The sequence below is a fragment of the Mizuhopecten yessoensis genome, unplaced genomic scaffold, assembly GCF_002113885.1.
Source record: "Mizuhopecten yessoensis strain PY_sf001 unplaced genomic scaffold, ASM211388v2 scaffold1079, whole genome shotgun sequence".
NCBI classification, from domain to species: Eukaryota; Metazoa; Mollusca; class Bivalvia; order Pectinida; family Pectinidae; genus Mizuhopecten; species Mizuhopecten yessoensis.
In genome coordinates, this window is record NW_018403867.1 from 67,080 (window position 1) to 139,168 (window position 72,089).

Here is a 72,089-nt window from a genome sequence, read left to right on the forward strand (position 1 = left end):
TCGTCAATGTAATTACACTCATGTTAGCAACGTTATTACACTTGTCAATGTATTTACTCTCATGTAAGAAACGTTATTACACTCGTTAATGTAATTATACCCATGTAAACAACGTTATTACACTCGTCAATGTAATTACACTCATGTAAGCAACGTTAGTACACTTGTCAATGTATTTACTCTCATGTAAGCAACGTTATTACACTCGTCAATGTAATTACTCATGTCAACAACGTTATTACACTCGTCTATGTAATTACTCATGTAAGCAACGTTATTACACTCGTCAATGTAATTATACCCATGTAAGCAACGTTATTACACTCATCAATGTAATTACTCATGTAAACAACGTTATTACACTTGTCAATGTAATTACTCATGTAAGCAACGTTATTACACTCGTCAAGGTAATCACACTCATGTAAGCAACGTTATTACACTCGTCAATTTAATTATACCCATGTAAGCAACGTTATTACACATTACACTTGTCAATGTAATTACTCATGTAAGCATCGTTATTACACTCGTCAAGGTAATTACACTCATGTAAGCAACGTTATTACACTTGTCAATGTAATTACTCATGTAAGCAACGTTATTACACTCGTCAATGTAATTACACCCATGTAAGCAACGTTATTACACTTGTCAATGTAATTTCACTCAACTTATCTAGGTATTTACACTCGTTTATATAATTACACTCATGTAAGCAATCTATTACCAACACTCAATTGTCAATGTAATTACATTAATTTAATCAATGTAATTACACTCGTCAAATGTCAAAATAATTACACTCGTCAGGTCAATATAATTACACTCGTCAGGTCAATTTAATTACACTCGTCAGGTCAATTTAATTACACTTTTTGATTGTCAATATAGTGATATTAATTAACAGACAATATATTTACACTGGTTAACACGCAATAACATTACTTCGGTCAACATTTAACATATTTACACTAACAAACACTAGGGCAATAGCCAATATATTTACAATCGTCAACAGACGTTATTATTATACACACATATGAGGTGTTTGTATATCATTTTTGTGGAATTTTAGAGTAGTTTCTGTGAGTGAAGTCAAAAATTTTTTTTTTTTTTTTCAAGTCCGAATTGACGTATGTTTGGAGGACGTGATTAATCCTACCTGTATTCTCACCTGAGCGTCGTAATTACTCTTAGCCATACCTGTCATCAAACTCAAATTTCCATGATCATTTATAATAGAATTATCATCAATGACTAAGAAATTCATATGCTTTTTTTGAGTGAAAACATTTTCCACTTCCCCGTTCATGCCAATGTTATGATTCATTAGGTGAGGAAATGTAACAAGAGGCATGCTGATATGACTGATACAAGGTATCGTAATTTGATCCAGAAAACCTACTTTATAATACAGAAATAACTATTCGATATTTGTTAACTTTTAATTACAGAGCTGTGATATTATTAGCAATGAGCTCACAAAAATAATCACAAATCATGTTATTTTTACCGAACTCATATATATATATTATATAGCATTGGCAGTAGAGAAACTCCTGTAATCATAACAAAATCCGTGTAATTGATTACATTCTCATATCGAGGGTACAAACATGTACTGGGCGGTAAGGTGGCGAATACAGTATTTCGGGAGCTTTGTTTGTAGTCGCCGTTACAATCAGCTATATAATGGAAGTCCATGAAATCACGTTTAACGTACACTATATTGTGATAAAGCAACGACAGTAAGAACTCGGCCAATCATGGCGTGGTTTCAAATTCAAATTATGAAGAAAATTCCCGAAAGACCCTGATTGTCTGATCCTAGTCTGATAGAACTGGTAACTATAATAACCACGACGTTGTTCCCACAAAAAATGTATGTTCAACCATTTTGTAAAATAATTTGTTTAAAAAGTATCTTAAACAGATAAAATCCATCCAGAAAAATGAAAATATTTTTTTCCTTATTATTTTGAACGATATTATGATAACGCACCTTGGAGTAATTGTGTTGCATACCATCATATAATTATGTTAAATAGGAGTTCAATCCTTAAGGATGTACTCTTCTGAGGTTTCAGTCACGTTCAAGTCTCGTTTTGATCTGGTGTAACGGGTTTTTGTAATATTTAACAAATTATGATAGGTTTAATTTGACACATCCGAAAAACATGTCAAAAAACTATATGTCTGTTGTGTGTAGAACATTTTTTACAAGAATTTGAAAAAAATGACCAATTTGGCGGCCATTTTGAAAAAGTGTATTTATGTGAATTTCTTGCGCTTCACAAAGGGCAAAGTTTCACCTTTTTTGACACTAGATTGATCACTTAAATTGTCATTGTGTCACCATTTTTAAATGTAGCAGGTTCAATTTTGCTGTACAACTTTATAATGTTCAATATGAATAAAATAATATGCAAAAAAGTGGAAACACTTTTGGTTTTTGATCCCGAAAAAGGTGAAAAATAACACAAATAATAATGGGACAAAAAAAGAAGCACACCGACACCCCATTTTTGTGGCTGTTTTAGAAAGAGAAACACATTTTCTTTTGATTCATTGAATACTAAAAAAGTTTAATACAGGAATTGTTTATATCAAGCGAAATGCAGTTTTACATTAAAATATAAGGGGTAGGGGAAACTAAAATCGCATTTCTGAGTAAAATGAATAAAATTAAGAAAATTTACTTCCATAATTTAAAAGAAAAATAATATTTTTTATCAATTCTACAAACATTCATACATATCTGATAACACACGTGGAAGAAATTGTAGGAATTTGTTCTGCAAATTGTTTAAACCCTAAAATTTACCTAAATTCACCTATTGTGTTAAATTGGTATCTTTGACCGATCAAAGCACAAAAACGAACACACGGACATATATTTTTTTTGCATTTTCTTCTATGCCATTATCTCCTTTTTCCAAAAATCAATATAAGAAAAAAAGTTTAATACAGGATTGTTTTGACTCCTCAGAGGTGTACATCCTTAATTGCGGCAGTTATATGTTGTCGTTGACCACCACGTTGGTCTTAATAATGTCACCATTTTATAATAACTGCATACATTTATAAAAGCGATTTTTTAAAAAACTTTTTGCATAATGGTTTTTTTTTTTATTTGAGTATAGGAGAACCATTTGATCTACATTAATTGTGCCCACACTGCAAGGGTATTACTTTATCTACCATGTTTTCCTTAGGTCTATAATATCATTAATATTAGCCATGATGTATGATAGCCGCCCTTGTTATGCACTTTTTGGTGTGGTTGGGTTGGAAATGACATCGTGAAAATCCCGAAGTTCGTTTTAAAAAGTACACCCGTAATCACAATTTTCCATCTCCACACCATGTATATCACGAGATTAAGGATTTAATTCATAAAGGTTCACGAGGTTTTACTCTTGTATGTTATCATTAATTGTAGACATTGGATGACAATGGATGTTTCTTGAAATTCATATTTGAAACAGATATATATGTAAAACGCCCCTGTTTGCTACCATTAAGTGTCGCCCACCTAAGTCATCAGGTCCTCCTCTGTTGTAGCGATACCTGGGAGGTATGTTTGTAAACACAGATAGGTGTTATTATGACGTATGAAACGTCATTGGAATTCTAATTCTGAAAAAGAAAAAAAATATACGTACACGTTACCGAATTTATTAATATCATTAATGCTAATTTAGAAAGTATTTATAACGTGACCTATTATAGACGGCGACAGATGTCTTCCTGTCAAAGAGTTAGATAGCGCGACAACGAACTTTATATCTAGTTTAATGGCCGGAAGTGACTCTAAAAATCAGAATTAACAAAATCGGTAATATTTTGGTTTATCGTGTCACCCAAATACTTTTCTTGTCAGGCAATTGCCCGTACACGTATAAAACAGACCTCTGTTTTGTCAGATAAATATTCGAACATGTACACATACTAAAATGGACCTGTTCGGTGATATTGAACTTAAAACCATTATAATGCATTGACTACCTTTCCAGTTTTGACCAAAATATTATTGTCTGTATCACAGGGTACGATATAGATCAGTAAATATCAAATCAGTATCAGTCTTGTTTCATCGATCGATTGATTGGTCAGTTTCTTTAAAATCTGGCTATGGGTCTATGTAGCCATTCTCCGAATAAATTACATTATTTCTGCGATAAGTTGAAATAAGTTGAGACCAGTACAATAAGGACCAGACCAAACCAGACCAAACCAGACCATTATATAGTATATAAAAGCGCATCACGGAATGAGTTTTTAAGCGTCTTTGATAAAATTACTCATTTCAATTATTAAATGCGTTTAAAGAACTTTAAATAATACCGAAATAATCCGTGTAAAACGTAATGATTTACCTTCAAATATGTATATATCTATTAACAATGTTCATTGGGCCACAGATATCAGAGGTAAATTGTAATAATAAGTGTTGTATTTGCATATAAAAATAATGTTACCATTTTTTAAAAGCATAATCATAATTAAGTGCTTCCGACAACAATTGCTGGAATCGATTGGTTTCTCTCCCGAAAATAGATATCGGACTTGGGTAAGGCTACTTGTACTACCATCAGAGGACATGCTGTCGGAGAAGGGAGACAACCGATCTAATACCTGTTCAACCGACCACACTGGTTAGATTAACCATTCTTACATTTTTCTGAAGATCAATAAACCCACAAGATTCGAAATAATAGCGCTAAATTAAATAACCTCTGAATTGCTAACATGATATAAATAGGTATTCACATGTAAGTATTATATTACATACAGACTGGACCATAAAGTATCTCTCTTAATCATGTAAGGTGCTTAAAATATGACGTTGCGAAGCCTGGTAAAGTTGAAATAATTTTGCAAAGACAAATGTTAATTTAACAGTGGCCGGATGGTAGGATCACCGGTGGCTGGAGTAACAAGGCCTGATAGTGGGAAACTGGATAAGTGGTGGATGGATTAAAGAGGATGGATAGTCGGGCAACCAGATTCGTAATGACTGGATAATGGGATAACCACATTAGTGATGACTGGATTAAGGAGGCCGGATAATGAGATAACCATATTAGTGACGGCTGAATTAACGAGGCTCCAATGGACTGAATGCAGGTACAAGTCGGTAGGATAATCCTATATATATATATATATACTAATTAACCATCAGTATCATAATCCCATTAATCAGTAAAATAGAGATGAACTAGACATACGAGTACTGAAACATGTTAATCTATTTAGATCAGGGTTATAATATTGTTAATATGACAATGTAATAAATATTAAAAAAGTTTTATTATAAAAAACAGGTACAATAAAAGGTACATTCTACACCTACTTTCTCTACCTCTTTACCCTTCTTGAATTGTTCCGTTGCGGATTTTTCACGACGAAACTGAACAGATTGATGTAATTATAGTAAATACATACAGAACAACAGATACCTTTTCCTATTTCACACCCTGTGTCAAGCGGAGACCCAACAGCAGCCAGGGGGTCAAATGTTCGAGGGCTGATACGGATTGAGGGTTGATACAGAGCGTGATGTTGGAAAAGTGTATGTTGTTCTGTTTATTGTATATGCTTCGAAACTACATGTATAACCTATCATATTCGGACCGAATATCAACATCAGGGACATACATATTAGTTTAAGTACATGTAGCTGTCTTTATTGTATTTCTATGTCGCACCAAGTTCCCACAAATAGTCGCTGTTCCAGGAGGGAGTGTCGCTAACCACACAACGTCCGCTGCTGCCGTATCCGGGTCTTGTAGAGCGACATCTCCGACAGAATTCCCGTCATCGTTGACATATTCCCGACTTCCATCGGACCGTGTCCAGCCCGGACAGCATGCGTTAACAAGCAAATTCCGCCGTTGATCATTCTCCAGGGTTTTAGAGAGAATGCTCGCCATTTCCACCAGGAGGATTTTGGCACATTGGCTGGGTGACTCCGGCCATCCGAACTTCTGGTAAGTGCCATACTTTACAGCCTTGAGATATTCATTTGCTAACACCTCAAGGTCATACAGACGCAAAGAGTCGACATTGAACCTAGATTTGGCGTCACCATTTAGCGCACTGTGGAGTCCAATGTAGCCATTGGTCATAATGACGACCCGAGCATGGGGTCTCAGGAGCGGCAAAAATAGCTTATTCACATTCAAAGTGCCAAAGAAATCAATTTCAAAACATAGCTGAGCTTTCCTGAAAATCGGCACCTTTTCTCCCTTATCGAACGACACTGCTGCGTTGTTTATCAGTATGTCGATACCACCATAGTGATCCTCAATGTATTTGCGCAGCATCCAGATGCTCTCCGACTGTGTTATGTCGAGTTCGTGAAAAACAGGATTTAGACCTTCCTTCTGTAATACCCGTAGTGCATCCTTGCCTTTTGGAGTCATTCGTGACGTCAATATGACGTCACCGTTAAATTTCTTGCAGAGATTCCGAACTACTGCCAGCCCGATACCCCGATTTGCACCGGTCACAACGGCAACTCGTCTGCTCATGTTTTTGACTGAAAAATACAACAATGTGAAACAATAATACCACCGAAACAACAATACACTACTATCACACACTACTACCACAAACCATCACACACCATCACACACTACTACCACACACTACTATCACACACCATCACACTCTACCACCATAAACTATTACCACGCACCATCACATATCATAATACACACAATCACACTCTACCATCACACACCATCAAACATTACTACCACACACCATCACACTCTACCACCACACACCACCACACATCATCACACTCTACCACCACACACTATTACCACACACCATCACATACTTCTACCACACACAACCACACATTTCTACCACACACCACCACACACTACTACCACACACCATCACACACTACTACAACACATCATCACACTCTACTACCACACACCATCAAACATTACTTCCACACACCATCACACTCTACCACCATACACTATTACCACACACCATCACACTCTATCACACACCACCAGACACCATCACACACCATCACACTCTACCACCATACACTATTACCACACACCATCACATACTTATACCACACACCACCACACACCATCACACTCAACCACCATACACTATTACCACACATCATCACACACCATCACACTCTATCACCATACACTACTACCACACACCATCACAATCTACCACCATACACATCACATACTTCTACCACACACTACCACACACCATCACACACTAATACAATACATCATCACACACTAATTCAACACACCATCACACACTTCTAACACACACCATCACACTCAACCACCACACACTACTACCACACACCATCACACACTACTACCACACACCATCACACTCTACCACCATGCACTATTATCACACACCAACACATAATTTTACAACACACCATCACACTCTACCACCACACACACCACCCACTTCTACCACACACCATCACACACTACCACCACACACTACTACCACAAACCATCACAAACCATTACCCACTACCACCACACACTACTACCACACACTACTACCACACACTACAACCACACACTAATACCACACACTACAACCACACACTACTATCACACACTTCTACCACACATTTCTACCACACACTACCACCACCACACACTACTATCACACACTAGTACCACAAACATCACAGACTACTACCACCACACACTACTGCCACACACTACTACCACACACTACTACCACACACCATCACAAACCATCACACACTACCACCACACACTACTACCACAAACCATCACAAACCATTACCCACTACCACCACACACTACTACCACACACTACAACCACACACTACTATCACACACTTCTACCACACATTTCTACCACACATTTCTACCACACACTACCACCACCACACACTACTATCATACACTAGTACCACAAACATCACAGACTACTACCACCACACACTACTGCCACACACTTCTACCACACACTACCACCACACACTACTACCACACACTTATACGACACACTACTACCACACACTCCTACCACACACTTCTACCACACACCATTACACACTCCCACCACACACTTCTACCACAAACCATCACAAACTACAACCACACACTTCTACCACAAATCATCACAAACTACCACCACACACTACTACCACCACACACTACTTCCACACACTACTACCACACACTTCTACCACACACTACTGCCACACACTACCACCACACACTACTACCACACACTTATACGACACACTACTACCACACACTTCTACCACACACTTCTACCACACACCATTACACACTACCACCACACACTTCTACCACAAACCATCACAAACTACCACCACACACTTCTACCACAAATCATCACAAACTACCACCACACACTACTACCACCACACACTACTTCCACACACTACTACCACACACTACAACCCCACACTACTACCACACACTACTATCACACACTTCTACCACCCATTTCCACCACACACTACTACCACCACCCATTTCTACCACACCCTACCACCACAAACTACTACCACACACTACTACCACACACCATTACACACTACCACCACAAACTTCTACCACAAACCATCACAACCTACCACCACACACTTCTACCACCCACTACTGCCACACCCTACCACCACACACTACTACCACACCCTACAACCACACACTACTATCACACCCTTCTACCACACATTTCTACCACTCACTACTACCACCACACATTTCTACACACTACTACCACACACTACTACCACACCCTTCTACCACACACTACTGCCACAAACTACCACCACACACTACTGCCACCCACTACTACCACACACTACAACCCCACACTACTACCACACACTACTACCACACCCTACAACCACACACTACTATCACACACATCTACCACACATTTCTACCACACACTACCACCACCACACACCACCGAAACAACAATACACTACTATCACACACTACTACCACACATTTCTACCACACATTTCTACCACACACTCCCACCACAAACTACTACCACCACACACTTCTTCCACACACTACTGCCACACACTACTACCACACACTACTATCACACACTTCTACCACACATTTCTACCACACACTACTACCACCACACATTTCTACCACACACTACCACCACAAACTACTACCACCACACACTTCTACCACACACTACTGCCACACACTACCACCACACACTACTACCACCACACACTACTTCCACCACACACTACCACCACACACTACTTCCACACACTACCACCACACACTACTACCACACATTTCTACCACACACTACTACCACACACTACTGCCACACATTACTACCACACACTACCACCACACACTACTACCACACACTACTACTACAAACCATCACAAACCACCACACACTACCACACCACAATTATACTACACACTACTACCACACACTACTACCACCACACACTTCTACCACACATTTTTACCACACACTGTCCCCACACACTACTACCACACACTACCACCACACACTACTACCACACACCATCACAAACCATCACACACTACCACCACACACTACTACCACACACTACTACCACACACTATTACCAAACACCATCATACTCTACCACCATTCACTATTACCACAAACCATCACACACTGTCCCCACACACTACTACCACACACTACCACCACACACTACTACCACACACCATCACAAACCATCACACACTACCACCACACACTACTACCACACACTACTGCCACACACTATTACCAAACACCATCATACTCTACCACCATTCACTATTACGACATACCATCACATACTTCTACCACACACCATCACACACTTCTACCACACACCATCACACACTACTACCACACACTACTACCACACGCCATCAGACTCTACCACCATACACTTTTACCACACACCATCACATACTTCTACCACACACCACCACACACTGCTACCACACACCATCACATACTTCTACCACACACTACTACAACACACCATTACACTCTACTACCACACACCATCACACTCTACCACCACACACCATCACTCTACTACCACACACCATCACACACCAAAAACCATACACCATCACACTCTATTACCACACACCATCACACTCTACCACCACACACTACTACCACACACCATCACACACTTCTACATCACACCATCACCACTACTACCACACAATATTACCACACACCATCAGACTCTACCACCATACACTTTTATCACACACCATCACATACTTCTACCACACACTACTACAACACACCATTACACTATACTACCACACACCAACACACTCTACCCCACACACCATCACTCTACTACCATACACCATCACACACCAAAACCACACACCATCACACTCTATCATCACACACCATCACACTCTACCACCACACACTACTACCACACACCATCACAAACTACTACCACACACTACCATCACACACTACCATCACCACACACCATTGCACACTACCACCACCACACACCATCACACACTACTACCACACACCATCACACACTACTACCACACACCATCATACACTACTACCACACACTACCACAACACACCATCACACACTACCACCACACGCCGTCACATACTACCACCACACTCTACTTCCACACACCATCACACACTACTACCACACACCATCACCACACACTACCACCACACGCCATCATACACTACCACCACCACCACCACCACCACCACCACACCACCACCACCACCACCACCACACACCATCAAACACTACTACCACACACCATCACACTCTACCACCACACACTGCCAGCACACACCATCACACTCTACCATCACACACATTACTACCATACACCATCACACACTACCACCACAAACGCCAACATACATCTCTTTCCCTAAAATGGAACCTGAATATCAATATGATTAATCGTACGACGGGGAATGTTTTCACGCTCGAAAAAAACGGAAAATTGACTTCTTGAAATTGGTAGCTGGTAACGCGGTAACGGTTTTGTTATAGTAAGTTGTCTCTGGTCGAGTGTTTCGAAAATGACGATTCCCCCCCCTCCCCCCCACCCCACCCTCCCCGATGGATGCTGTATATTTCTCAAATCTCAAGTCCTGTTTATGACTACAGAACGGGTACAAGAGAGAGCTATTTTTAAGGTTTTCCCTCTAATACTCTAACACATTTGTATCTCTTGAAATTATACATATTTTATCAAAAACCTTTTTTCACGATACTGGAAATATCGTTACCAAATAAAATGTAATGATTCCCCTGTCAGAATTCTTCTGTACGATTTTATTAGCGTAAACAAAATATCTGCTCCCCTCTTGCTCGAGTCACTGACTTGAACAGACATCATACATCTTCATTCTGTTGCCAGATCTTTCATGGTAGAATCAGTCCAATGTACCATTCTAATGGCCAATAACGTCACATCTAGGTTGTGGGCCAAACTTGTTAAGCTGCCTTGTCACCTCTAGGTTGAGGGCCAAACTTGTTAAGCTGCCTTGTCGTCGATCGTGTTAATTCCTCAAGCTGCTCCTCCTTGTACTTTTCTAGCTGTTGGGTCATTTACAGGTCACAAATTGTGAGTGCAGACTCAAAAGTTGTCTAACCGATGTTGTATACACTCTTGTTCGGGCCGAGGCCCCACGAAGGTTGCGTGTCACGAAACGCGATGCTCCAATCTGCCTTTTTGGTTACTACGACTCTAAGGCAGTGCCATACCATGGAGTACCCCTGACAGGACAGCTGCTAGAACCTGTTATGTGTCCTTCTAGTAAGACCTGTTCCTGAAGAAGGCCTTTTCCCAATTCAGGATGTTGTCAAGGATACCTTGATATCCGTGCTTGTGTAGTAGTCGTTTGTGAAGTACCTTGCTTTGGAAAAGTCAAGTAAAATCATGTTCTTCCGACTTCCCTCGACGTCCATAGTTATCTCGCACGATCTCCGGGAGATAGGTAGAAGGAAATCTATACTATTGGTCTTTGAGTAAAGAAAGCTTGTCGTAATGATCTATAATCTATGAACTACATCCTTCAGCAACTTGTCGGAGATGAAGATCAAGCAAACTGGGCAAATTGATGGTTTGATGTATGTCACCACCCTTAAATATCGGGATGGTCGAAGGTGATCGTCAGTCCTCTGGAGTGACACCTCTGTCAAACGAAGTCTGAGAAAGGGAAGGCAAGGTCGATGGTCCTATGAAATAGTCTAGCAATACTCTGTCCGACTGCTTTGTAGACTTTTTCAGGGTGAAGAGGATCTTCTTTGATCTTATAATATCTCTGGCATCAGTGGCTCGGCCCCTTGTCGGGTTAGGATGCCTAGCCTTCACTGGCGTACACAGTCTTGGTGTTCCTGTCTTTACCCTTACCGGTAGGAGCAGAATCTGTAGGACTTGTCTTCACAAGTAACCTTGTTCATGTAGGCATTTTGTTTTTCATTTCAGAATATTTATTGTTCAGATCTTAGATACAAAGGAATTGGGCAACAGGCAAAGCCTATCAGCGCCCTCTCCTTACAGTTATAAACAGTTTACACACATCATATTGAATTGCATATTATTATGAATATTTTGATAACTGTTGTACAAAAACTAGATGAAAAAAGATAAACAAGTAAGTGTAATCTAGTAAAAGCGTCTAGTATCTTTATTGAATCTCTGAACCATCTCCAAGATACTTATATTCATATTGATATCGAGTCTTCGACATCCATAAAGAAAAGTCTGAGTATTTAATGGAATAATGTCATTAAGAGCAGAAATGGAGTTCAAGATAATTTGCCTTTGATTAGTATATTGAGTACAATGGAAGGCATGGCGGGTTTTCCTTATTTCCGTTAGGTCTTTGATTTTAGTTCTTAAAAGAGATTGCAGTATTTTCCGTCCAAAGTTACGTTCTTTTGCGATTTTCTTGTCGGCTCTGTCCCATAGGTATTTTCCCTCCTCTAGAGTTTGATGGTGATGAAGGTCAGAGATAGTCTGGGAGACTGACGTCGTGATCTCTCCTATCTATCGGGACAGAGATGTAAATACAGTATTATATTTGGCCGTAAATGGTCAGGTTTATTTCTCAAAGGCTTTTAGAATCCTTTTATCGGTTAAACATATTCTCTCGATCCCTTGACGTATGCTTAAGAAAATTGAAATTTAACTGTTTTAATGGTTAATTGCATTGCGGCTTTCAATCCTTCAAATAATAGCCTGTATGATGCGTTTTAACCTTGAAAAATGTATCAGCGAATTTATTTCTAAACATCAAATGCATTGAAAATCGCGCTCTTCGCCCGTTCCAGTTATAAACTGTTGACTAGTTTGAGAAATCACAGCACCCATCGGTACAACTTGCGCTGTAGTATTGAGTAAAGTCAAGTGCACTGTAACATTCTTCAAATGTTCAGTCGTAAAATGTATACTATCATGTTGATACTTTCCATCCTTATGTAGTCACGTTCAGTCTCCCGCGCATGAATTTATGATTTCCCGCGCGAGAAAACAGTTTCCCCCGCGAGTGATAATTCGCTCGTTAAAATTTGCCAAAGGCTAATAAACACACACACGCCATACCACCGTTATAGATATTGCTCAATTATATCCATAGATCCATTTTCAAGTTCGATTTAAACTTCGGATCAATAGAAATAACCGTGGCAGAGCATGGCCGAGTTAATACCTGGATCGATATCTGTAGCACAGACACAATACACAGAGTACTAGTATTGGTTTACAGGGATCGGTAGTCGTCTCTTGTCTCGTCGTGTTTACTTTATAGCCTGGCCAGGTAGGCACGGGGTGGTAGTATACATGTAGTTACACATACAGGTAATACACAGGTAACATACAGGTATAGACAGTTTATGGTTCTTACCGTTATATTAAAACATGTTTCCATCCAGGTCCTTATTATTTACATGGTAAATTATTTTAATACAAAACTATATTGTTCACTATATCTTCATAACAGTTTGCCTGTAATGTACATGTGTTGTTGTTCCGTTAGTGACAGTCATAATTTGTTTGTAAACATTGGCTTTTAAAACAAGTAACATTCCGTACATCGATTGGAAACTTTAAGCAATACAGTATTAGGTTAAGTTGCAATACCTCTGACCTCAGACGGTGTGATTCTGTGACTTTACTCTACAGCAGCTATGATTAGGTGACTTACCTGCTTGACAGGTGTAAATGTTGTGTTCCCTGCTCTTATTGTGTACATCAAATACATGCAAGTGCTAGGGCGGTGTTCAAGTAAAAATGTACCCATTTATATCAACCCCGGGCAATTCAAACTGAAGTACATACCTGTTTTACCTGACGCCGGTCTTCCGTTACCTTTGAAGTCTCTTTATGTTCTCGAATCATGTCCTCTCGTATTTCAGCGGTATTTATCGTCAAAGGAGAAACAGAGACCAACTCCAGTAAAGGTGTTTCATATCGAGGCCAAAACTGGTTGATTTGACTTGCTTAAAGTTTTTGGGCAAGTGTTTATGTACAGACTTTTGATCACCACCATCAATAGGCTGTTGACTATTTCACGTTGTCTGGTCATATAATGCCACTATTTGTTCAAAGAATCATTGGCATTATAAAGGGGGTTGGCAGTTAATTGAGGGAAATGTATAAAGGAATTCACAAGAAAACGAGAAAATGGGACATTGAAATATGTTGGCGGTAAGCGAGGTAGCAATTGAAATGACGGGCATTATATCAAGGTTTAATAGGCGAGCTATGCTGTTCCCCAACAGCTCTTGTTCTAAGGGCAGTCCATAATGCAGATCTATTGAGAATGTAATTGTGCTTTTATGGGTGTATTTGTTCGTCTAGCTACTACAGATTATTGTTTACAGAACAAATTGTTAGCAAACATTACTACTGTTTATTGCAAGCTGTGTCAATAGTTATCGTTAACTGTCTAGCTGATTTACGTTTCTTCAGTATCGCCTCTGTAACCATTACCTACTCGTGTTGCATACTCGGGACATCAAAGATATACTTATATTAGGGCATATATATATATATATATATATATAGTGACAATAGTGTCTTTGGTCGTTTTTACATGCAAGCATTAAAATATTTTTTTGTGGTGATGACACTTTATCCAATACACCATTAATTGGGTCGTTGAAAAATGATTTTTTACAAAAATATTTCTCATTCTTGAGACGATCCAAATTATCCTGCAACCATGCTATTTTTTCTTCGTGAAATACCCGGCATTACTCGGACAGAACTCCAAACGAGTTTATCATAAAACTAGAATACAGTATAGGCTACTATGGAAATTTATTAATTTCTTACTTAAAGCAATTGTCGTGAAGTTGGGTTTAAATACAAGAGGCCCAATAGGCCTAAAACGCTCACCTGGTATTAATCTCACACTTGTACAATGTAATCTTAAAAGTTGACTAAAATACAGCTTCAGGCAGAATATCAGTGTTTGATTCGTGATAACCTATTAAAAGATTTAAACATATGACGCCTGTGACCTAGAATGTCCAACAAGGACATTAGGTTGAACAGAGTATATATCCTTCCAACCCAGCATGCCTCTGGCAAAAGTCATTACCCTGGACCACTTGGTTATACAGAACAAGTCATTTAAAGAGTTAAACGTGTATTGACCACTGTGACCTTGAATATGGGCGAAGGTCATTTATTTGAACAAACTTCGTATTCGTTCTTTCCAGCATGTTAATCGCCAAGTATCATCACCCTTGGCCTTTTGCTTATTGAGAAGTTGTTTAAAGGTTTTAAACATATTCGACCCCTGTGACCTTGAATATACGTCAAGGTCATTTATTTGAACAAACTTGGTAGCCCTTCATCCCAGCATGCTACTGGCCAAATATCATTATCCTAGGCATTTTGGTTATTCATAAGAAGTTGTTTACATATTTGACCCCAGTGACCTAGAATATGGGTGAAGATCATTCATTTGAACAAACATGGTAGGCCTTTATCACAGCATGCTACAGGCCAAATATCATCATCCTAGGTTTTTGGATTATTGAGAAGTTGTTTTAAGGTTTCAAACATATTTGACCCATGTGACCTTGAATATGTGTCAAGGTCATTCATTTGAACAAACTTGGTAGTTCTTCATTCAAGCATGTTACTGGCCAAATATCATGATCCTAGGCCTCTTGGTTATTCAGAAGTTGTTTAAAGGTTTTAAACATATTTGACTCCTGTGACCTTGAATATATGTAAAGGTCATTAATTTAACAAGCTTGGTATCCTTTCATCCTAGCGTGTTACTGGCCAAATATCATTATCCTAGGCCTCTTGGTTATTTAGAACAAGTTGTTTAAAGGTTCCAAACATATTTGAACCCTGTGACCTTAAGTATACGTGAACAAACTTGGCAGCCCTACTACTTGCCAAATATCATCACCCTGTGCATTTTGGTTATTCAGAAGTATTAGTTTAAAGTTGTTTACATATTTGACCCCTGTGACCTTGAATATGGGTGAAGGTCTTTTATTTGAACAAACTTGGTAGCCCTTCATCCCAGTTTGCTTCTGGCCAAACATCATCACCGAATACCTCTTGGTTATTAAGAAGAAGTTGTTTGAAGTAAAATATTGAAGACGATCGGATGACAGACACCGCACCGCAGCATAAGCTCACTTGGCCCTTCGCACCTGGTGAGCTAACCAGTATTAAAATGCACATTTGAACGCACGTAGAAGTATTGTAGTGCAAAGGTTTGGAAACTAGTTTAATTCATACTCATATACTGAAAAGAAGTCAGTCATGGAGCAATACATAAGTTTGATATTTTTCATTCAAATATGCAACCCACAAGTGAAATATAACTGTCATTCGTTTAGAAACCAATAATAGTGTTTATTATTTTTTCCTAAATACAGAGACAGGATTTCTGTGCAAGGAAAGTCTGTCTCCAACCAATAAAGCTTTAAGGCGTGGAAAGCTGCATTTTAAAGTCACAATAACCCATTTATCCCTAAAGTCACATGTACTTACCAAATCAAAGACGAGGCAAGTCCAGTTTAGATATGTAGGGGTGAATGAATTCAGACAAGAGATCCCAGAGGGATCTTGGCGCCCAGCATTCTTTGTCAGTTCGATCTTTTCTCTAATCTGTTTGATCGAGCCATGTTAGCAGTAAATTCACCTTGAGGAAACTTTTGATCTAAACTAATACTGCTGTGTATAAAAGATTACTTTCAAAGTGAGTTTGTCATTTCACATATTTACTAGTACAGTACTTAATGTGAAAGAAATAGAACTGATCGTTGCAATATGAAAAAGATGGCTGCCTGTCGGCCATTTTTTTAATCTGATCAGTTTCAAAAGTAAACATGCACAACGAGGGAAGAAGGGGATGCTACATATAATATTTGAGAAAGATTCCTCCAGTGCTTCCGAAGTAATATAGCGATAACAAACTTTTACTGTAAAAATCCAAAATGGCTGTCGGTCGGCTATTTTGTTTATCTAATCATTCTCAAAATTAATAATGCAAAACAACAGACCAGCGGGAACCTACGTGTTAAATTTGAGAAAGATCTCTTCATTACTTATTGAGAAATAACAAAAAAAAAAACATTCACTGTCAAAATCAAAGATGGCTGCCTGTCCGCCATTTTGTTTATCTTATCAGTCTCAAAAGTAAACCTGCACAGCAAAGGACCAAGGGGAACCTGCATATCAAACTTGAGAAAGATCCCTCCAGTACTTCTTGAGAAATGGCAATAACAAACCTTCACTGTCAAAATCCAAGATCGCTGCCCGTCCGCCATTTTGTTTATCTGAACATTCTCAAAATTAACCATGCACAACTACAGATCAAGGGGAGCCTACATAACAAATTTCAGAAAGATCCCTCAAGTACTCCCCCGAGAAATAGAGATAACAAACCTTTAATGTCACAATCCAGGACGGAGGCCTGTCTGCCATTTTGTTTATCTGATCAGTTTCAAAAGTAAACATGCACAACGAGGGAAGAAGGGGATACTACATATAAAATTTGAGAAAGATCTCTCCTGTACTTCCTGAGAAATAGCCATAACAAACCTTCACTGTCAAAATCCAAGATGGCAGACTGTCGACTGTTCTGTTTATGCACAACTTTAGGGACGAAGGGGAACCTACATGTAAAATTTGAGAAAGATCCCTCTGGCACTTCCTGTATCCCTCACCTGGATATTGAAGCAGTCATAGCAAAATGTTAAATAAGTATTATACTGTACTACAAATATTTCCAAATATTGGCTCTGTCTCTCAGCAACACCCTTACCTAATTTGGACCCATTTTCCTGTTCCCTTTGGGATATATAGGGGCTTGGTTTCTACAACATTGAATCATGTTGGGCCAAGGGCACTCTAAATCAAATTAGATTAAGATAAAGCTATAAGATAAAGTAGGTAAATGTCATTTTTTATTCGCAGACTTTGTTGGGCTCCATCTAAGGAAGCTACTTGTTAATATCACAACTTCATGCCTTTCACTTCTTCAAAAGCTGTTTGCAGTTTGTGACCTTGAAAGAAGGTTGAGGTAATTTTCAATAGCAAACTTTGTCAGTCTCCATCTGTGAGTTACCAACCAAATATTATAATGCTACATGTATGCCTTTAGATTATTCAGAAGCAATTTGAATTGTTTGACATATTTGATTCCTGTGACCATGATAGTAGGTCAAGGTCATTTTCATTCTCAAACTTTGTTGAGCTCCATACCAAGAAGCCACCAGCCAAATATTAAGATTCTATACCTTACAGTTCTTCAGAAGAAGTTGTTTTAAGTATTTGACACTTTTGACCCCTGTGACCTTGAGAGTAGGTAAAGATTATTTTCGTGCTTAAACTTTGTTGGGCTCTTACCAACGAAGCCATCACCCAAATACAATGTATCATCAGGCTAGGCCTGTCCATTATTCAGAAGTCGTTCAAATGAAAAGTTCACGGACGATGTCGGACAGACGCCACGCCATGGCACAAGCTCACTAGCCCTTCGGGAAGGTGAGCTAATAACTTACATTATGTAACACTAAAGTAGACAAAAACACACTGAAATATAACTTAACACACCTGTAGATAAAAACACATTTAATAAGTTCAACTAGGTGACGGATAGTGTCCCTGATCTTATCACGTGTCAACAACAAACATACTCTACACCTTGGAATTAGATTCTAAGTCCGTGTCTACACAAAACAGTTCATCATGTCCTTTAGCCACATGTGACCAAGCAGTGAGTGACTTGTCTTTAAGAAGAAATAATTCCTGTTAATTATCAAAATTATTAAGAAAATTATCAAGATTAGCATATCTAAATTTTGTTATCAAATTCATTTGAAAGGTCAACTTTTTAAGTAGTTACCCTAGCATGACAAGATATAGCAAGCTGTTAGAAACGATATTAAATTAGTAATAAGCCGGGTTGTTTCCAAATTAGAATCTATACGCATGCAAAGATATTTCTATATCATTCTTTTACTGAGATACGTTTGCTACTTTATGAGTATGGAGCACAAGAAACTTAGTTTGATGAATGATGAGTAGAATGGAGAACCTTGGCGGAGATATCTGGATAGTAGCTCAATGTAGCTTGGGACGATTAATGGCCAACAAGGAACCATAACCATATTAAGTAAAGGTATTTTGTAATAATTTGTTTAGACAAGTAATTATAACCTCGAGCTGTGTGGGTATATTACAACACGTGGTGGAATAGATTGTCCAATCCCACCATTAATTACACATTCATACCTTAACGATCCTTATAGTTGTAGTAATACAGAAAATATTGGAAGTACTAACCAGTAGTAACCTCTCTCATGTCAAAGGTGTTATTTATACAGGGTAGATAAATCCCCGGTACAGATCCCCTGTACTATAGTGTACATGTATATATACATGATAAGGATGGGGAGTAAGGTGTCGTGGATAAAGATAAACAGGTCTAACCTAGATCTTAAAATGTCAATATTTGTGTATAGTGCACACTTTTTAGGGGGAAATGATTATACCCAGAAAGGGGTGCACACTATACACAAGAACAATCCAGCTCTGGGTCACGACCTTTATCCTAAATTATTTGGGGATTCTCACATGTAGGGATTATTGTCCTCTGTACAGGAATTCACTTCACTGTGGCAAGATGTTGATCACAGATGTGAAGACACTCTCGTTACATATATGTATGATCTTTTTAATAATTTAAAAACTGCCCTATTCAACATCAAAAATAAATTACGTTTAAAAATTGTCACTTTGTAATAATATTCAATTCGACAAGATATTGAAAATTGATCAGAATATTTCAACTACAAAATGTCAATAAGCTGTACAAGATACATGTGTTCAGCTTAACAGAAAACAAGGCCGTTAAAACCGGTCGACATTATCATCGTGTATCAGTCAACAATAAATCTCACAGAAAATACATCATGCATAATCAATATATACAGATAGAAAACGAAATGCCGAACAATAAATGGTGACAGTTCTTGACGGGGATTCATAATTATTCAACATTAAGTCTATCAACAACAAAAACCCGCACCATAGACAATAGGTCTACATGATATGGCATACAGATTGAATTTCTTACTAAAATTTTCCTTATTCAAATATCACTTTCATATTTCTGTGCTTGAATACATGAGTTTAAAATTGTATTACAGATAATTACCGTAAAGGAAGAAAAGGAACTTTTACCCAACACCTAATCCCACACTGCTACACTTACTATTGAATCATAAACATTATAGTTAACAACTTCAGGGACAACTTGCATTGGTCTATGCCATGAACGATTCCAGATTACTTGAACAATTTTACTTTGACATCTGATATCCATTGAAGAACTACCAGATCATCAACACAGAATGTATTTCATATGCTATCGTTTAAAACAAATGTTTTTAAAAGATCTTTTACATATCAAGGTCCATATATATTGAATAGTTAACCATTATATGTATACAGAACTGCAAAAGTCTATTATCTTTTAAGAAATGTGCCAAACAGTATTTTATGGGATAAAAACATGTATGCTCATCATTCGTGTAATTTGTGTAATTTAGCACATTATTTATCTAACTGTTGTATAGTTAAAATGTAATACCTGGACTGACCATGCTGGTAGGGCTCGGGTCATCGTTCATTTACAGCTGTTTCTGTGATAACAGTGGATGTAGAATATCGTAACAATTTACCATTCATAGTACCATTTTATCATTGTTGTATATAATGTACATTTTTTAATATGCTTGACCATATGGGAGACGAGTCTTTCACTCAATATGTAATCAAGTTTAAATAAAGACTATCATTATTATTATTATTCTAACAGACCTTGTATATGTATACCTTTGTTCTAATCTTCCACATAGAAACATGTCACATACAAAGTCTTAAGTGATGGAAGGATCAACTCCCTAGGACTTTAACCTAATGATATACACATATACTGGCGTATAGGACTTTCATACCAGTTACAATATGTAAATATTATTCTCTAAAGATACTGGCTATAAACAGTAATGTATCCTAAATCATTTCATTTATACATATGTTAATGTACAGTGGAGGTTAATGGCAAGTGTACCAGCAGTAAATTAGGTTCTGTTTCTTCGCTTGTTTTATGTTCATTTATAATATTTACTATGTGATTATCTGTACCACACATTTGTGTTCGTTTAGTAAAAATATAACCATTATTTCAAATTTGCATGTATGTTAGCCACACATAACGAACAACCGATCCCCATCAAGAACCGTCACCTTTATACCCTACACAAAACATGCTGATAGATGACAAACTCTACATGAAAGACAATTGTACATGTTGTTCCAGATCACTAACCATGCGTGCTGCTGTTTAGAAGTCACTGTAGAGTCAATTAGCTTCGTAGTCACACAAATACATGATTGGAGAACATATTCACTTCGTAGTCACACAAATACATGATTGGAGAACATATTCACTTTGCAGTCACACAAATACATGATTGGAGAACATATTCACTTTGAAATCACACAAATACATGATTGGAGAACATATCATTAATCAAGATATATTCTTTATCAAATGTTAGAAATAACAAGTAGTTTTTAAAAATGTGTAAATAAATACAACGTAGTTTTTGCAGCCAAAATTTGTAATAGGGCACTAGCTCGGTACACAAGAATGCTTCGTTAAATTAATTAGACTGGAAACAATGTCTGTTACACTTGCATGATCAGTAGTGCTTCATCATATAAGCTGACTTTACACACAATCAAAATGCAATAATAATATATATATTAATCTCCTTTTCAATAAAAAAAAATCCATTTAAGGTTTTACATTTTCTTTGTGTTAAATATTTAACAATCATTATTACAATGGACCTGTTTTTGTTGAAATATTTTGGCCTCCAAGGTATCAAGTATAAACAATAGGAAACGGTGCAGAAACAAATACAGAACAGATGATCAAATTCTTCAATGAGCTTCTTACAATAAAGGTATTCTCTGTTACCAATGAGCTTCTTACAATAAAGGTATTCTCTGTTACCAAAGAAAACACTTTTTGTTGTTATACATTTGTCACAAAACTGAATTATGCGTTCTGTAAAAAATATACTTATTTGACTACTTATCACGAGACTGACCCTCTATTGCATCGGTCAGATTTTCTTTTTTTCTTTAAGAATGAAATGATTTTTGGGGGGAAATGAAGGATGAATAAATGTTTAAGCTCATTTGATATGGAAAGTACAAGGTTATAATATGAAATCAATAGCAATATTTGATACACAACAGTGGTTGGTACTGCTACAGTATACGCTACCAAATTAAGTTTTAAAACTCTGATCCAGAGGGAAAAACAAGGTGTGCAAACACTGTATCATTCATTACTAACATCTGTGTGTGGTAAAAAATCGAAGACATATATAAAATTTCCCTGAATGCGAAGAGGAACAGTTCACCACAGGATGCCTGTTTGTTCAAAAACAGGATTTTTAATGCACATATTTAACCCAAGATTTGGAGTATTAGACAGTGGGTTAAAATCTGACCTTCATGCAGACTTTTGTGTTGCCCTTTTCCCCAACAAAAAAACTGTTAAGTAGAAGGACCGACTGGACAAATTCATATTTAAAAAGCCTATTTCTTGCACTGCTCCTCAACCACATCAAACAGAAAATGTACTGTTAAGACTGCTTTTCTAATCTGCAGATTTATATCCATCTACTTATTCAATGGGAGTTGACCAAATTTTAAATGTCCATCATGAGCGATGTATATGGATGAAAAGTATAACATTTATATGTATAAACATGTCTACTGCCAATTCTTACCTTTCAACAGTCATTATCTGTCCACTATGGAGGAGCACATTAAACTATTGTATATAATGAACCATGTCTATAGGCTAACTTCTCTCTTCTGTCCCTGGGGTCGGTTAGAATCATAGGTATTTTATATTTTTTGTACTATTGGGAAGCTGAGTGAACTAGTAACACACCTAAAACATTTATAAAGAAGCTAGGGTTCTTGTTCCTTTTACTTCAGATCTTCCCTCAGGCATTTGGTCCTCATTGTCAAAAGAATTCTTTGTGGAAATCAGAGATAACAAGTTTGATAGTACATAGTGCTGTATTGATAATGTAAAAATTTGCTTGGAAAACCCTACACACAAGTGACATGCCAACATGATACTTTGAATTTTCTTCTTATTTCTAAGAAATCCTTACGTACCTTTATATTTTACATATGTCAAAAAATTAACATTGAATATTCTTCAAAAACTAACTTTCCGATACCTTACAACTCTCTCTTTTACCTTCCAAACACATAAATTTTGTTTAAAATTGCACAAGGTCCTACATTACTTCTCCGCTATATTATATGGAGGTAGTGGTATATTGATAGCTTCATTACCAAGCTTCAGTCTCAGAGTCTTAGGATAAGAATAATACTTGGTTGGAGAGTAGAACTTGTTTGTTTCTATACCTGACGAATTTGTTTCGTGTGAAGAGTTACTCCCCTTTACACAGTCATTGTTATTGTTTCTACAGCAGTCAACTCTGTTGTCTTGAGGTTCCTTTAAACGCGGACTGTCATCAATCTTGAAGATGACATAGTCCGATTGATTCTGGTCCAGTTCCCGCTGGAGGTTAGGGTCAGGTCGCATACGAATTGTTAGTTTGGGGATCTTCTTTTCTGGGGACGGACTTGGAGAGGAATCATAACTGCTGCTCACTGAGTAAGATAGCTTACGCTTGCGGTCTCTGTGCTTTGTGTTACTACTGTACATTGTCAAGCACTGATCAGACACAGAGCGATACATCACATTGTTTTTGCTCTTTTTGGTCACCGATTCTTTTTTGTTGTTCGTGCCCCGTTCTATCACTTTCGTTGATGTTTCTGAAGTGACAAACGGACGTGTTAAAATGTCATGAATTGGCTGCTGAGATGGAGGTTCTGCCATTGTTGCAATCAAATGTTCTGACTTCACCGGTCTTTGTCCAAACACTGATTCTGACTCCCATATTTTGAATTCATCATCATTTGGAGTGCGAGAGGCAACGCCAAGGTCGTGTGAAGAGCTATGTAAACGGCTCCCAGCATCACACAGCATTGGCATGTCGAAGTTATTCCCTGAGTGACACTCCAGTTCCAGCTTAGCGGAGAGGTTGATAGCTGCAGCAGGTTTTACCTGATCGCAGTCTCGAGTGTCCAAAGCTTTGTCTGATGACGTCGACTGCTTCATGTGAAGTCTAGGACTCTGTCTTATTGGAACTGATGGAGAAAGTTTTGGGATCTTGCTGTTTGAACCACATGAAAGTCTTCTCTGCCGTTCGCAGTTGCTAATTCGTGTGAGTTTTGGGGAGGCTCGAATTGGGCATCGCATGTGTGACCCTTGTGTTGGTGACACATGCTCAGATTTAACTGTTGACATGGACTCTGTCTTAACTCTGCTTAACACACTATACTCACTTCTTACTTCTTCTAAATGCTGCACACAAGATGATACAGGAACACTATGAACAGAGTTGTCCAAACACTCTTCTTTAATCATTTCTGCAGTCCTCGTCATTTTGAATCGTGGACTCTGTCGCACAATTTGAGGATCATCCAGGGGTTCTGTCTTGATATGCAATGGAGACAACAGACCACTTTCCTCCTGGTTGGTGATATCAGCACAGACATATGCTGGCCCTTCACCTGTGCTGGATAACCCAGAGCCTCTTCCCCTTAAACGGGGACTGCTCCGGCACTTTGGAGAGCTACGGGGCCCAGATGATGAACACCCCTGTCCCTTTAATGTTTGAGATAATTTTCCATCTGAACTATGGTTGACCATTACCAACAAACCTGCATCTGAACTGGATTGTAACTGATTTGTATCCCTTTGATGGTTGATCCCCTCTTCAGATTTTATCACATCATTGCTGTCAGTTTCACACTCTTCAAAGCTAAAGCTCATTCTTTTACATGGTGATTTGATCTTAGCACACACAACAGCATTAGACATTTCATTTGAAGTTTGATTATTATTCTCACAATATGCAAATTTTCCAGCATGAGTACGCTTGAACTTCTTGCGACTTTTCCTGGGAGATTTGTTCATACGTGCGAGGACAGAGCTCGCTTTTACTGTCTTGTTTTGATTGATAGATGAAGGGAGCGTTGCTTCAATGACAACTTGTGGATCTGGGAGGGTAAGACCCTGAGAGAGAATGATTTCTGCATCATACCTTGTGATTCCACGCTTTTTGAGCTCTGCCGCCTTCAATAAATGGGACTGTTTCTTCAAGTTATCATCTCTGATGTCCCAGTTTTCTAAACACAGAAAAAACAATATTGTTATGTTAACGGATGATTCAAATTTATCCATCTATGATTCTAATTAAGTATTGCAAACCCAACAATTTGTTGCAACTTATAAGAATACTTGTAATGAGCTAATGCTGCTTTGTGTTAAAACAGGATGTTCAAGTAAAAATCTTCTATCTAGCATCTAACAATGCATCAACAAAAATACAAATCTGTTTGGCACATTATTTTAAGCAAGCTAATACTTGACATCTTGTCGACAGTGCTTAGGTCTCTAACAACTTCATTCTCTGATAATGATTTTTGTTGTATCCAACTTTATGGTAAATGGTAACACTTATGTTTTTTTCATGAGAGCTCGAGTTCATCAGGAGATATGAACCCAAATATAGTGTATTTACTATGAAATTTTGCAGTTCTATTCCAGAAAGCTGGTGTAGAGTTTAAGCATGTCACATAAAAATACCTGACAAGTGAAAACTTAAACCAAATCTATTCTAAAATGAAGCAGTTCATACGAGAAATGACAGAAGACTTGTCATCACTTCGTTTTAATGTCTATGATGACTTTAGACCTTGATCGTAACACACTCTGGCTTCAACACAACGTTACTGGAGATATTTTAAAACTTTACTTGTATTAAGTTTGATCAAATCAGTTGAAATGAAGTTGCTAGCGGAATAACAAGATATTGTACTAATGACCTTGAGGCTCTAAAACCAACTTCATGAAATCACGAGAGTGCTGACAAAAATACACTAAAAGATATTCCTTCCACAACTTCATCATGAGGTAAAATAGGAAGTATGAATGCACAGGACATAAACTATAATATAAGATTCTCCTAGTTTTCAAGGTATGAATATAAAACTGTCAGTTGTTTAACATAAGTACATGTTCAGTATTAGTATTATAGAATGGGCAGACATCATTTGATGAACTTAGTAGAACAGGTTAGAAGAGTAATAAAATCATAGGCATGGAATGATGTTATCTAACTGTTTGGCAGAATTCAGTAAAATGTCAGAAATAACATTATCATAAAACAGTTAAAACATCAAATTTTATTCATAACTGTCAAAATCACATAAAGGAATCTGGCTTAAGGAACGCATCGGTCAATTAAATCTGTGAGTAATTTTCCATGGCAGCTTAGGACCAGCAGTTTTGTCTATAGTGTTACTGTGTAAGTCTTAACAGTGCCCTTTTTATGACGTAAACTTTGTAATCAAAACAAACAATTTCTTGAAATTATAAACACTGAATCTGACAAAATTCTGTTATTTTGACCATAAACTTGGTAGAAATAGACATAAAAATTACATGTGTCTGTGCCTGAAGGCTAAGGATTAAGCTTTCATTTGACCTTTCATCCTCTGGAAAGATTGCAGAAAACCAAATCAACTCCATGCATCCAGTTTCCTCACTGGAGCAGATTGCTTCATTCTGACTTCAGGACATTCTGGGATTAACACTGTAGATAAGTACAAGTTTGATAGCAAGTGATAAGATGAAAAGCATATTACTTGATTCATAACTAGCAATACCATTGCCGAATTCTGCTGCGCCTGTCATTCCTGCTGATGGTCGACTTTTCTCTGTCTCAATTTTCAGCCTCGTTAGCCTATCGTCAGTGTCCCGGAGTCGGTACCCTTTCTCCAGTTGATCTGCTGGTACAGAGTTTTTGGGCCTGAATGCCCCCACCTTACGTCTGTGTCAGAAGAGAGCACTTCATTAGTTATTGATGTTTGATTGAAACATCAAAAGAACATCTCATCACAAAATTCCATTTAGAACTACTAAATGCTTCCTCCTGCAGTACATATATGGTAGTAACAGTTAGGATTTGCTGTTCGATATCGTCAATACTTCCTCCTGCAGTACATATATGGTAGTAACCGTTAGGATTTGCTGTTCAAAATCGTAAATGCTTCCTCCTGCAGTACATATATTGTAGTAACTGTTAGGATTTGCTTTTCGATATCGTCAATGCTTCCTCCTGCAGAACATATATGGTAGTAACTGTTAGGATTTGCTGTGTAACTGTTAGGATTTGCTGTTCGATATCGTATCAATTAACTAAATCGCACTTTATCCCTAGGGCTTGGACCAGTTGTTTAAGAAACACTGCAGTAAGAACAAAACCAAATTCTCCACTGAGCTGTTGACCTTGGGAGTAGAGAAATGTGACACCTAACTGTTAGGATTTGCTGTTCGATATCGTCAATACTTCCTCCTGCAGTACATATATTGTAGTAACTGTTAGGATTTGCTTTTCGATATCGTCAATGCTTCCTCCTGCAGTTCATATATGGTAGTAACTGTTAGGATTTGCGGTTCGATATCGTAAATGCTTCCTCCTGCAGTACATATATGGTGGTAACTGTTAGGATTTGCTGTTCGATATCGTATCAATTAACTAAATAGCACTTTAGCCCTAGGGCTTGGACCAGTTGTTTAAGAAACACTGCAGTAAGAACAAAACCAAATTCTCCACTGAGCTGTTGACCTTGGGAGTAGAGAAATGTGACACCTAACTGTTAGGATTTGCTGTTCGATATCGTAAATGCTCCCTCCTGCAGTACATATATGGTAGTAACTGCTAGGATTTGCTGTTCGATATCGTAACTGCTTCCTCCTGCAGTACATATATGGTAGTAACTGTAAGGATTTGCTGTTCGATATCGTCAATACTTCCTACTGCAGTACATATATGGTAGTAACTGTTATGATTTGCTGTTCGATATCGTCAATGCTTCCTCCTGCAGTTCATATATGGTAGTAACTGTTAGGATTTGCTGTGTAACTGTTAGGATTTGCTGTTCGATATCGTATCAATTAACTAAATCGCACTTTATCCCTAGGGCTTGGACCAGTTGTTTAAGAAACACTGCAGTAAGAACAAAACCAAATTCTCCACTGAGCTGTTGACCTTGGGAGTAGAGAAATGTGACACCTAACTGTTAGGATTTGCTGTTCGATATCGTCAATCCTTCCTCCTGCAGTACATATATGGTAGTACCTGTTAGGATTTGCTGTTCGCTATCGTATCAATTAACTAAATAGCACTTTAGCCCTAGGGCTTGGACCAGTTGTTTAAGAAACACTGCAGTAAGAACAAAACCAAATTCTCCACTGAGCTGTTGACCTTGGGAGTAGAGAAATGTGACACCTAACTGTTAGGATTTGCTGTTCGATATCGTCAATACTTCCGCCTGCAGTACATATATGGTAGTAACTGTTATGATTTGCTGTTCGATATCGTCAATGCTTCCTCCTGCAGAACATATATGGTAGTAACTGTTAGGATTTGCTGTTCAAAATCGTAAATGCTTCCTCCTGCAGTACATATATTGTAGTAACCGTTAGGATTTGCTGTTCAAACCCGTAAATGCTTCCTCCTGCAGTACATATATGGTGGTAACTGTTAGGATTTGCTGTTCGATATCGTCAATACTTCCTCCTGCAGTTCATATATGGTAGTAACTGTTAGGATTTGCTGTGTAACTGTTAGGATTTGCTGTTCGATATCGTCAATACTTCCTACTGCAGTACATATATGGTAGTAACTGTTAGGATTTGCTGTTCAAAATCGTAAATGCTTCCTCCTGCAGTACATATATTGTAGTAACCGTTAGGATTTGCTGTTCGATATCGTCAATGCTTCCTCCTGCAGTTCATATATGGTAGTAACTGTTAGGATTTGCTGTGTAACTGTTAGGATTTGCTGTTCGATATCGTCAATTCTTCCTCCTGCAGTACATATATGGTAGTAACAGTTAGGATTTGCTGTTCGATATCGTAAATGCTCCCTCCTGCAGTACATATATGGTAGTAACTGTTAGGATTTGCTGTTCGATATCGTATCAATTAACTAAATAGCACTTTATCCCTAGGGCTTGGACCAGTTGTTTAAGAAACACTGCAGTAAGAACAAAACCAAATTCTCCACTGAGCTGTTGACCTTGGGAGTAGAGAAATGTGACACCAGTCTGGTTATGATGTCCACATCTACAAAGTTACATTTCTACAAAACATATACCTAGTAATGTTTGGCAGTCTGTAACTTATGATCTGGATAATAATCAAACAGATAGACGGTACTGTACACTCCCCAATATCTCATACAGATGTATTAAAAGCAGGGTAAAATGATATTGTTAAATTAACAGTCCCAGACAGCTGTGAGGATCACTGGTACCAGGTATCTTAGAAGATACAGTGTCAACTCCTGGTTTTAAAGAGAACTTGTGTTGGTCTTCTTAACTAGGCTCTACACTAAATAATGACATAAAATTGTTTATCTATGAACATCCTCTGCTGAAATAATTTGCCTTTGTCAGGATTTCTGTGTTTGTGAAATTACGATACAAAGATAAAATAATTTGAACGAAAAACAGAACTGTGTACCTTTCACATGTTTCACATTCACAGAGGCAGTTGTTATCCCCGAAGAAATCCTCGCCGTACATACAGAAGATCTCCTCCCCTGGCTCAATGTCCCGGAGAACCTTTACACAGGCTGTATCACGACCAGTTGACACAAACTACAATCAAACAAACTGGTCAGTACTGAATTTCACCTAACCAAAAGTCATGTTCTAAACTTAAAAATTAAATTCTCCGGCAGGTCAATTTCAAGGATTTTTAATGAAAAAACTTACATCTTTGTTTTCATTTCAGTCTTTAAACTTGATCTTAAAAGAATTATAAATATATTAAATACTTCAATTTGCCCGCTTTGAAGAAAATTGCTATCTTTATGGGCTAACTTATCAGTAGTTATTCATATTCTTGAAAACATTGTACACATATAGTTAATTTTTAGTTAAAGAGTCAAAATAGCGAGGTGCTTACTTTAATAGTAGATATCACCAAAAAACAATTATGAGATACTTCTTAAAACTCAGGCAAATTTAACCACTGAAACGAGTTTCTCGTTTGTAACGTACCTAGCACAACGTGAATTTTAAAATGTTAATGTCATGGAACACGAATCATGGTGAAAAAAACTCTTTCTCAAGGAAGTTGTTCAGTCTAGCTTTAATGATAACTGCTGACTACTTTCAAAAAGTTTGGATGACAGCCATTGTCAATGAAGCTGCTGGCTGGTAGTCAAACCTGGTAACCACAACAGCTGGTACATACTAACCTTACAGTTGGGACGACAGTCATGGTTAATAAAGCTGCTGGCTGGGAGTCAAACCTGGTAACGACAACAGCCCGTACATACTGACCTTACAGTTGGGACGACAGTCATGTTTAATAAAGCTGCTGGCTGGTAGTCAACCCTGGTAACCACAACAGCTGGTACATACTAACCTTACAGTTGGGACGGCAGTCATGGTTAATAAAGCTGCTGGCTGGTAGTCAAACCTGGTAACCACAACAGCCCATACATACTAACTTTACAGTTGGGACGGCAGTCATGGTTAATAAAGCTGCTGGCTGGTAGTCAAACCTGGTAGCCACAACAGCCTGTACATACTAACCTTACAGTTGGGACGACAGTCATGGTTAATAAAGCTGGTGGCTGGTAGTCAAACCTGGTAACCACAACAGCTCATACATACTAACTTTACAGTTGGGACGGCAGTCATGGTTAATAAAGCTGCTGGCTGGGAGTCAAACCTGGTAACCACAACAGCCCATACATACTAACTTTACAGTTGGGACGGCAGTCATGGTTAATAAAGCTGCTGGCTGGGAGTCAAACCTGGTAACCACAACAGCCCATACATACTAACCTTACAGTTGGGACGGCAGTCATGGTTAATAAAGCTGCTGGCTGGGAGTCAAACCTGGTAACCACAACAGCCCATACATACTAACTTTACAGTTGCGACGGCAGTCATGGTTAATAAAGCTGCTGGCTGGGAGTCAAACTTGGTAACCACAACAGCCTGTACATACTAACCTTACAGTTGGGACGACAGTCATGGTTAATAAAGCTAGCTGGCCCGAGCCATAGCTGGGCGCAGTTTTTGCGACAGGAATACATGACACTGAAGTCATTGATGCCAGGCCGCAGAAACTGCTCCTCTTCTTCCTTAGTTAGCTCAGCGATACAGCCCACCAACATTGGGATCTTGTCATTCTTCTGCCTGTGGACAGAAACATTTTGTTATGCTTAATAGTGATGAACCTCCTATTTATGAAACCCTATTTGTCATTAGACATACCCAGTAAATACTTTTTTATATGGTACAGCACTATATTTATTTTTTCAATGCTTCCTTGAAAATTGCCAAAAAAGTTTAGGGTATAAAGCACCAAAAGTTAGGTAGGTTGGATAACTGGATACAAAAAACTTCATTTTGGGCATAACAAAACCCTGTTATTGGAAATCAAAAATGCAACATCAAAACCTGTTTTTTAGAACCTGGAACCTTTCAAAATTTATAGAATACTCTTTCCAACTTGAAGCTACCTAATAACTAGCGATCGACTGAACCAGTTCCCCCTTCTAAAACAAAGTCGTCAACCTTGACGATATGAGACTTGATACCACATATAATTTGTATTAATTTAACACAAACTGTAATTACAATATCTGTTTCTGGTATCAAACCTGGAACACATGTTCACCTAACTAGACTCACCAATGCTGTATGGAACAGATCTTGGCTCCCACCTGGTCCTCCATGCTGTAGCGGTAACAAGCTAGCAACTCAAAACCTGACCCCCGATGGAACATCCGCAAATATCGGAACACCTGAAAAACAAATAGTATTATTTAAAAGAAAACATTCTCTTAACTATCTAGATTGATTTATAAACAAATAGTTAGGATGCATATTTTCATCCTTTTTCCTTTGACAAACATTGTCGATGGCTGTTAAACAATACAAAAACATCCCTTTTCCTGACAAGTGATATGGATATCTGAAAGCAATTTTAACTATTATTATTTAAAACAACTTTATATAGATATTTTGAACCAATCAAGTATCTGAAAGAAAGAAAAAAGGAAAAAAGAAAACTGACAACTTAAACAAGAGGCCCAAGGGCATTAGCGGTCACCTATGTTATATTATAAAATCTGGTAGCTCAATCTTATTGTTGAGACGTGATGTGGAAATCAACATGTAAACAAAGTGAAATACAATACTTGTCATCTCACCAAAGGTTTAGAACTTTAAAAGCTATTCAAATAAATCATTTTGCTTTTGAGAAATATAATATCTATTGTTATTTAGCCAATTTTCCTCCCTGGCCAACCCCTGGGATAGGTCAGGATCTTACTTTCTGATACTATTTGATTTCATTATAACTATTCGAACCAAGTTTGAATTATTTCTTGCTGAAAATGGACAAGATATAGTTTGTTTGTAAAACATCTGAGTCTGATGAAGATTTTTTAACTCTTGATTTTCCCCATTTTGGCCTCACCCTAGGCCTCCAGTCCCTGGGGATGGGTCAGGATCTTATTTTCTCATACCGTCTAATTGCCATCTGGCCCCATAACCATTCCAACCAAGTTTGAATATTTTCCTGCTAAAAATGGACAAGTTTTATACCAAAAAGTGTTTTTCCCTATATAAAGTCAACTTTACCCCATCCCCAGGCGAGAATGGAGGGCCCATGGGTAATGAAATTGAACAAGAGGCCCATGGGCCTTAATGGTCACCTGATATATTTATACAGAGAGTTGATTTTGTTTTTAACACGAACAGAAATATTATTCAGTGACAAAAAATAATAAAACCACCTTATATCTAGCATACAGATTTAAGACTAAAAAGTATTTGAAACTAGCACCTCTGATTCTAAACAAGGAAAATGAAGAAAATTTAGCACACTGACTCCTTTGGGCCGCACCCTACAGCCCTTGGGGGTAGGGCTGGCTCAAAATTTTCAAAGTATCAAACTGTCAACTCAGAGTTATAATTCCAATCAAGTTTTTAACATGTAATGTTCAAAGTATCATTTGACATTATAAACCATAATAAATGTTGTGCCTCCCCCCCCCTCCCTTCTTCCCCAGGGGGTAAACATGAGACCCTATAAAAACTTAAGACCCTTCCATCTATGAAGAGTGTTTGATTCTACCATATTTGGGTCTTTGAGAAGATTTCTTTTTGAAATTTCAGTCAATTCAACCCTTTTTGGCCTCACCCATCAGACCCAGGGGTCAGTCAGGGCTCATGTGTGCATACCATCAAACTGCTATCCAATACTGATAATGCTAACCCAAATTGAATTACTTCCAATGAAAATTAAACAAATGTTGGTCCAAAATGCGATTTTCCTATATAAACGATAGTAAAGTTTACCCCCTCCCCAGGGGAAAACGTGAGACCCCAGGGTCATAAAATTCACAATTTTGGTAGAGCACCTTAAGACCCTTCCATCTATGAAGAGTATTTGATTCTACCATATCTGGGTCTTGAGGAGAAGATTTTTGAAATTTCAGTCAATTTGACCCTTTTTGGCCCCACCCATCAGCCCCGGGGGGTCAGTCAGGGCTCATATGTGCATACCATCAAACTGCTATCCAATACTGATAATGCTAACCCAAATTGAATTACTTCCAATGGAAATTAAACAAATGTTGGTCCAAAATGTGATTTCCCTATATATCCTAAAGTAAAGTTTACCCCCTCCCCAGGGGTACACGTGAGACCCCAGGGTCATAAAATTCACAATTTTGGTAGAGCACTCTAAGACCCTTCCATCTATGAAGAGTGTTTGATTCTACCATATCTGGGTCTTGAGAAGAAATTTTTGAAATTTCAGTCAATTCGACCCTTTTTGGCCCACCCAATAGCCCCGGGGGGTCAGTCAGGACAAAGATTTGTGATTGACATGAGCTGAAAGAGAAAAGGGGGTAACGGATTTCAGTCTGCCGTTATATCCCTTTGTATATATTAGTATAGGAGACCCCTATTTTTTAATATTACAAGTAAAGCGATCCATGCCCCTGTGGGGCAGGATTCCCAATTTTGCATTGTAATACCCTCTTGCACCAAGGTTGATTCTGACCAAAATCCAAGTTTGAATAAATTTCATTGAAAATAGACAAAATATACCCCAAACTGTTATTCCCTATATAAACTATAGTAAACAGATGGCCTGGGGGTACTTAAATTTACACTTTAAACAAAGGCCCGGATGATCTTTTCATCCATAAAGAGAAATTGACTGTAGTACTACCTCTGAGTCGGGAGAAGAAGATTTTTGATTTTTTTTTTAATTTTCTCTTTTGGCCCCTGGGGTTGGGTTAGGAATCCAAATTTTACAATTATGTAGCCTCATCTACCAAGGATGATTCTGACCAAGTTTAAAAAACATTCCATGCACTTGTTCTGGAGAAGAAGATGAAAATGTGAAAAGTTAACGCACAACGGACGCTATGGACAGAAAGCGATCAGAATAGGTCACTTGAGCAAAGCTCAGGTGACCTAAAAACAGTTGTAGCCTTTTGCATTATTATTTAATAGGTAGGTTTTATTGACCTTTCTATAGAATAATGAACTCTCAACATTTTCTTAAGCAAAAAGCCACAATAAATAAATTTATAATCAGTGTTCTCCCCAGGCTGACTTAGCATAACGGCACCGTTACGCATGAATTTTGAGCCGCTACGCATCACCATTTTACCGCTAGGCATGCTTTTGACTGTTACACATCAACTGACAAGTTCTCACAAATCGTGATAGGCCTAACCTCTTTTACCCTTTCCAATTAGACTCACCCTAATTAGACTAGCTTTTTATTGTTCTCTATGATCGACACCTGATCAACAAACTCTGCCCTGCGGGTAGATTTACCGGTGGGGATGTGAACTATGTATAGGTGTGAAACGTGAACAATAGACCACAATAACCAACGTGTAATTGATCTAATTATATGATGTCTGTTAATTATCAAGGCTTCAATCTACGTTTTGATTTCCATAGGTGACTGAGAACCAAAATAATAAATACAAATACATATATTGGACAATAATCTGTGGCCGGTAATTGCTCGCCATTTCCCCGATAACATTTATATATTCATGGATGACAATGCGCCAGTGCATCGAGCCCGCGTGGTAAGCGAATATATGAATGAAAATCACATAAACACAACTGAATGACCAGCTCAATCCTCCAACATGAATGTAATAGAAAACATGTGATTCAGGCTAAAGCTTGACATAAAATCGGGTCAAGAAACATCCAAACACGTGATCAGCTGTTCGCCGAAATTCACTGACTATGGCAACACATCTCAGTAGAATATGTAAGAGGACTGTACAAGTCAATTCCAGGACGACTGAATGAATTAATACGTATGAAAGGCAATTTAACCAAACACTGGGGTAGGTTATTTGTTATATCGCCTCCAAAATGACTTTTGAAATTACGGTTGTCAATGCAAACAAAACGCTTCCATTTTGAAAATGACAAATACTTATGTCCCTTGACTGTACCTTTGCTGTATTGTTTTCAGCCTTCAAATTTTAATTCTTGAAATAGGTAAGTTATGTGAGAAGCTTTTATCAACAAAAGATTGTCGATACAGCTTTTAGAAAACTTGAAATAAATTTGGCTCCAGTAAGATAGATCGTAAGCGAGCAGACTGCACATGGCAGCCATACCTAAATAATGTTACGTAATCTGTGATGCAATGGCTTTTGAAACATGGATGAGGAGCGTTAATCATTTTGGTGCAAAATTTATAAATAGCACATGGTTTTCCCTGTTTGACAGTAACAATAAAATATTTGTTTTACTGATTAATTACAATAATTCAATTTGATAACTATATCACAATTTAAGTTCATATTGTAAACAGCATTGTTGTGATAAAATTAAGATTTTTGTTTACTTAATGATAACAGGTAGCTAGGCCAGGTTAATTTCATAACTAAGGTGAATTTAAAAAATATCTCAGGCATTTAAAAATTAATCAATAATTTGTCAAAATAAATACCTTTGGCGTTTGGTTGGAATGTCATTGTAATTTAATTATCCTCAGACATTTATTCATTTATTTCTATGATGATATTCTTGGGAAAAAAATGCTGAAGCATTTGCTAAAATTATCCATTTTCTTGAGTCAGACTATTTTTTTGTAGGTATTAAAAAAATTAGTGATAAGAAAAAGAAAAGGGCAAGAAAATGAACAATAATAATGCAATATCAAGATTAAAGTAATGCTTTTCATTAAGATGTAACTATTTTTTTTTTTTTTTTTTTTTTCTGTTGTTAAGTGTTTTCTTTCTCAAAGTGGCTTTGCTCACGATTGATGGGTTGCGACGCGGAATTGGTTCACAGCGCCGCCCTGTGATGGAAGGGTTAAAAAATATATAAAAAATGCCATAGTGCATCAAAATATTTCTGGGGAGAACACTAATAATATACTGGTAGTACTCTTTTGATGCAGGTAATTTAATTGTGTTATGTATAGAAATGAAAAGGGGCTGCACCAAGGAAGATGCTTTTTGATTGCCATTCCCAAACTTTTATGGAATCGGAAAGGTTATAAATAATTGAAATATGATATGAGGTTGACAATTGCAGTAGAATTTTAGAGCAATCTGATTCTCTGTTCTCTTACATGTTGTTTGAAGACAGCTTGCTGGGGTTTAGTTTTGGTGAGGAGGAAGGTTCTCACACACTCCCCCATAACCAACTCTCGGTACGCTCTCTCCATGTTCTGGTGGGTCTTGAAGCGCTCAATCACCGCTTTCAAATCTTCTTGCATTTTACCTTTATAGGGACGGTATCTAGAGACAAAACAATGTTTGGTTATATACTTTATATTAACAATACACTATACTGATACTTAGTAAAATATTTTGTAAAGTCCAATTATCATTTTAGTTTTAAAGCTTACAGAAAAATACAAACATATATAATTGTTGTTTTTGTCAATGCAAACGTTGATGCAATGACGTTTCACTACTGACTCAAAGGTTGGATAGCCCACCAATCAAATTAATGCTAGAATTTTTGGTTTGTGAAAGTTTAATTATGGAATGATGCAAACCTGGTATTCATCTTGTGTGTACAAAATCCCAGATATGGATCCAGGGTTATAGCCGAGGCCATGTCGTCGTTGTCACACAGCTCCCCGGACGTCATCCCCGTGGAGGGGACTCCCCTTCCACCGGTCTCAACCACCATCTCACAGACTGCAACACATATGTCACAGTAATTTACTTAAATATTGAGTTGGTTACAATTTTATTTAAAATATGTAGATAATCTTTATTTGAGATAATAGTTTTTTTTTTATAAATAATGTAAATGTGACTTTTCATGCCAACTGATTGGACAAGTTTTTTCTGCTGCTTATTGAGTGCAATATCTATTTTTATTCAAAAAGTAATAGAAGGAACTGGACATTTTTCTTATGGGAGAAGATTTCTAGACTTGAAAATTTTCAGAATCCATGAAAACCCTGTAAACGTCTGTCACTACATTGGGGAAACTGTAAAAATACCCCAAAACACCTTAATGGGTGTGGGGTTTGGGCTGTGAGAAAGCATGCAAGCTATACAGGTTGGGCACAGCGGCACATATGGGTAATAATCCTGCATTTGGGTAACAGTTACCCATTTGCAGTAACAATTTTTTTATTTCTTGTGAAATAAAAACACATGCATGAAATTCTTGTAAACACTTGGAGTAAAAAAGGGTGTTATTCTTCCAACTTAATCCAATATATAACACAATGAACTACATTTGTTCACAAAAAGTTATCGTGAAGTCAATGGGATCATCCAGCGCACACCGTTATAAAAGGTGAGCATGATTTTTCTGTGTGCTATTTATAGCTGCTCTACAGAACACTATAAGTAATGGAGGTATTTTCACAAACATTTAGACAACTCAATTAACATATTTTTGTGCAGAATTGTACCTCATTGTATTATTTATTGGATTATGTTGAACGAATGACGCCCTTTTTTGCTCCAGGTGTTTAAAAGAACTGTGTGTTTTTATTTCACTTTATTCCCTATCTGATTAATAAAATTAATAAAACTGTTAACGTAGCTCTGGACAACGAACGGACGATTTCTGATAATTGGTCAGAGCCGAGAGTATTTTCGTTCTTTTGTAACCCATATGCAGGATTAATTATTACCCATATACGCTGTTGTGCCTAACCTGTTATAAAGAACATTTTAGAGTGGTCACAAGTCCAAGAAAAAGAACAGGGAACTGGGATCCAAATTTTTTTGATCATTTATATTTCCCCCCTTTTTTTATAACATTGGTCTTGATCATCACCTAACAATACAAATCTTTACTTTTTTTTGTACATTTTGAATGTACCAAGGGGAGTAACTCTATATACTACCGACGATATACTGCATCTAAAAACAATGCAATGTGTGTCGTCATAACATGTTCTGCAAATTTGTCACATATTACAAATATTTAAAATATGAAATTGCTATCAGGACAGCTCAATGACTTATGTTGTCAAATGTATTTACTGTATGGGGATACACAGGGAACAGTAACATATAAGCCAATCAACGGGCACTTCCAGGTTCAAACTTTGTCTGCAAAAACCCAAGTACGAGATATAAAACTGCTTCACAAACCCGGTATTTCCTGTAACAGAAACCAAATCCTTGCTTTTCTGATATACAAAATGTCTGACCCTTTCAACGTCAGAAAAAAACACCTCTTCTTTTATGTCAGTCAACTATTTAAGGGTCAATACACACTTCGATATTTGAAATATAGGGCAAACCCAAGCTAATATTGAATGAAAACAAAGTATGTTGCAGAGAAAATGCACCGACAGAATCTGCTACTTTTCATATTAATGAAAAGATAAATATTTGGTCTTCCCAATATAAACGAATTACAGCCACGTTTTTATCTTTCTGATATGTAATTTTGATTCGAAACAACCAGAATTACCTGTTTCGTTTCAGATACCGATCCGTCCTCATCGATAAAAGGAAATTTGTGGCAAGGCACACAAAATATTTTGCACAGAAAATAGTTCTCATAAATAACAATGTTTGTCGGCATACCGCTATATATTTGTTAATTATACAGTCATTTCATAATCAATTACTTTGTTATGATGTTAAATTCATCCATCATAATATCAATAGGGTAAAGTTTACAATGTGAGAGTTTACGCGAAGTGATATTTTCTTGACAAAAATGGTAAATAGTCCGGGAGCTCTCCATTAAGAAAGACGGGAAACTTAGCAACAGAGTGGAGGGAAATTTGAAGCGGGTTAGAAATGTGAATAACGTCTTTTTAAAGAAGGCCTAACAGCAAGGAATCTCGATTGTCAGATATTTTAGAAGTAGATTTGTCCATGTTCGTTTGATGTATGCGACTATTATTATGTCTTTGTTAGGCTAGCGAAATAAGATTTAGAGGGAGGCCACAGGCCCGACAGTCTGTCTTTTGTTTCTTTTCCCACTTTTTCACAAGATTCACTGGTACTTTCACAGTCATAATCTGATATCTTCAGTTCTGAAGTGACCTGCTCAATGGTTGTAATAACTCTTCCTAGATCAGAGATTTAAATCTCTGATTTAGATAGAGTTCCTACAGGAATTAGCTATATATATATATATATATAGCCTGACAGGCATCTGCGTCTGTCAATATTATACTAAGCACAGGAGCCTGAAATTCTGTCAAAATTAATAACAACAGTTATGCAACAAAAACCCTATAAAAATATATCTATTTTTTAAGCATATTATAGATATTTTTTTGTATTACTGTTATTTTTAATTCTTGACAGAATTTCAGGCTCCTTGTACATGTGCTATAGGTAAATATATGAAACAGTCTTCTGAAGTTCTGTATCCATATTGTTGACACCAAAATGTAAGGGAAGATTTTTTCATATTATATGTTGACATATATTATACTAACAAGGTGAAGTGCTGATATTAGCCCCTTAAACGGTTGGGTATACACCCTCAAATCGAGACATTTTTCTCGGCTCTCTAACAATAATATAGCTCTACTGACCTTACATTATCTAATACAAGGCCCAAATTCAGAACACAGGAAATTATGGTTCATTTGAATGCTAGTCGTTTCGGTAACAAGTCGGTTCGGGAGTCCCGAAGTCGTTTCGGGACAAAATTAAATCGTTTCGGGACTTACTCAAAGTCATTTCGGGACATAATAAAAAAATATAATCAAAATATAAATGAATGTTACAAGTTACATTTCTCTTTCCCGTTTTTGTAAAAATCTCTGTTAACACAGCTTTCGTCGTAACCCATTAGCAATGACATCACGATTTATGTGTACACAAGAGTACGCATATGGTGGCTTCGACTTATACGCGTGTTTGGGATAATTAGTTTTGCCAATTAGCGCCACGCTTGGGTTGCTTGAGGTGTACCTGCCGACATTGACAACCTGATTGACAACATGTTGTTAATTTGATGAAACTAATCCAATTATTTAATAGAGAGGAACAAACTTAACACCAAGTACCGAATGCGCGGTCAATACGGCCTAGGGATGTGTAGTGGACATCCACTACACACCCCTGATAGGCCCTATCAATTATCAATCAATTATTTTTACATAATTTGATTCTTTATTGAAGGTTCCTTATAGTTACCCTATTAATGTGGCCAACTTGATAAAGTTTCCCTTTAACAGAAGTACTAATAATGTTGACAGTAAATTCTGCACATAAAAAGTACAAAATTTTACAATGTTGACTACTAGTAGGGTGTGTCTGCATTTTCACACATTTTCTGTCTTTTTCAAATCAATCAAGAGGACAACAACAATTGTTTCATTTTCTATTAACACATCTACCACACAGCACTATAGTAATTAAACACAGGCATAATTTATACAATATATATAATAAATGAACTGTCAAATGGAAACCGGTAACCCGAGGATACATTAAAAAGAGGCACTAATAACACAATATATACACTAAATTTACTTTCAACTTCAATTTTTTTTTTTATCGCATCTTACAGATGCTTTTTAATCACATATTATAGATACAGAAAGCACTATATACATTAAAAAGAGGCAAATAGTCCTCAATTAAAAAGTAAACAAAGCAAACATAACAACAGTAGAAAATAATCGAGATGTCCCGAAACGACTTTTGACACTTGAAACGACCCGGAAAAAAGTCCCGAAACGACTTGTTACCGAAACGACCCGACACCGTTCATTTTACATTTAAAATGGGACATAGATTATAAAATTTTAGGTGGATTAAAGTGTCTGTAAAGCCCAGACAACTGTACAAAGTTATCTTAAGAGTGGGTGAAAATGAGGGCAAATCACATGCTAATTCAGGGTCATATGCAAGTTAAATTGCTTAACCTTGCTGAAATGTAATGGGAGAGTAGTACGTGTGCTGCCACTGAGGATTGAACCAGCCACCCAGTCGGTAGCTAAAGGGCGACTGGTTCTATGTGCAATTATTAAACCTGCCACAATAGTTGAGAATAAATTGAGAACTTTGGCAAACAGGTAAAATTACAGGCTCATAATCTAATCAAGTTGATCAATTATTTTGATTGACAATCAATATAAGCTTGTTTTATTAATGCCCTGATTAGGGGATAGTAAATGAGACAACCTACATGTATTTAGAGTGAACATTCCAGCTTACCTATAGGTCAGTTTTGATGAAAACAGTTCCTCTGTTTTTTCTAGAGAGTGAGACAAGTATGTGAAGTGAATATGCCATTATGGTCACTGTGGGTAGAGTTGTGTGGTATATTCCCAGGATACATCACAGTAAAAACATTTTTCATTGGATATTAGGAAGCGGCCATAGCAACATAGCATGCACACTGTCATTTGGAACAGGGCCCCAGAGGTAGCTGTTTCAAAAACATGATTATTTTAGATTTTCTGAAATATTTTTAAACTACATGTTCATAATTATCAGTAATGAAGATGGATTTGGAATATTTATATATGTTTCTAATTTTTCTTATTTACGTTTGTAGCAATTTCATTTAAAAGTATGTGGGGGGGGGAGAAAATTTTAGATTTAAAAAAATATTCTATGCTTTCAGTGTTTTTTGAATCACAAATTCTCATTCGTTAATTAAATATATATAATTTGGCAAGCCTTTTGAGGGTCAAAAGCAATTTAAAAAGATCATATACAGTAATACCCCAATATGGAGGTAATCTGAAACTCAGACTTTCATAGTAAATATTGAAATTGTTCACTAGCCTTCAAATAAAAGGTACCGTAATGGTGTAGTGGAATGGTCCTTTGTGCTTCTTTGTTCCTATGACAATGCTTCTTGTAATGGCAATACTATTTTTTATATCTCACATATATGCCACATTCACATTCAGAACTGTGCCACTCAAGTGTGTATATACAGTATGTACATTGCTCATATTAAAACATATAACTTGTAAATTGTAATATGCCATCATTTTTGGATTCAATAATTTGATATCTTTCAGAAAAATGCCAGGAAATGTAGAAATAAAAGCCAGGCTGCAGGATGTGGAGGGAGTACGGAAAATTTCTTCAGAATTGAGTCAATCATCAGGAGAGACTCTCATCCAAGAGGATGTGTTCTTCTTTACTCCGAACGGTCGACTGAAACTAAGAACCATTAAGGTACAACGTCCTACCTAGTACTGTAGTTATAAAATTAAATACAACAGAATGTAGGTATCAGTGTACAGTAGTGTATGGTGACCATGGGGGATATTTTTGTACAATGAATAACCCCTGTAATATTACATGTATCAAAATTAAGCAAAATGTATCGGCACCAAAAAGGGTATTTTAATACTAGGGTTGTCAAACCGAACAAATTTTAGTAATTACTCGAAAAATCTTCCAACAGCAGTCTGCGACGTTAGGCACTAGTCCGATGCCCACGACTAGTAAATTTAAGTCTGGACTAGTATTGAAAATATTTAACTAGTCCGACTGGACAAGTGGCAATTTTCCTCCAAAAAAATGGAAATATTGTTCATTGTATAACATTTTGCACAATAAAGCTTGTCACAAGTTTTAATCCCATTGGAAAATATGGTAGTCGTTGAGGCGTTCGAAATTGAAGCGTTTCGATGAGCGAGACTAGGTTCCGGAATTTAGTAGTTACCGAACATTACTTCTGGTTTATAACCACGTGAAACCAACCATGGCGATGTTGCTAAGCTGGAGAAAAGGTTCAAAACCAGCTAAGCCTGTCCGTGAACCAAAGGGAAAAAATGCTCTAACACGAAAGCTAAATTTACTGTTCTGGCTAGTGCTTAACGGCTCAATGGAAACAACAGTAATACTGTATTAGAGTAATTTGGACTAGCAAATTTACAGTCGGGCTATTAAAATTCTGGGTTCACTAGTCCAAATGACTAGTGAGGAAAAATGTTAACGTCACAGACTGCAACAGAGTAACCGGTTAATCTGTCAGTTTGGTAATCAAACAATAAACAACAGATACATAGTGTGTTTAGTGAATGTTCTAATAAAAATGTATTTACAATTATCAATTAGCACAATAGTTTACTCGCATAGTTGAAGCTCTCAACACTTATATGCAGGAAATACATACGTGTAATATAACCGTCGTCAGTTTATGAACCATTTACTTCAGGAAAGAGTGTTATACAATACAAGTTGTTTCTTCACTAACTCATATGCGGTTATATTGTTCTTGAGAAAAATAATTTGATAAACAAACTAATTCATTGATGAGTGAACATCATTTAATGTTTCACTGAAAGTGAAATCAGTCAAGTGTGTACTCTTCAAAGCCAATACTTCCCCTCAAGTTGGCATTCCACAACTTTATAATGAAATAACATATATTCTGGCTTACTTTTCATATCTGTTCAGGCTTTTTATGACATATGGTTAGCATCGCTTTGTCAATCTTTACTGTAAAGTACAATAACAACACTAAACGGTCAGTCTGAACTATGTTTTCATTACTACACTAAACAGTCAGTCTGAACTATGATTTCATTACTACACTAAGCGGTCAGTCTGAACTATGTTTTCATTACTACACTAAACAGTCAGTCTGAACTATGTTTTCATTACTACACTAAACGGTCAGTCTGAATTACGTTTTCATTACTACACTAAACGTTCAGTCTGAACTATGATTTCATTACTACACTCAACAGTCAGTCTGAACAATGATTTCATTACTACACTAAACGGTCAGTCTGAACTACGTTTTCATTACTACACTAAACGGTCAGTCTGAACTACATTTTCATTACTACACTAAACGGTCAGTCTGAACTATGTTTTCATTACTCAAACTTTCGATTTGGCTCTCAAGGAAAGATAAATTGTAGGGCTAAGCCAGGTAAACATGGGGCTCCACATGAAATTAAATGAATACATGTCCGATTATTCGGTTATTAATTTTGGCAACTGGTTTGCGGTCTTCCGACCGATTACCGGCAAACCGTTGACAACCCTAGTATTTACATAATGAAGTACTAGACTATGTATTTTGGCCATATACAAATATGGGTCTACACAACAAAAGCTAGCTTTTCATGTAGTCTATTTTTGTACTTGGCACTATCCTTGTGTATCTCAGACATGGCCTTTATTTTCAGGGCCAGGCCATTTCTACTGTACACTGATACCATAGAACAAAATCTGCTCTACCAAACTTTATAAAGTTGGATGTAAACTAGGCTTCAGCCCCCTCATCCATTCATTTAAAGGGATGTGCCAACAGCTACATTTAATTTTAAACAGATCTAAAGTCGATTCACAAAATCTCTTCAAAAATGTATCAGTACCTTTATTGATATTTTGGTAATGTTATGTAATATATAACATAATCAAAACTAGATAACCATTATTTCATCTGCTGATGAAAAAAAAATGTATTTATATAAATAAAGCTGCTTGAGTATTGTGCGTGTGAATTACTTTTGAGAAGAGAAATATACAATGACATTACATTGTTCTTTATTAAGGTTTTCTCCTTTAACCCCGGTAATCACTGTTACTCAATTCCAATAAGACCAAAACTGATACCATTCATACTTAACAATAAAGGGAAATCCCCGAGTCCCAGAACAGGGTTATACAAGGAGGACAATCTGTTATAGGGTTTGATAAGGGATTAGTTTTATTTTTGTGGGTAAGTTATATTCATTGTGTCCTAGCATTAGGCTATATGCTTTATTACAGTTGTAATAGTTGTAGACTTAATGGGTACTTTTTCTCACCCAAGATAACCTTGGTCAAATTTTTAGGTGTAAGTTGTGTGACGGATTAACATTTTTTAATACCAGGTATATGTGCTTACACATGTACAATGATGCTTTACTTGGAGGTTCGCTGGAAGTTTACTAGAAATGATGTAAGTAATTATGTTACAAAGAAATAATAAAAAGGGAAAGGTTAAGTTGTTTTGTTATCTTCTAACCCATCAAACATCTTGTAAATACACGAAATTAACTTGTAAAATATTACTGAATTGTATGTGTGTGATTTCAGTGGCGAATACAACAGAGCAGTCGAGGAGACTGACTCACAGGTGTGTTACAACTTAGCACAAACAAAAATTGGACAGTTTACACTGGTCCCTCTAAACAAAAATTGGACAGTTTACACTGGTCCCTCTCAGAGGTCCTTCTCACTTACGAGGGCTTTTCTTATCTTAGACTTAAATGATTCAGTTGTTGACAGAATGGTTCTAGGTGTTCAGTTGTTGACCACCATGCTTTTTGAGGCAACACAGAAAAAAAATCAATGACATAATTGTCTGTTTTTCAGGATGTTCGATCAGAACTCATCTTCTATGACCGGCCAGACAAAATTGGACCAAAGTTCAGTGACTACAGTAAAACAGAAGTAGCCAATCCAGAATCTCTGAAGGTACTGTACAAGATACAAGAAACTTTATTTAACGTCGCATATATCAAACATAGAAACATTAGCGCTGTAGCGCTATTTTTGCGACAAACATGATTAAAAGCAAACAGATAACAACAATTCATGCTATACACTATCACAGAAAGCTAGCACATAATCAGCGAGTAAAACATACAATAACATAGCAGCATATAGATAGATATCACAGGCACTAAATTTAAAGTACTATACTAAAAAATGATGTAAAGAGATATTAGTGAAACACCTGCATATCACACAGGTGTTGCTATATAATTGGAGGGTTAAAACACTTTAAGTGTAATGTACATACATGCTAATATAGCAAAAGAGCAAAAATTTACATAATATACACTTATATAGTGTAAATTAAAATAGGACGACAAGGTCTTGTAAGTAAAAGATATTGAGCTATAATGATGATTTTACTGTCACAGAGAAATGCTACAACACAGCTGTAGGTTGTTATCTACAGTCTGATGTATCCTCATCACTAGCTACATGTAGTAAGCTCATTAAAGCCAAGAGATCTGATGTCAATGCTGCTTTGACCAACTGAGGCCGCAAATATCTGTCAGGTATTTTATATTATCTGAACCAGATATGTTTAAATTCATTTTGAAGCATCAGTAGGCAAAATAGATTTAATTTATAGAAACGAATGTGGTAGGGAGTGGCTAACCTGCTAGTAAGTGCATAGGGAGATAACTATTGAAGACTGTTTTAACAGATTGTGTTGACCTTATGGAGCATCATATATTTTATCAAAACATGTAGTGAGAAAGAGGTTGTTACCATTTTATGATTTAGTAACCAGGTAAATTGCCTCATATGAGGTTGCTTTGTGAAACAAGAAATGTTAAATGATTATTATATTAAATAATTATTCATTCTATAACTTTTTTGGGCCGATAATGGGCTCGCTTCTCAATTGAAACTATTTCATATTTATGCCTAATTCCCAAAATTTGCAGTTGACTCCTGAAAATTTCCTTCCCAATTGGTATATTTTCTTCCCAAAATGAGACAAAAAGGTGTCTTCCCAAGTTGATTAAAAAAAAACAATGCTAACACATTTCTGTAATTAATTTGAAAGTTTTTTCACTGGTGGCCATCGCAATAGTTTTAATAAATCATTTCTAAAAAAAGAAATCCATAGCTAGAATTTTTATGAAAATATAATAACAGCGGAAAAAAAGAAATCGGGGTTCTAAGAGTAAAACGGTAACAGGGGTTACAGGACCCTGTCAGGATTCAAACACAGGACATTAAAATTTAAGAGAAGGTTAGATACTGCATATATGAAAAATTTCAGTGAAATTCTCTTAGTGTTCTAGCATTTCACTCAAGATAACATGAAATGACCATTGAATTATCTCCCTTCCATTACAAGTTTTGAGATGATTTTTTTTCCTTTGTTCAAAAACTTGATATATTTTGACATGTATGTGATAAAGTCCCATTTCATTTGAAATGTTAAAACAAATGCTGCATTGTGAGACATGTTATACCTACTATTGGTAGGGGACTATATTATTAATAAAAACTATTGCTATGTAACATAAGACTTCATAACAGTTGATGCTAGTGCTATGCTAGTGCTATGTCAGAAAATTGTATGTAAAGACAAACATTGCTATATGTAAGACACATTTTGCCTATATCTGTAGGAGACTTTACGTCAAGCCTTGGGTATAAAAGGTATGGTGAGGAAAGTGCGAAAACTGTACATGGTTGGCCAGACGCGGGTACACATTGACAATGTTGAGGGGCTCGGTGACTTCATGGAACTGGAGGTGAGAAATTTGCATTTCTTGGTCAATATTTCAGAAGGTATAGCCTTATTTGAATATTAAACGTTTGATTAAATAGCAATATGTAACTTTCAATTTTCATAAAGATGCTCCTTTAGTTTATAGACCAGTGTCTAGGTACCAGGTGAATTGATAACATTAAAAGCTTATATTATACCAACACAATTTGTCGTCATAACATTTCAAGCAAGTTGAAAAATCCAATCACCTTGACAGTTTTACTTAATTCCTGAAAGAATTTGTTGCAAATTTTATATTTTGTAAAGTGCAATATGATCTCTGTCTCTTTGTGTGTAATCTAGTTTAGAAAATTCTTATGAGTATTTATCAATTAAGTGCTTATAGGTAATCTTGAAACAAGATTTTGATATATTTATATTGTTTTTCTGCTCTACGTCAACATTGGCATCCTCACAAAAATTACTACAAACTGGCAGATTTGAAAGTCTTGTTAAATGATCATGTTTGCATGACCTCATTGGTATGGTATGTTCAATAAGAAAACAAAAATGAAAGGGAAAAAACCCCATAGCTAGATTCTAACAACATTCCATGATCTTTGGATGGTGGGTGCCAGTATTGCTCTGGTATCTCTAGGTGCTCTAAACATTAAGATAGTGCTATACCTGTTGCAGGTAATGATGCAGGAAGGACAGACAGCAGAAGAAGGACAGAAGATTGCGGAGGATCTGATGGATAAACTCGGTGTGAAACAGTCCGACTTGTTATCTGGAGCTTATATGGATATGATTCTTAAAAAGTCAGAAGCAGCTTGAAATATGCAAAACATCGACTTAAGCTTCATTAAGGAGGGGAAAATTCTCAAACCGGGTACACAGATGCCCCATAAATTGTAGATGAGGTGGATAATCTCTTTTCATGGAACATGTCCAAAAGTACAAATAATGAAGAACAGTTAAACAAAACAATACCCCAAAATACGGGATCATTGTTACCAAAACATTAAGCCAGGTTCTTGTTTGAGCCCGTGGTACAGGTATATAAGTTACCAGTGTCTAAATAGAGGTGGTTCAGTGGCACAGTGGATAATGCCTTTTAGCAAGATGGCTGGGGTTCAATTCTATGTACAGATGCGAAAAAGTATGGGGTGACCTGTCCAATCATATGGATTTTCTCCAGAGTAACTGTATCAAGACCCCAGCATGCTTCAATTCAGGCCAACAAGAGTGATTGATACACGTTTATAACTAATGTTGTGAAATGGATGCTGTTTAAAGTATACTAGGACTGGGGTTATGTTTTATCAGTGGAATATGTATACAATAATGTGAATCTCTGTCAATTTTTTGCAGAATTTTCCAGTGTAACAACATGAATCTGATTTTTTCTTAGATGTCTGTTTAAAAGATTTCTAGTACAACAATTTTTATCTATGATTCAATATATCGGATTACTTTCTAGAAGACCAATATTAAAGTGAATCTGTGGTTCAACTGTGTCAATTGCAATATTTCTACTACATGTACAAAAGTTAGCTTACTTAGTCTTAAGGACCAGGCTGAGACAGTTTAGAACAATTGGTAATTTCAATAATATTATTATTCACCTGAACACAAAATTTCTGTTTTGTTAGGAACCAATAGGCATACATTGATTTTATGTTAAATTTAGTCATTTTAATCCTAGTCATCATTAGTTGAACCTTTATTGATAAAGGGTACAGATCAAGGGAATTCATCCAAATTTGTTCTGAAGTATTGCTCGGCCAGGCCTAGGGGACTCGATATATAATATCATTATATATAAGAGGGGTGTGGCTTCCCTTACGGCAGGTCTAATGACTTTTTGAATATTAACTAATAATGGTGTAAATGATCACCTCATGACAAGGTTTTATTTTTGAGCTCATTTGAAGTACAATTTATGTGTTAGACTTCTGATTGGATATTTCCAACTTCTCAGTTTCCTGGTTGCCAATTCTGACAAACCTTTATACCAATGTTCCTGCTCTCATGCTCTTGATCTAACATCTATTTTTTAAATCAATTCACAATCAAAGATGGCCAACTTTTTCTTTACTGGCTGCAACAGTTTTGATGTCTCCTCATGATCATCTCCCGTCCGACTAATATTAACCAAACTAGTCCAGACTACACACTGTTGTTTTTTGGGTTGTTAGACATAATAACCTTATCCATAAATACCTAAAACACCTCATTATCAGGTTGGCACAATCGTTCTTCTGTGACCTGCTGTATGTTAAGAGGCGACTTATGTGGCCTCTCCTCTTCCCCCTACCCTTGTAGAATCGTCCTTCTGTAACCTGCTGTATGTTAAGAGGCGACTAATGTGGCCTCTCCTCTCCCCACTACCCCTGTAGAATCGTGGGGTTGTCTTCGTCCTTCTGTAACCTGCTGTATGTTAAGAGGCGACTAATGTGCCCTCTCCTCTTCCCCCTACCCTTGTAGAATCGTCCTTCTGTAACCTGCTGTATGTTAAGAGGCGATTAATGTGGCCTCTCCTCTTCCCGCTAACCTTGTAGAATCGTGGGGTTTTCTTCGTCCTTCTGCTAAGGGGACATTGAAGAAAACTTGTTCTGTTGCACTGATTGGGACAATTGGGATCTATCTTTTCCCATTTTTCTACTCTCCATTTGGCTACATGTACACCATCATCAAAGGACCTTAAAATAATACCAGATACACTTTGGTAGAATGTCATACTGATGTTGCTGCTGTTGCACTTTTCTCTGGGTAAAAAAAAATCTGAGGGCGACCAAGGTCTCCAGCTAGTGGAAGCATTTCAACCTTTTGACTAGTTAAGTTAATAAAGAATCAGGTTAGTGTTTCAAGCCTTATTGACCTCTTGTTATGTTTAAAACCGTTACTATTTTCTTTTCTTGTACAAACATGTAAATTAATGATTTGGTTCTTCCATCAGGATGTCATTAAACATTTGTATAACAAAATGTTTAAATGTTTTGAAAAAAATGTGTTAAATTTATGACAAGATCATATGTAAATTGCTGCTAACTGATGTGAATACAGATTTGATTACTGGTGGTATTCTGGGAAATACATAAAGCTTTTACAGTGTGTTAAATCTACATTTTATACCTATGTGTTCAGGAGTTTTTACTGATGCTATACAAATTACAATGTGTGTAAAGTATTGATTACATTAAATGTATTTTATACAAATCCTGGATTTTGTTTTATAAATCAATTTGTTTACAAATTTAAATGCAGCTGAAATTCAAAATAAAAATCACAATCCTGTTTTATTAGCTCACCTGGCTCGAAGGGCCATGCGAGCTTATGCCGTACTGCGTTGTCCGTCAACTGTTTCTTTGAACGACTTCTTCTGAAGAACTGGAGGACTTGGGGTCACGACATTTGACCAGTAGGTACATGTAGATGGGAAAGAGTGCTGTAAAGGTTCCTCATTGAAATGACCTTGACACACTTTCAAGGTCAGGTGTCAAATATGTGAAAAAATGAAAACAACAATATATAAAGGACCATAAGGACGATACTTGGATATGTTATGAACACCAGCTGTGCAAATCGTTTTTTTTTAAATTGCAGTAACAAGGTCAAAGGTCTGGCGATGCGCAAAGTAACAATAACATCATCTTAAAGTTACCGTGCCGTTATCTGTTGGAAAACTGTGGTTAAAATTGCAGTCATAAATTTCAATAAACATTTTTTTTAAATATTTTTAAAAATGTTAAGTATAGACGTGTGAAGCCTTTTCCCGATTTTTTTTTATAATATTTTATATCCTCCACACGTTTCACTTTCTGAGTGGGATATTAACGTATAAGAAATATAAGAAATAAAGAATTGTATTCTGTTAATAAATAACACATGAAGGTTTTAGTGGCATGGTACAGTTAAAAATGATACGGGTACAGTACCTGTTAGAAATTGTCAGATTTGTCTGATAATCTGATATTTCAGTTATCGTAGTCGATACGTACTTACCATACGTAAAGCATCAAATTATACATGTTTCCATATTGTATCTACGATAACATGCCCCGGATTTATCATGTTTTATTATTTTTTCATATTATTCCCGACAAGTGATTGGCCAGGAATGCATCACGTGTCCAACGATAAAAACCGATATTGACTTGGAGCGCGTGATTTTTTGTTAAAGGACTGGGTATTTCTAAAAATAGAATTATGACCCGTGTCTTCAAACAATGCACCGTCCCAACCCCGAAGCTTTTTTGTTGTGTTTTTTTCTCTCATATTGCTTACATTACTGTTTTGTAAAATAATAAAACAATTGTAGCCTTTAACTTCGGTCAATACCTGGATTTATCAACCCGAGAAAAGATATATTGACCTCGGACTGCGTCCTCGGTCAATATATCTTTTCTTGGGTCGATAAATCGGACTGCGTCCTCGGTCAATATATCTTTTCTTGGGTCGATAAATCCAGGTATCGACCTCAGCCAAAGGCTATAATTGAATATAATTTCACCCCAAACACTTAATACAAGTGATACGTGAATATCACCAGTGCAATCCGCGTTAATATAACTTAATAATACAAGTGCGATAGTATGTAAATTACATGTAAGGAAATTGTGATATACAGACCCAAAATAACCCATATATATATATGCACATATTGACCTATGACATGTTAACGTCAGCCTTGGACAGTGAAATGAATTATGCATGCTATGTAGAGACGAACTCTACTTTCGTTAATGTTCATACACATTTCGCTTTTGTGAAATATGGAGATAATTCCAGGCCGTATTTACGACGGCTAATTGAAGGCATTAAAACGTATCATAATCATATGGAATTTTATTCCATGTTTAGTTGCAGATATGTGTTCATTGATGTGCCGTTGTCAATTCATTTAAATGGGATGGCAATTATGGCAGAATATCAAGTGGCGCTTCGATAGTAAAATTAAATAGTGAATGCCCTCAGCCGAACTAACGAATGCCGTTATTCATTTTAAAAAACCCTCTACAGAACAGGTGGTAAAGCCGAATGTGGTAAAATATATAACAATTATTAATATACAACCCTTCCCTTAAGGAATCCTCTTCTATTTTAGCGGTTTCTGTGTTGAAGTGATGAACTATTTTGAATTTTCTTTTAAATTGACAAAACTTTGTATACAAATATTTTAGTTTAAAACGACACAAAAATTATGATTTAGAACAACTTTAAGCAGACCCGCTGAATAGAAGTTACAATTGTCCGACCAAAACATATTTTAATAATTGTTTGCAGGACCGAAAATGCCTTATTTTCCTTTCACTGTTCCTTCGTCGACTTGTCAAACAGCCTTTTTGCTTCCTTTCCTATTTTCCTATTTTTATTTGCTGTTCCGTCATAGGCTTATTTAAGGTACGAGATATTTCCAAGCATAGTTCTTAAAACAAACAGCTAAATATGATGAGCGTAGTTTTCCTCGTAACTTCGACTTGCTGTGTTCTTTCAAATTAACCAGTACTCCTTTAAATTTTGAAATTCATGATCAAGGGATTGCACACACCTGGCCCTTTGTGTCACCAACTGTTTGGCCCGTAGTATGACCGACGAGTCCGAGGAGGACGTGGCAGCTGTATGGCGCAGTGTAAGTCATTGTTTTGGTATGCTGTCTCTATTACCTAATGTTAAAGGTACATTCACCTGTGTGTGTGTGTGGCGTTCATCTTTAGACCCGATATGAAAAGTACAGAAGTGAATTTAGCCAACAGTTGTAATATAATCGTGTACTTTAAAACTACCAAGTTTCGGTTATGTTTATCTGACTCTTAGGATTACTAGGCTAAAAAAAACATAAATTTACGGAAAAGCTATCAAATGAAATAAATAAGTTCCAAATTAAAAATATTTTTGCACAGTTGAAATTCAATACATGTGTATTTTGTTATTTAAAGGTTAAGACTGGTTAACGTGATTTAATAACAGATCTGTAACCAGTATACACTGCCCTCCAAAAGTTCTGTTACATATTTTAAATTTTGCTGATTAATTATCTTTGACAAAACTATTTGAAAAATTAATTTTCTTTAAATGTTTTTCTATTAATGAAAAGGGATATAATGTGATAAAGATGATTTGCCATCATTGATTACCCAAATTGAATCACAAAAAGGGTTTTATAAAAAAATTCTGTTATTTCACATTTTACATAAATCTATCAGATGTTTGAGAATTCTTAGATTTACCTTAATGTACTCGATATTTAATTTTGATTTTAATTTGAAATGACAAAATACATCACTATCCACCATTCATTGATTATTTGTTATCTCTTAAGTATAGTTGTACTATTCAATCACTTTGCAAATACCCATGAGAAGAAATGCAGCGAATGATAAGGGAAGAATGATTCAAGTGTGCTTTTTACTATCGCAATGGTGTTGCTGCCGCCCAAACTGCAAGAATTATTGGAACCAGTATGTAAGTGAATGTTTTCATCGCGGATTTTGGTGCATTTGCATATTTACTTATCCAGAACCTGTCTATAGTTGTGTTACTGTTTCTCTTTCGTTGCAGACAGAACGTGTACAGGGCCATTAAACGGTTCCAAGATCCCGGGAACTATGAGGATCGAGAACGTTCTGGCCGGCCACGGATTTCTACCCCTCGGGATGATAGATTATTAGTCCGGACCAGCCTCAGAAATCGCAAGGATACCGTTCCTGAGCTTCGAACGGAGTGGATACAAAATGGTGTGGTAGCGACGAATACCACAGTGAGGAGACGATTACACAATGCGGGATTGAAAGGTTGTGTTACTGTCGAAAAACCACTTTTGAGTGCTACCCATCGTCGGAAAAGATTGACATTTGCACACAACCATGCAAATTGGACATTGGTGGACTGGTCGACTGCTTTATGGACTGACGAGTCTAAGTTTATCATTTTCCAAACAGATGGCAGGGCGTATGTGAGAAGAAGGGCAAATGCACAATTGCGGCAAGACTGTGTAGTGCATACAGTTAAGTTTGGTGGTGGCGGTGTGACAGTTTAGGGTGCAATGTCCTACCGAGGGACTGGATACCTTACTCCTTTGAAAGGAAATCTGAACAGAACCAAATACATTGATATTTTAGAAAACAGCGCGGTACCATCATCACATCTGCTAGGCTATGGAAACAACTATTTCTTCCAGGATGACAGTGCCCCATGCCACCGGGCACGAATAGTGAACGAATGGAAGGAGGACAACAATATTCTATCTTTGGAGTGGCCCAACAGTCCCCCGACTTAAACCCGATAGAAAACTTGTGGAGATATCTGGGTTTTGAAGTTCGCCGACACAAGATCAGAAATCTAAGGGAACTTGAAGCTTCCTTACAGCTTGCATGGGATGGAAGACCTGCTAGGATATGTAGAACTTTGGCTAGGAGTATGCCTGACCGTATACAGGATACAATACATATTAATAGAATTACATAATTTACAAAATTTACATAATAGCTGATTTTTGTAACATTATGTTAAATTAACATAATAAAATCAACAGAAATAATTGTCCAATAACTTAGTTAATAATATATACAAATGATAATAAAATCAAGATTGGCATAATTCTGTACTTTAAGTATATATCGAAAAATGCAAATGTAACAGAACTTTTGGAGGGCAGTGTATAAATCGTGCCTTCTCCACCATATCCACCATAAGCAATAAGATGTTTCACTAGATTACCTAGGTTACAGTAGATTACACTTTGTAATGCTTCGTTACATAGCTTTTAAAGTTAACTCGGGCTTGGTATTGAGTGTCAGACGTAGCAATGATTAACATCTTGTGATTTATGTTATAAACATTGTAATGTTGTAGTATTTGTGTTAAGCTCTCAAAATAATATTATTTATGTTATAAATTGCCTGATTTCTGTTGTAAATCATGTGATTTGTATTTAAAAAAAAGGAAATTGAATTTAAAATAATTATATAAGATATATATTAGACATTTTATGAAAATAATTTTTCTTCAATATATGGTTTATGTATATAATCCAGGTATCCTTGTTATAATAATTGTTTATAACATATATCTGTTCTTGTGAGTTTATCCTAAACTATAATCTACTCACTAAAGATTAGAGTTTCTAGATAAGATTCAATTACCAATACAGTGGTAAACGTTAACACTATCGTCTATGGAAAATCATTTGGTTCTGTGGTCCCTATAACGTTAACCTCCCTACATATTATTTGTAGTTTATATTTTCATTATGAATAAATTCTTCCTCACAAGGGGCTCCCAAAATCACGACCCCCTGATATGTATACGAAATGTGATGCATATTCAGTAACTTATAAGTATACGAACATGTAGTGTTTTATGTCCGCCTATACACTTGTTAAGTTTATTCTACATGTATGTAATGCTATTTGTATCCTTAACCAGTCCTATGTTTTGTTTTGTAAAACCTCGTGTTTTATATTCAAAACTTTGTGATATAATCTGATGCTCTTGCTTATTAAATTGAAGAAATTGTTTATATGAAAATCGCAGAGAACATTCGTCGCTATCATGCCTTTTGCATTGTATTCATACTGATAGATCTTCATCCAGCAAAATTTTCATTCGTAAGACAGGAACTCTTTGATGTACGGATGATGACGTTCAGATAAAACATAACAGATTTTTACCTTTCCGTACTTTCATTAACTACTAAATATACAGCTCGATTCAAAGCAAACAAACAATTTGAATGATGCTCTAAGTAGATATATGTTTATTACACATAATGACATCATAATTTTAAAGAAAAAATTACAATTATCGTCATTTTGGATCTATTTTTAGTCGTAAGAAATGAAATAAATGACTCATATTACAGGAGTTCTCTTTTATCCGTACGATGAAGTTAAAATAAAGTAAGAGGGCTTTTAAATCGCCGCTTTTTCAGTAGGTATAAGGTTGAAAACTCACATCAAAGCAAATGATTTGAATAGTATTTAAACACATTTTACATAATACTTCGTTATTGTCAACACATCTATTCGCAATGTTATCACAATAAATTGAACATTCAACTCCAGTTGATATACAAGAAGGTTAACTTTTCTCCCATTCATTAAACATAAGGATTCTACAATTATAACCGTGGTTTATCATGCTTATATAACTTATTTTTAAATTATGAAAAAGAAGACAACTTTCAGTGATTTATTTTCTTCTTTTTCAAATTTGAAAAATAACAATAATTGCTAGTAACACGAAAAAAGGAACCATTTATTTACAAGTTAATTTGTTGACACAGAGGGCAGTACCAATAGAATATTTTAATGCAACGTATGGCTATTTCATCCATTAGGGATGCTTTATGGATGTTTAAGATGTATACATATATAGTATATAGTACTTACGCTAAAAATCTCTTGTCATTGTGTTGTATATTACCATCACAAGGATGTTTTCTGATTAACTATACAAATACAATACGAAAACAGAAGTGAATTCTTACAATTTAGAAAGCAAAAAGCTAAAAAGTGACAATTTCTATAACACATCAGGCGTTTGCCACTAAGTACCTTTTATGTGTACCTCACAATGAAGTGGGTTGTATTGTATGGGTCGTCAATAACACTGATGTCATTGATGGTTAATTCTATTTCAGCCGTGTGACAAACTTCTGGTTCTGGACCCTATACAGAGGAGTTGTTAATCAGTCTAATATTGGACTTTGAGGACTTATACAGGTACGTCTTTTACGATTGATACATGTGACAAATGATACACGTTCCATATTTGGGCTTATATAGAGGATTTTACCATGCCTTTATATAACAAACTACATCTCAATAGGTTTGTAGGTCACAAACTCTAATTATACTATAAACAACTAAGATACCTGATCACAAAAAATATAGGCCACTGAGATACCTTAACACACAAACTTACTATAGCGATCCCTGGTTACAAACTCTCACTAAAGACCACTTAGATACCTGTTTATAAACACTTATGATAGACCATTGAGATACCTGGTCCAGTTCAGTTCTTTATTACCTTGAACCTTACGGCTCATCAGTTCAAAATAAACATATATACAAAGATAAACAATACAATCACTCACACCCATATACACCCCCACAAATACACCCACACACACAAATACACACTCACATACCCATTGGTATAGTGTAGAGAGATATCCCTCTTTGTATAGGTACATAGTCTTTTCTTTTCTTATTACTCAGTTTAATATATTTGGCTAAATTTGTTAACTGTTTTTTGTTCCCTGTTTCCATAAGTTGGATAAATGTTTACATGCTAAGTCTTTCATAGTAATATTTCTTAATAAAACGCTTTCTTAAATCTAAAAAACATTCACATTTTAATATAAAATGAAATTCATCTTCGATATCCCCACTGTTGCAGTATGCACATGTTCTTTCAATCCTATCTACATTGTTATACCTACCAATTTCAATATTTAATTTGTGAGATGACAGTCTAATTTTTGTAATTTCTTTCAGATTTGTATTTCCTATGGGTTTTGTTAAATATGGTTGTAAACAGAAATTTTCGCCAATAAACTTGTACAGTGAACACTTAGAAGATGAATCTATTTTTTCTTTACATTCTTGCGTAAATATATCACACATTCTGCTTTTAATAATATTCATAATATAATCGGATGTATAGGTATCTCCATATTGCCATATGTACCCTACTCCCATTCTAAATGGTTCGTTTCTTACTCCATTCATCCATTCACTACCATTTTCTAACATTTCTTGATAACATGCATGTAAAACACAATTGTCAGTTTGTTTTAATTTTAACCAGTATTTAAAAATTTTAAATTTCCTAATAATTTCCATCCAAAGGCAATCTTCCTAATTCTTGGTAAAGCATAAAATTTGCAGTAGATTTCTTAACCCCTAATAATCTTTTACAATAACTTAAATGTATTTTCTCTATATCTGGTGCTTTATGAAAGCCCCAAACTTCCGCTCCATAATGAAAAATACTACAGACATATGTATCGAAAACATGAAGCTGAGTTTCAACGTTAAAATAATTTTTCTTAGACACGTTTGATACTGAAAACAATGCTTTTCTTCCTTGGTCACACACACCTAAATTAGACTATTGACGTAACACTTCCTCAGAGATCAAGTCCAGTCAAGATCATTTTTGCTGTTTTAAATATCATGTTTGTGAGGTGTTTACATAATTGAGCTGTAAGTTTCAATTCAATTCAAAAGTATTTTATTGACAATACATATATGATACAAACAGATAAGTTGTATATATTAAAGGAGATGTTAGAACAGCATTGACAAAAGAATCAGACAACAGGCTATGCCTATATCAGTCTTCTTCTATTTCCGGTAGCTATGTACAATTATTAGATATATAGAATGTTGTCGGTTTTCCTCTCGCACACATGCACACCCACACCCACACCCACACTAGTTCATGTGTAATACTCATTGTCAAAAGGAAAACATTTGCCTGAATAATAAAAATAATAACAAAACATGAATATTAATTTGGAATTTATCTAGCATGTATAAATAACGAAACGTTTTGATGATTTAATATAAAAGTCAAAATGTATAAGAATAGTATTATAAACAGTGCAGATTTAAATATCCTAATATATTATAAATATTGGTAATATGATATATACAATATGGTATTACTGCGGTCGGAGTCAGAATCTTTGTTGTGTGTCCCAAAATCTCGTTCTGTGACCTACGGAAACAGATGCTTTGGGAGGGTTTCGGCTACGTTGTGGAATAGCTTACCATCTGCTATTAGGAAGTCAAATACCCTGGCTAAGTTCAAGAGGGACATACAAACTCATCTCTTCACGTCTGCATTTTAGAATCTTTGCAAAGACGTCATGTAAATACCACCCTTTAATTTGTTCAATTATGTGCACATTGCTTGTTAAAAGTATGGAAGTGATTGCAAGCCTTTGTTGTTTGTTTTCACAATTATAACCATTACTAATATCCATATGTTGTAAAGCGCCTTAGAGTAATTTTACAAATTATATAGGGCGCTATATAAATGTTGTATATTATTATTATAATATTTGAATACAGAGGACATTGAAAGAAAAAATGTATCAAATCTTCTCTCTTTGCACCACATACACAGGGAGCATTGTCAATCAGATGGTCTCATAACTTATCAAAGTTAAGATCACTTTTAAAATTTCTAAGCTGACATAAAATGATGTTAGGTTTCCACGGAACACAGTTGATAAAAGTTTCTGAGACAGACGTATCAACAGTTTTTTTTAAGTTTATTTCTAAAGGATGAAATTGATATAGAATCAAGTACGGTGCTATCAAGTGCATTCCATTTAATCATTGTAGAAGGGAAGAAGCTGTTCATATAAGTAGTAGTTTTTGCCTGTGGTATATTAAAGAATCTGTTATTTCTGAAGGTATAGTTATTATTTACATTTAAAATTGTTTGAATGATATCGTAGATACATTGGTGTGTAATTATTAAGAACCTTATACATTAATGTAAGTTTATGATTTTGTCTTCGTGTGTGTAATGTTTCAAGTTGTGTTTCAGTATACAAAGTGTGATGAGATGTACCTCGTCCGAGGCCTGTAAATATGTTTGGGGGCATAATATATCGCCACAAATTGAAAAAATCCATCTCCTTTTTCTCAAAGACCTATTAAATGTTAAGAAAACTGTCAATACTTCTATGGTTTACTTTGAAACTGGGAGATATTCATTATAATTATGTGCAACGTAAAATGGCCATAATGAGATATTGGTTAAAACTTTTAAATACTAGTAACTGTGTTTTAAAATCATGTTACGACGCATTAGTCGAATTGAATATCAGAAAACCTAATTGTAAAATTAATTGGGTTTATCAAATTAAGCATGAACTATGTAGTTTGGGTTTTAATTATATTTGGACTTATCAATATGTACAAAATGAAAATCTTTTTTTGCAAATGTATGCTCAACGTGTTCATGATGTATTTATCCAAGAATTACGCAGTGCTTTTGATGTATCTTCAAAATGTTATTTGTACAAGCATCTTGTTGATACCTTTTGCGTCCAGTTCTATCTGACTAAGCCCATTAATATAAGGATAAAAAAGTTATTGAGTCAATTTCGCATGCAAGCACACAGTCTCAACATAGAATCTGGGCGCTATAATAACATTCCAAGAGGTCAGAGAATATGTACAGTCTGCGATAAAAATGATATCGGATATGAAGTACATTTTGTACTACTTTGTCCTGCATATTCTGATTTAAGAAAAACATACATCAAACAGTATTATTATCGACATCCAAGTGTCTATAAACTAATAGAATTATTTACCTGTAAAAGTGTTAAATCTTTAAATAGACTGGGTAAATATTTGTGGCACGCTACTTCTAAAAGAAAAATTCTCCTCGCTCAGTAGTGATATTACATTAAAACATTATTTGAAACTACTTTGTTATAAGTGTACATGTATAATAATAGTTATTTAAGATTCGTTAATAGCGCGTTAAATAGTACTTCAATGACATCCCATGACATTATGATGTCATCCTTTCATGTCGTCACATATATACAGGTAGTAAAGTCACACTTTGATTATATTGTTATATACTTCTCACCACTTTACGAAAAATCCTTCTGTAAAACTGCAAGTGATATCATTATAACATGTCTGTAGGCATATATATTTGAATGGAATTGTCCTCTGCCATCTTGTACATCACATATGAATTTTGAATATTTAATTATGTATGTTTGTTACCTATATGCTGTATTGCATTTGGACATAATAAAAACTTGTAAACGCATTGCTTCTAGTTGAACTGATTCTAGAAGATCTGATTCAGATTGGGTACAATTATCCCATACTATATCAGAGTATTCTAAGACAGGTTTATATAAGAAATATGTCATGTTTTTAATGTATTCCTATCAACTGTAGTTTTTAAAATCCTCAGAATACTTAGTCTAGAGTTAGCTTTTTGATAAATATTTGAAATGTGATCTGCCCATGTCCCTTTACTGTTAAATGTTAGACCTAAGTGATTATGGTGTTCATGGTGTGCAATTGGAGTATTGTTAAATAGCAGTTGAGGATGATTGTTAATGTGTCTACGAGAGAAGTAAATAGCTACAGTCTTATTAGGATTGAATTGGATCATCCATTGCTTTGACCATTCAGAGATTGATTTGAGATCATCATTAAGCATGTTAGTAGGTGTTGTAATGTCATTGTTATTATTTACTATAACATAGAGAGAGGTATCATCTGCAAATAGTTGTAAATGAGAGGTTACATTGTTAGTAAGATCATAAATAAAAAGAAGAAAGAGGTAGGGACCAAGGACAGATCCTTGAGGAACCCCTGTAGAAATAGGTTTGGTACTAGATTTATAACCTTCAAAGATAACCCTTTGTTTTCAGTCAGATAAGTAAGCTTTAAACCAATCATATAACTTACCTGTAATACCATAAGTTTTAAGTTTATATAATAGGCCCAAATGCCATACTCGATCAAATGCTTTACTTATGTCACAGAAAACAAAACGCAAATCTTTACCTTGGCCTAAATTACTACTTATAGTATTATATATATCAGCTAGTTGGTTAGTAGTCGAGTCTTTGGGTTGGAATCCTGACTGATGTACACTTAACATATTGTGACTTGAAATATAATTAAACGTATGTTTACAAAAAAAAAATTGTTCTAACATTTTGATAAAAATAGATGTTATGGCAATAGGTCTATAATTATTGAGATCACTGATATCTCCTTTACCTTTATAGAGAGCAGTAGTAATATTAGCAGTTTTTAGTCTATCGGGTATTTCTCCAATAGATAAAGTTCTATTAAATAATAGTTTGAGTGGGTATAATAAAGAAGAAGAAATGTTCTTTACAATCATAGGTAAAATATCATCAGGACCAGCCGGTTTGTTTTTATTAAGAATGTCAAATTGATCAGTTATATCTTGTTCAGTTATGATAATATTAGAAAGTTCAAATGGACATAAGGGAGGTAAGTCAGGTAGGTTCGTGTCAGTAATATCAGAGGCTATGGTGGTAAAGAAGTTATTTAGTGCTTAAGCTTTATCTTGCGGATAGATTAAAATTCCATTGTTACATTTCAGAGGATAAGAATTAGTGCTAGTGTTAGTTATTTTCCCTATAGATTTCGCTATCTGCCACCCTTTTCTTTGATGCACTGATTTGTCAGTAAGACAATTTTGAAGTTTCTTAAAGTAAATCTTTTTGGATTGCCGAATAAGTGCTATAGTGTCATTGCGACAAGTTCTAAATTTTGCCCAATCATGTTCCCTATTTTTATTTTTAGCTATTCTATGTTATCTCTTCTTGTCTTAACTTATTTTTGTTATTTTGTAAACAACTTCATGACGAGCACTGCTTTAATATGCTATTTGCATTCATAACCTAACGCATCGATATATAGTGTTAAAGTTAAGTGTATACTTTACAAAACTATTTAAAACGTAGTATGGCAGGTTTTGAGTGTGTTGCCTTGGGGGTAATTTAAAAGCCTTGCAGCTGTGAACACGTCAGATTTGTTTTCAGAAGCTGAAATCATTAATACTATCTTGAGCAAATCTAAATAATTTCATAACTGAATCACCCTTAAAAGTTTTTAACTTTTTGATGTATTGGTTTTGTGCATCCATTAAAACCGCAACCTTCAAAATAGTATTCAAATGTTCACTTTGACAGAAACTCCTTGCTTAATAAAATACTACATTTTGTTTACTTTCAGAAAGAGCTATGGCGGAAAACTGCCCATATTTTCCTAAGTCGGCTAGTAGCGAAAAGGTATAGAATATATACAAAACCAATTGAAGATGAATTTTTGAACCGCTGATATATTAGGTATTGTTAAAATGATGCTGCCAATATAGCCATATTCACTATATCTATGAAAATGATGGGGTTTCCCAGACTTAATTTTTTTTATGCTTAAACACTTTCCCATCCGAGGACCAAATTTTGAATAAGCTTTTTGATTCCGTGATGTAATATGCAAAAACAAATTGTATACCGGAAAAGTGGTCCTACTTTAGGAAAATGCTCAAAATAATGAAAAACAGGGGTGAGTAGTAAGTTCTACAATGAATGGAGCTAAAACAATCATTCATTCTGATGAGTAAAAACAAAAAATGACAAAACAAACAAAATGATATACCAGTGTTTACACAGCAGTTCAATCCGGGCTGGCCCTGTTCAGCTATGCGAAGTCCTATAAGGTGTACACATGTGTGATACGCTGTAAATCTTCATACTTGTACATTGTAAAATGTTGCCTCTGACACAATAACTTGGTAAATTTTTAGCTCACCTGGTCCGAAGGGCCAAGTGAGCTTATGGAATAACGCAGCGTCCGTCGTCCGTCGTCTGTCGTCTGTCGTCCGCCAACTTTTTACATTTTAATCTTCTTCTTCAAAACTACAGGGCCAATTTTGACCAAACTTAACATTGAACATTACTAGGACATTGGGATCTGAATTTATGAAAATTATGAGGCTACGCCGCCAGGGACCTGAGGGGCAGGGCCAAATAGGTAAACAATTGAGTCATCTTTAAAAATATTCTTTTCTACTCCTACAGGTAGTAGAGAGTAATGACACATTTAATTATTTTCATCAACTAGCCCTCTTTTTAATTTATGAAATTTATGGCCCTGGGGTCAAGGAGTCAAGAGGTAGGGCGGGGTCAATATTGTGTACTTGTTATGTAATTAGGTATTTATACATTTAATTTTCTTCTTCAAAACTACGAGGTCAATTTTGACCAAATTCGACTTGGAACATCACTAGGACATGGAGATCTGACTTTATGAAATGTATGGGGCTGCACCCCTAGGGCCTGAGGCCAAATAGGTAAAAATGGGAAAATCTTTAAAAATCTTCTTCTATACTTCTTCAAGTAGAAGAGAGTAATGACACATTTAGTTATAATCATCAACTAGCTCTCTTTTGAATTTATGAAAATTACTGCCAAGGGATCAAGTGGTAGGTAGGGGTCAATATTGTATGTATAGATCGTTGTATCTTCGAAACAGTTGAGATCTCCACCCCATAACCATATATAGCATTGCTGGGCATCAAGAGATAAACACAATCATGATGTAAAAATAGGTCCTGGGGTATTTCCTCATCCCTAGGGACTTAGTTTCTGGGTTATATCTTTGAAACAGTTGAGATCCCCACCCTATAACCATATACACAATTGCTGAGTATAAAAAGACGAATGCATATATGCTTCCAGGAAGGCCCCGGGGTCAACCCAACACTTGGAGACTTAACCTCTGGGTCATAACTTCGAAATGGTTAAGATCCCCACCCCAAAAGTATATATATATTAATGCTGGGCATATAGAAGAGAGGAATGCAGTTTATAGATTGATCCTGGGGTCTTGCCACAACCCTAGGAACCTAGTTTCTAAGTCACAACTTGTAAACAGTTGAGATCCCAACCCCATAACCATACATAAAATTGTTGGGCATGAAAAATCTAATACAGATATGCTACAAGGATGAGCCAAGGAGTCTGACCCATTCCCTTGGATCCTATTTGGAGAATATTTTGCCATAGTTGCTTAGATATCCATGTGAGCGATACAGACCCTCTGGGCCTCTTGTTTAAATATCAAACTGAGATTTGGTATAAAAGTGTGTTATAGTCATAAGAATAACATATCTTCTGATGTCGGTTACTTTTTAGATTAATTTTAGAGATATAGTTTGAAGACGCTTCATGCTCTGTAGATTTCTTTACACGCGTGTGCCACGCCACTAATCATAAAAAATCAATTCATCATAACTCGGTCAGTTTTTCAAATATCTAGCTGCAGTTTGGTACATAGGTTTATCATAGTCATATAAATAACACACAGGGGCTCGGTTTTGGGATACTTTTGGTTAGTAACAAACCTATACACACCAGTAAATAACAGCAACACTTTTTATCCGGTGTTTATACACATTCTAAAACCTTATAAAAATTGAGGCTACCGAGTGTCTTTTTATACCTAGTATTCTGAAACCGAGCCCCTGTGGAATAACATATCATCTGATGTCGTTTACTTTATAGGTTAATTTTAGAGGTAATATCTGAAGACGCCTCACGATCTCTAGAGTTCTATTCAAACATGTGTGCCACGCCGACATTGCAAATTGTAGTTCTGAGCCTGAAATAAATTTGGATAATACCGGTATATTGATTTACAATGTGATAAGAAAAGCAGAGGGAGAATGTAAATATAAATTCAAAGGTTAAAACATTTTGAAAATGGAAATAAATCTTGAAAGAAAAGGTCAGTTGTGCTATATATATTTCTATAGGTTAGTGGTCATCACACTCGACTCTCTGTGGTGGGAGACCCAGGTTCAAATCCTTGTTAATTTGTTCTTTACTGCATTCATACAACAACAGGACATTCGAACATCTTGGTAGGCAGTGAGTATTGCATTTATGATTTGTGAATTTAAGCTCGAAAATGGATTTCTTTTAGTTATTAAAATCTTGGTGTTGACCTCTTGTAATTGCCCTTTGTCCGTCATAGTAACCACTTCAGTTTATTTTTGAAGGAAAGTTCCATGGTCAAATGCAAGCCAAATTTATGAATTACATGTGGATCTAATCTGCCAGGGGTTTGATCCCAAAAAAGGTAAAATTGACTAAATTTGCTAGAATCAAATACTCTTCATAGATAGAAAGGCCCTGAAGGCCTATTTCAAATTTATGAATATCTCCTTGAGAAAGGGTTAATGTTTAGGCTAAAACAAACAAAACAAAATTTCAGGCAACATTCCAGAGAAATATAGGGTTGGTCAATAAGCAGGCAATTTTATTTTATTTCTCCTAATTTTCATGGATCAATATAAACTTACTTACATGGTAATAACACATTTCAATGGTTATTATTCTGTCAAGAATGTGGTCAGGATACCATGACCATAACAGGAAGAAAGTCCATGTGATCTTTGCCGGACTATTAAAATTATCTTCATGGATACAACGTAGGTGATTAAATGTTTCCTAAGTCCACAGAAAAAATTAAGGTAGGTCATGATCAGATTATCCGAAGCATATGTAATCTTGTTTTTGGCCTTACTGTAGTTTATATTGGGAAATAACACTTTTGCGTAAATTTTGTTTACTTTCAGTGGGAACAAATTCAAAGTTGGTTGGAATGACTATCATGTGACTGAATTTTGATGGTAGGAAAATTAAGAACCTGGCCCTACCCTAGGGCCTGAAGGGAGGGGCCAAAGAGGGAAAATTGGCTGAAATTTCAACAATCTTCTTCTTCAGATCCAGATATGCTAGAATCAAGCACTCTTGGATATGGAAAGGTCCTAAGTCTCTATATCTGAAATTGTTATTTCATTACTCCCGTGTCATTCATTCCTCCACAATATCATTTTTTTTCTGAAAGTTGTCAGCGATATATGTCAGACAATTATGTACCCGCCATAAATGATATATCAATAATATATGATGGTCACTCCCAACATGAATTTCTCTCAAGGAATTCAAAAAGCCTTTTTTTATTATATATAACTTGTGTTATAATATATATTTTTTAATTTTACATCACTACAACAAATAACATAATTGCATTACAACTCAGGTCCATGTATCTGTTGTATAACTTAGTGAGATCATTTTTGTATATTGATCATTTCTGTGTTGTAATTGCAATGGTCCTGTTTATATCTATTGCAGCATCTGGCTTCTGAAGATACTGGTACAATGCTATCATGCTTTAGGTTCAAAATATGTTCACGATATGCTTTCTTACATTAAAATGTAAATGATTCAATTGTTTTATCATTTGGTTATTCAAAAGAAATGGATATTGCAGCCATTGCTTCTCCAATATTGGAATATTGTGAAATTGAATACTGGTTTAGAGTTACAAAATGGGAACCATTATTATATATAATTACTTAATATTGATTTAGAATCATCTTTCATGGCTACTTAACACTGATTTAGAATCATCGTTGAGCTAATTTTGTTGCGTTTGCATGTCACCTACAGACCAGGTAAAGCTTGTAAATGAGTGATATTGTAACATCATCAGTTTTTATTGTTTGTCTGTGTGTACTTGTGTGTGAAAGTGACGAGTTGTTTCTAAAATATCAGTTTGAAGAGCGACCCAGGCGCGGGTCGCTTATTTCCCGCATATTAAAGAGGGCCGGAGTTCTGACGTTAATCGACGACAGACCGATATAAAAAAAGTCGATAAAACGTCAGAATAATTCGGACTTGTACTAACTGTGATTACTCCTAGGGTCCTGTCACTCCAGCATGGTGACCTTATACTATTGAAATGGTTGAAACCAGTGTCCTACAATGAAAAACACCTACTGGCAATCCATAGACAACTACCAAAGTTTTCTCCAGGTGTGTTACCACTCAGGAATACAATCATGTTAGCCCATTTCAAGGAGTCATACATGGCCGAGGTATACTACATAGTAATTAAATTAGTAAACTATAGTTTGAAGGTTGTTTCGAAAAAACAAATACAAGCCCAACTTATGTTTTAAAGTAAACATTGACATTTCTTACTAGCCTGGGGCATTGGGCTTAGCAATTCAGACAAACATGTAGATTTTCATGAGCTGATAAAAAAGGTACATTGTTTTATTTTATTTTTTTAGTCCCCGAAGGGCTCTCGAAGGAATATATGTTGGCACTTCGTCCTTCCGTCTGCCCGTTTGAGAAGTTTGTCAGGGACATATCTTCGATACTATTTCACCTGGAGTAACCAGATTTGGTGTACAAGGACATCTTTGGATGGCAGAGTAAAGAGTGCAAGAAGGTCATTTTGACCTCACTGTGTTCTTTATGATTTGACATTGGACCTTAACTTTTGAAAAAGTTGGACTGGGGCATATCTTCTTTACTCTTTCACCTGGAGTAACCAGATTTAGTGTATAAGGACATCTTTGGATGGCAGAGTGAAGAGTTCAAGAAAAAGGTCAATTTTACCTAACTGTGCCCTATGCTTTGACCTTAACTTTTGAAAAAAGTTTGTTTGGGGCATATCTTCTCTATTTCACATGGAGTAACCAGATTTGATGGTCAAGGACATTTTGGGATGGAGGAGTGCAAGATTTAGGTCACTGTGACGTATGACTTGACCTTTGACCTTTACTTTTGAAAATATTTGTACGAGGCATATCTTCTATGCTATTTCACCTGGAGTAACCAGATTGGGTGAACAATGACATCTTGGGATGGCGGAGTGAAGTAGGTCACTATGACCTCACTGTGACATATATGCTTCCTGACATAAATGTACTGTTTGTGTATAGAAATTCTTACCGGTGGCCATGTGGGTCTATGGATTGCCTTGCAGTACTTTGCCTTGTTAATAATTATTTTCTATGCACAGTAGATCATATTTCCTTCATTTCGTCTTAAGAAAATTTTGCTCTAAAGGTATCAGGCAATATATTGACAAGGGTGTTATATTATAGTAGATAAGTAACAACAAAAAGGCCTACATGGAATATCTAACAGGTTTTCTTAAATAAAATAATTGTTTTTAAACTACCATTCATTTCATTTTCATGATAGAATTTTCAGCGCATGTACGTCCTAATTATAAGGAGGGATTCTGTTCGTTGTGTTTCCTATGAAGTTCTTAGCTGGGGCGCCGCAGGTCCCCGAGATCTAGTAACTATCATCACAAAGGGGTGCGCTCGCTTATAGGCTGTTCTTTTTTCATATTATTAAGAGCTTTCCCCTTTATATGTAGCTACTTATTTATGAGAGAGATAGTTATTATATACGTAGGACTATAATTAGTTAGTCTTCAATGTTCAAGATATAAACGATATAAATATACATTATGCATTAATTATTGTATTTTTTCCCTTTATAAATAAGCAAACAAAGACTTAATTTTTGAATTCATTTTGTTTTCTAAAAACATATCACCAGAGGGGCCCGAATCAACGTTTCGCAAACCCTTCTGGATATAATTAGTATAATTGATTGACTGATTAGAGGAGGTCTTCGTACAACTTAATATTCGTGTGTGCGCGCTGATCTGGTGGTTCATTTAGAACACAATACATATGTTTGGTTATTTTACGACACCGAAAGCTTATATTTTAAGTAAATATGTATCTGCAGGATAAAGAGGTCCCCAGTAAATCTGTCTTCAACACCTGTCAACGGTCGATACCTTTTACGTGAGCGTATGAATGTGTACGGCATATTGTAGTGGGTGTCAATATGTTGTCAGTTGTGTGTACATATGTTTTTTTCTCGTATAAAATGTGTAAGTTAGCGGTACGGAAAGTGGTGTATGATGTCCATGTGTTTTGATGTTACATATTATATATGTGTTACATCTGATAAATCCCTGATGAAGAAAGAGTTGACAATATAGAAACTCGGATTGGCACAGTTGGGTTCATTATCATTTATGTGCAAAATATAACCTCCAAAATAACTTCCAAATGTGATTGTTTTCCGGTGAAATAACTTCACAGTCACACACCGTGTGGTATTGCTAGTTATAAAACTAATAACTTATATCAAACATTGAATGTTCCTAAGCTACTTTTTTAAACTCATTTAATTTTAACAGAATTATTGGTACATAGTGATCTGAGATAAAGGCCAGTTCTTTACAAGTCTTCTATTCACTGGACATTACATTCATATACAGAATCTAATCTTGATTATCTTTTTGTGTGTCGTTTTTAATCAATCCGCTATTTCTGTATATTTACTTGTTAATCTTATTAATTTTGTTTCGTAAATTTTGCTTTTATTCTATTGCGATTATTTTCGTAATCTTAACAAGTTATTCCTGAGTCATGCTATCTAGACGTCATTATTGAATGATATAGCTCGCGTTCCGATATTTTCTAGTTCCATCCGGGTTTTCTTTTAAAAGTTTGTAATAAAAAAAATCATTAGCATCACTGCCTATGATGAGAAGCAAATGATCTTGAATAACAATCACATATACGAATTTATTATCCGTGCTCTTCAGCCGTCAAGCATTACAGAAAATGTTCTAATTTTTATGCCAATACTTTCTTTCTTTATTGTCGAACACATACATACACGGAACATTATTTCAAGAGAATAATTATAACGAAACAAACACATACACGACTATATAATCAAAAACAATACATGCGCACTGAGAGAAAAAAATACAAGTAAGAGAATAGATATACAATGTATGTACATGTATGATCGCATATGTTACAACGTAATACAGTAGATACTATAACATGGGTAAAAAGTAATTAATATGTTACAACGTCATACAGTAGATACTATAACATGGGTAAAAAGTCATTAATATGTTACAACGTAATACAGTAGATACTATAACATGGGTAAAAAGTCATTCATATGTTAGGAATATCGTTCAAATACAAACACATGTTTCGCCGTAATATAGTAGATACAATACTACTGGTAAATAGTAATTATGATAGGAGTAGTGTTTAAATACAAACGCACATATTTCACCGTAACACATGTAGATATAATACTTTGGGTTTGGTAAATAGTAATTATGATAGGAATAGTGTT

At 36.0% G+C, this 72,089-nt stretch overlaps 2 protein-coding genes and 1 pseudogene across 3 annotated transcripts; 1 reads left to right on the forward strand and 2 right to left on the reverse strand.

The window, feature by feature from the left end:
* Positions 1 to 4,335: 4,335 nt before the first annotated feature.
* On the reverse strand, positions 4,336 to 14,364 carry LOC110457046 (annotated as a pseudogene).
* Positions 14,365 to 19,164: 4,800 nt separating this feature from the next.
* On the reverse strand, positions 19,165 to 39,837 carry LOC110457084 (histone-lysine N-methyltransferase Suv4-20-like). Of its 2 annotated transcripts, none has more exons than XM_021508193.1 (8): positions 39,776 to 39,837; positions 37,884 to 38,028; positions 37,452 to 37,620; positions 32,507 to 32,619; positions 31,822 to 32,008; positions 30,315 to 30,451; positions 27,452 to 27,615; positions 19,165 to 25,909 (listed from the first exon to the last, which is right to left on the reverse strand). In XM_021508193.1, the coding sequence occupies exons 2-8, from the start codon at positions 38,018 to 38,020 to the stop codon at positions 23,952 to 23,954; spliced, it is 2,865 nt and encodes a 954-aa protein (XP_021363868.1). In that variant the 5' UTR covers positions 38,021 to 38,028; positions 39,776 to 39,837; the 3' UTR covers positions 19,165 to 23,951. The 2 variants fall into 2 exon arrangements, with proteins under 2 accessions (XP_021363868.1, XP_021363863.1); XM_021508188.1 differs by having other exon boundaries at positions 27,431 to 27,615.
* Positions 39,838 to 42,176: 2,339 nt separating this feature from the next.
* On the forward strand, positions 42,177 to 51,706 carry LOC110457100. Its single transcript, XM_021508204.1, has 5 exons — positions 42,177 to 42,350; positions 43,311 to 43,470; positions 46,615 to 46,716; positions 48,402 to 48,527; positions 49,181 to 51,706. Exons 2-5 carry the CDS (start codon positions 43,315 to 43,317, stop codon positions 49,319 to 49,321), a joined length of 525 nt encoding a protein of 174 aa, XP_021363879.1. The 5' UTR covers positions 42,177 to 42,350; positions 43,311 to 43,314; the 3' UTR covers positions 49,322 to 51,706.
* The last annotated feature ends 20,383 nt before the right edge of the window (positions 51,707 to 72,089 follow it).

Coding starts and splice junctions, on each gene's coding strand:
- LOC110457084 (XM_021508188.1), bottom strand. CDS start 38,020: ATGGTGGTTGAGACCGGTGGAAGGGGAGTCCCCTCCACGGGGATGACG. Junction 37,621..37,883: donor ACACACAAGATGAATACCAG/GTTTGCATCATT, acceptor TTTTGTCTCTAG/ATACCGTCCCTATAAAGGTA. Junction 32,620..37,451: donor AAGCTGTCTTCAAACAACAT/GTAAGAGAACAG, acceptor TTTGTTTTTCAG/GTGTTCCGATATTTGCGGAT.
- LOC110457100 (XM_021508204.1), top strand. CDS start 43,315: ATGCCAGGAAATGTAGAAATAAAAGCCAGGCTGCAGGATGTGGAGGGA. Junction 43,471..46,614: donor TGAAACTAAGAACCATTAAG/GTACAACGTCCT, acceptor TCTGTTTTTCAG/GATGTTCGATCAGAACTCAT. Junction 48,528..49,180: donor GTGACTTCATGGAACTGGAG/GTGAGAAATTTG, acceptor TACCTGTTGCAG/GTAATGATGCAGGAAGGACA.